Source organism: Lycium ferocissimum, chromosome 6, assembly GCF_029784015.1.
Source record: "Lycium ferocissimum isolate CSIRO_LF1 chromosome 6, AGI_CSIRO_Lferr_CH_V1, whole genome shotgun sequence".
In the NCBI taxonomy this organism is placed as follows: domain Eukaryota; kingdom Viridiplantae; phylum Streptophyta; class Magnoliopsida; order Solanales; family Solanaceae; genus Lycium; species Lycium ferocissimum.
Window position 1 is genome coordinate 56,538,566 of NC_081347.1, and position 72,089 is coordinate 56,610,654.

At 34.7% G+C, this 72,089-nt stretch overlaps 1 protein-coding gene and 1 pseudogene across 4 annotated transcripts; one reads left to right on the plus strand and one right to left on the minus strand.

Annotated features, from left to right (window-relative positions):
- Positions 1 to 25,777: 25,777 nt before the first annotated feature.
- On the minus strand, positions 25,778 to 49,702 carry LOC132059861 (protein PHYLLO, chloroplastic). Of its 4 annotated transcripts, none has more exons than XM_059452699.1 (27): positions 49,514 to 49,702; positions 48,481 to 48,672; positions 47,464 to 47,675; positions 45,616 to 45,730; positions 45,404 to 45,520; positions 43,688 to 43,786; positions 43,029 to 43,088; positions 42,755 to 42,826; positions 40,791 to 40,901; positions 40,527 to 40,721; positions 39,412 to 40,074; positions 36,726 to 36,950; positions 35,443 to 35,745; positions 34,720 to 34,787; positions 33,932 to 34,090; positions 33,189 to 33,314; positions 32,980 to 33,111; positions 32,783 to 32,897; positions 30,599 to 30,754; positions 30,227 to 30,463; positions 29,949 to 30,116; positions 29,352 to 29,495; positions 28,284 to 28,745; positions 27,732 to 28,025; positions 27,492 to 27,649; positions 27,273 to 27,380; positions 25,778 to 26,235 (listed from the first exon to the last, which is right to left on the minus strand). In XM_059452699.1, exons 1-27 carry the CDS (start codon positions 49,676 to 49,678, stop codon positions 25,983 to 25,985), a joined length of 5,109 nt encoding a protein of 1,702 aa, XP_059308682.1. In that variant the 5' UTR covers positions 49,679 to 49,702; the 3' UTR covers positions 25,778 to 25,982. The 4 variants fall into 4 exon arrangements, with proteins under 4 accessions (XP_059308682.1, XP_059308684.1, XP_059308683.1 ...); XM_059452701.1 differs by lacking the exon at positions 49,514 to 49,702 and adding an exon at positions 47,769 to 47,833 and having other exon boundaries at positions 48,481 to 48,564; XM_059452700.1 differs by lacking the exon at positions 43,688 to 43,786 and having other exon boundaries at positions 49,514 to 49,701.
- On the plus strand, positions 41,131 to 41,221 carry LOC132061725 (U6atac minor spliceosomal RNA; annotated as a pseudogene).
- Positions 49,703 to 72,089: the final 22,387 nt, after the last annotated feature.

Consider the following 72,089-nt stretch of genomic DNA (forward strand, 5'->3'; position numbering starts at 1 on the left):
ATCAACGTATCCGTAAAGGTTTTGGTCACGAAGGAATGGGAGAATATGTGTTTGCCAGAATAGGCAGTTAGAAGAATTTATCATGATTGAGATAAAGTGATGTGCATGATGGAAGGGTGATGGAGAAGACGGAGAATTCATCATGATTGCTTGAGAATGAGAGGTGGACGACGAGTCCGATATTGGCTGTGATACCATAATCACACAAAGATCAGTATTTGCCAGAACTTGAAGTATATTATTTCTTGCACAGTGTTACATTGATACGTGAGGGAATATATACAAAATAGAGACAACCAAGTCTAGGACTCCTACATACAACGTAAGACTATAAGCAGTTAACTAATTGTTGTAGGATTAGGAGTTATATTCGGACTAGGATTTGGAATACTTGACTTGGAAGTTAACTGTCTAATATTCGAGATTAAAATTATATAAACTTTGATTAATATTTTAAAATATATTCTATCATCATATTGACATAAGAAGAATTACAACATACAATAATTTTTGTATAGTTTTTGAATGTCTAAATTTTAGTTTTAAAGTATTAAGTTGATCTAATCCAATTTAGCTTAAAAAATTAGTCAACATTGACTATCTTGAAGCGAAAAGTTTCAATAAATTGGGAGGAAGAGAGTAATTCTTTAGGTAACATGATAAGCTACAAAAATAACAAATCCAGTGAAGTCCCACACAGTGAAATCTGGGAAGAGTAGAATGTACGCAAACCTTACCCCTACATTAGATGACATGATAATCTAAAAATAAATATATATGGCAGGAGTGCCCACAAGAGGAATTATTTCAATGAAGCTACCATTTTGTCGTTTGAATCAGCATTGTGGAATCTGTATGTGCTCTGCTGGATTTGTGTTCGCGGATGTCTCCTCCAAACATCACTCATTATTTGGCTATGGATGGCTGGGGAAGAAAGAAGCTCATTGAGTTTAACCTTAGCTAATTATAATATCAATCAAATATTTTTGTTCGAAAATGGAATAATTAGACGCGTTCTTTACAAAAAGAAGGAAGAAGATAAGTTCAGATACACGCGTCCTCCATCTTAAGTATGCAATACATATTTCTCCCTCCGTTCAATTTATATGACATGATTTGAATCAGTACGAAATTTAATTAAGAAAAAATAAAGACTTTTGAAATTTGTGATTTTGAATATAGAGAAAACGACCAAAATGGTCCTTAATATATGGTGGTTGGACTATTTTAGTCATTCATATATACCACGTAATCAAAATAGTCCTTAATGTATAGAAAAGGTAATCATTTTAGTCTTTCATATATACCACATAACCGAAATAGTCCTTGATATATGAAAAAAATGATTGTTTTAATTAGTCCTAAACCTTAAAAGTAATGGTACAAGTAAAAAAATATGTTAATTTTTACCAGCAACTCACGTGAGGGAAGCAAAAACTACCATTTTACTCCCCCCCACCCCCCCCACCCCCCAACTATTGTGCGCGCGCGCCTGCAACAATGGAGTATACATTTTTCTTGCTTTCCTTATAACTTAGTTTTCGTTCTTGCATCAAGAGGCATAGTTAGGTTATGGTTTCAAAGGCAAAAACATACGTCAATTATTGGTACAAGAGTTTCCATTAAAGGTAGCAAAACTTAACCTTTCTTCTCATCATATATGATTTGCTTATGGCCGAAAGGTTTCACTCCCATTTTTTATGTTTTATACAACTCACGTGAGTGTTGGCTAAACTTAAACAAATTTTTTTAATTGTGCTGTTACTTTTAAGGTTTAGGATTAAAATGATCACCTCTTGATACTGTAAGGATATTTTGGTTACGTGTTATATATCAAGGACTAAAATGAACGCTTTTTCATACATTAGGGACTATTTCGATTACGTGGTAAACATGAAGGACTAAAATAATCACTTTTTTTATACTTTAAAGATTATTTCGTTTACATCGTATATATAAAGGACTAAAATAATTCAACCCCATACATTAAATATATTATAACATTTGTCTAGCCATAAAACTTTTAAAACTTTTTGCCCTAAATATAACAACTTAACCACTTGTTTTCAGTTTTAACGCTTTAAATTATGTTTTGAGACCTTATATTAGTCAAAAATGACATTTGAGATTTATTAACAAGTTTTGGGTTGGAAATTGAGGGGATTGGGTTAGTTAGATACATTTTGAACTTTAGAAAATTGAATTTTTTTGTTGACGTAGTTGTGCACCGCAATCGCGGTGAAGGATGATGCATAGCTTCTCAATCGCAGAGACCAGGGCGCGATCGCACTGGTTGGTGCCACCTAATACCTAACTTACACAACTTTGGTGCCTGAGTCACTATCGTGCTAGGTGATTTTTCCCTGCATCACGGTCCCGCACCTAGTGTCACAACTGCGCTGCATGAGTTCTAGCTAGTGTCAGGTATAAATAGTTTGGTTTCTCGAACTAACTAAGTTTACTTTTCATTTTTGGACGGACTGGCTACGAGATTAATGAGAATTGAACTTGGGGTTATCATTCTACACTTGCTCTCAATAATTACACATGGTATTATTCAAGATTTAGCCATTAAAATATGGATTTAGATGAAATTTGGGGATTTTATTAGTAAGCCTAGAATTGACAAAGTAATTATTTTAACTAGTAAATGAACTCAAAATGGAAATCAAATGATATATTTGGACTTGCGGGTCTACGAGTAACACAAATATGAATTTGTTTCAGTATTTGATCATGTAGGCTCACGAGGTTGACTTTTTTGTTAACTTTAAGCTACATCGCGTATCAAATTATGAAATTGAATTCAATAGCATTATTTGATCACGTTGAGTATTTTTGGCCAGAGTTAAATAGTTTGGATGGATTCGGACGCAGAATGACGATTGTGGAAGGTTAAAACTCATTTGAACCGAAATACAATGGCGGATCCGTTATTTTTAAATTATGGGTGCTCAACTATTTTTACTTTGAAAATTTCTATTGAAACTGGGTGCTCGATTAATATATTTATATTGATTACTAATTTTTATTCAAGTCAATAGTGTTTGGCTCCAAAAGTAATGGGTGCTTAAGGAACCATAGTCCTTATTGTAGGTTCGTCATTGTTGAAGTAACTAAATATCTTGATCTAAATTGGAGAATTTTTTTTCCAAATTATTAAGGCTTTATGTGTATTACAAGTGCGGGTTGAGCGTATCAGGTTGCTAAATGGGTGTACGTATACGTGAATACTAATTGTTGTGTATTACTTGTCATATCTATGTTGTGTGTATATATGCCTTGTTGATGATTTAGGTCTGTGGATATGCTATGCTAAGAAATGCATCATATATAGACCTCTTTACATGTTGATTCTTACGAGGAGAATCAGCTAGTTCTGGTTTCGAGTGGCATTTCACCCCTAACCACAACTCATTCACTGACTCTTCAGCATCAGTCTGTTCAAACCTCCACTTAGTTTCACCCAAGCTGCATCCTGATCATGGATAGATCACCTAGGTTCGGATCCATAAGCAGTGACAGGTGGGGTAGGAGCATCCAGTCGGCAATCTTTTTGGCTTGATCAAGAAATCTTATGTCCTCTAAGTCGCATGACGTTTTAACCTAAAGAACTTCTTGCGCAATTCATGTCTTTCTTTTTTTATGACCAGAAATTCTTTCTTGATTTTGAATTTCATTTTACTTGTCCTGCACTGTACTATTTCATCGTTATTCCTTATTTTATGTTGTGATTTGACTGTGGGACAGTGATATGAAAATTAAACGTGAGTCCATTTGTGATACAAATATGACGGCTATTAAGAGTTCATTTTGACATATATATGAGGACCACTAAGAGTCTAATTGAGATACTGATATGGGATTGTTTAGTCAATGAGATCATTTATATGATCGTTATGTGCACGTGTGGATTTGGATCCATCCATCATAAGTCACCAGCTTGGTACCTCTCCTGCGGTGTGCATACTGATTGTAGTTATGGTTATGGGCACTTGGGTGCCAGATAATGATAATGATATTGAGAGTAGTATTCAGATTTGAGCACTTTTTGAAGTGCCGAATTCGATAAAGTTTGAATGTTTATTGCATATCATGTGGTACATACCTTGTGACCATTATCTTGATGTTGAGCTGTTGCTACATCTCTTTCATGCTATAGTTGTGCAAGTCTAAATTGTTGAGTTATTTTGTATCATCTTATGCCTCTTTTATATCTATTGCTTTCTTATCATATTGTACAGCTTAATTAAAAAAGATTTATTGTTATTTAATGCTTGTCACTATCTTGTTGGGGCGGTTAATGATACTTACGAAGTATTTTCATACTCACCACCTTTTCCTGCACTCTATGTGCATATTCGAATCTGAATACAAGTGTCATTCGTGATTCAGCTTTGAGAGATATCTTGTGGATCCTGTGGTGAGCTACTAGATAGTCTTTGGTAGTTTAAAGCTTATTTATGTTATATTTACTCCCATTTCAGATAGTGTTGTACAAATTCTATTCTTAGATGTTTATGACTAGTATTACCAAATTTTGAGGTTTTACTGATTTGATTCAGTATTGTAACATAACTTATTATTCGTTTATCCATGTTATCACAGTATTTAGACCTTATTATCATTAGTCTGGATTTTCAGATGTTGAATTGTTTTAGGTTGTAACATGGGGTTTGTGCCTTCACGGCTCGAGTAAATGGAGTTATGAGTAGAGGTGTTAAAATAGGTTGGCCTAGCCCAACCTAGTCCTAACAGGCCAAGAATTAAACGAGCTAGGATGGGCTAGCCTTTTTTACCGAATGACCTTTAAAATGGGGCAAGTTGCACGATTATCCTTTTTCAGGTGTGGTCTTTAAGTTTTGCCCTTCGCCTAAAATACCCTGAGGTTCTAGGTTCAAATCCCGACTCAATCAAAAAAAAAAAAAAATCGCAAGGCAAAGTTTCGTTGCAAAATTAGGTTAGGTCTATTCGGGTAAAAGTTAGGCCTCCTAATTTTTGTAGAATTTCAACACAGTAAAAAAAAAAAAATTATCTTAAGGAAAACCTCTGCCTTAAGGCAAAAGAAACAATTTTTTTTCCTTAAGGCAGACTTTTTGCGAAGCCTTGCCTCATATTTTTTTTTTTTGACCGAGCAGGAGTTCGAACCCGGAACCTCGAGATATTTTTGACTACTTTTTTTAAGCGAAGGAGAAAAATTAAAGACTAGCAATTTGAGGGTCAAAAATTAAATACCGGCGCCTTTCAAGGTCAATCCGTGCAAAAAAAAATGTTTAAAATGATAGTCCAACCCATCCTTAAGCGGGCTTTGGGCTAGGACGGGCCAACCCTTTAATTTTGTTCTTCCAAAATAGCGTATGCTCTAAAAGTCTTTTGGTACAATCTGTAATGTAATCTGAAATAGAATTCTCTACCACACCATACTGCACGAACTCATATTATTGAAACGAAATCAACTCGAAAGAAAAGAATTTAACTTACTATATTTGTTCACTAATCCAAGTCACGTCTAAAAGAAATTCTACATAATATGAATTTTTAGACTACAACAACAACAACAAGAAGCCCAGTATAATCCCACCATGTGGGGTCTGGGGAAGGTAGAGTGTACGCAGACCTAACCCCCATCTTGAAAGGCGGAAACAGCCGCCCTAAAGTACTTTTGATTTAGACTAAAAAGTAAAATTTTAGTTTCTAATTTAATGCTTAGTAGTTAGTATTTTTCATTCAATTTTGTCTTTTTGTTTAATTTACTTTTGATTTTTCAAAAATTAATTAATTAATTATTATTTTTCTGGCCTCACGGGCTGGCATCGACCCAATCCTAAAGGTTGTGGGCCAAGAGAAACAGGACTGTTAATGAGCCTCACTCCTAAATGGGCTGAAGAAATCTTGGCCCAACCCTTCTTAAATAAAGGGGGGGTTCGCGGGGACTTGCCCTTCTTTGGGGTGGTCTTTAAATTTTGCCTCATATTTGAAATCTTTAAAATTTGCCCGGCTAACACCCATAGGTTTCGGGTTCGAACCCACGCGCAGGCAAAATTTTAAAAAAAAATTCGCAAGGCGAGTTTAAATTTCGCTATGCGGACCGGCATACTTTTGTTAAGGAATTACCAAAGTTATGCGGGACCGCATACTTATGCTTCTAATGGGCGGACTTAGCATAAGTATCGGATCCGGATAACTTTGATAATTCCTTCACAAAGTTATGCTTGTCCCGCATAAAAGTTTATGGATAAAGTGGATCCATGCCTACTATGTCAAAGAGTAGGATTTGACCAATTTAACGGTGCTTGGCCGACATATTGGATGGTTAGACAAATTATTGGTTCTTGGAGAATCCTGGAGCAAGTGCATACTTCTTCTCAACTGGAAAAAGCTTGATTCGAACTAAATTCTTGCAATTATTAGGTAATCACGAAAGAGTCAACTCGAAAATTTATGGTGTTTCAACATGCCACTCGACCAAAATATATTTCACAATGTGATTGTGCTTACATGGAAGAAAGGCTAGCACTGCTAATAGGATCATACAATGGGGCTTGAGTGTAGAACCAATTTGTGTTATGTGCAAGTGTTGTGATGAAGAAAGTTTGCCCATTAAAAGTATGCCCCCACCGGCATAACTTTGTGAAGGAATTATCAAAGTTATGCCGGACCCGGCTGTCACGACCCAGCCCCGTGGGCCGCGACTGGCGCCCTATTTGGACACCCAAACAGACTTTAATATCAATCCATCATAATATAGCTTAACTCAAATATCGTACCCATCATTTTTAGCAGAATGAAAATAAACGCTGTCTTAAAGGTCACGCGTACAAAAGTGTCATCCCAAAATCGAAAGGCGGCGGAATATACATCGCCGAACATATATACACACATGTACAAATAATTCGGCCGACTTGGCCGTAATGCCGCGAACGGGACCGCGTTAAGACGCAATCATAACCAAACGAACACATACATGACCCATGACCCACATACATGCCTACGGAGGCCTACAAAAGCGGAACGAACATGCGAACATATGACGGGACGGGGGCCCCCGCCGTGCCGTCGATCACAAATGTACGAAAAATACATAGCAAAACATATATACCAAATGTGGGCTCCGGATCGAAGGAGCACTCGTAATGGCGAGAATGTGTGGCCTACACCGGCAAATCACGAACCTCGTACCTGCGGGCATGAAACGCGACCCCGAAGAAAGGGGGGTCAGTACGAAAGATGTACTGAGTATGTAAAGCATAAAGTACAGAAACCCAAACCACAACTGAAATAAGAGGTACAGAGAGAGAATACCGGATCAATATATATATCAAACCTGTACTGGAGACATATGTACATAATGCAAATAGAAAATCATGCATAAGGCTCAGGAACGTGGTCACCACTCCGACGCTGGTGCCACAACACAGCATACTCCAGAAGGTTTCAAATCTCCGTACACCCCGAACACAACATATCGTATCATCAAATGTATCATGTCATCAAACATATCATAAGCCATATCACAGCATAACTCCAAGAACGGAACCCGGCCCTATGGCGAGGTCTCGGGAACCGTAGCACAGCATACTCCCGAATTTATCATAGTGCGCACGATCATAAACCGGCCCGGGAACCGGTGAACGAAGTCATAATAAGGCACGAGCGGAGTCGTGAGCAGACAATGCAATCTATATATGGAAATACTTTTACAAACTTGATAAAATCATAGGTTAGCTCATTAGTCAAAGTAGTTCAAACAATTAATCAAAGCGGGGTTTATTTCACGAAAGTATTTCCAAAATGGTATTTATGATTCAAAATAGAACCATATGCATATATCCAATTAAATTTCCAACTCGGCAATTAAATACATATCCATACTCATATTAAGATCGAAAAGGCTCAGAGTAAGTATTGGGTCTGTCGGAATTAATATACAAAGGATGTAAGCTTTTAGATTTACAACACTTTCGAAAATACTTCATAAACTATTTTTCAGAAAATTTAGTGTCGTTCATATTCAGAAGCTTTCGAATAACCTATGAAACAAACCAAACGGAGTCTCAAACTCATAGCAAAAGTCCTCCCTTTATATCGTATAAAAATGAGACTAATAGGGCAAACAATAGAGTCTCGGAGTTAGCGGGCCCACCTCGGGTCAAGTCGAGGTGGCGAACACGAACCGCGGACATTTGGGGTCTATGTAACCATACATGAAGGTTTGAAGCAAATCGATTACCTTTATACAAGTTTTGAACATATGGGTGCTTTCCAACGAAATATGCGTTTTCTAGTCCAATTCAATTGAATGAATAGTACTTGATTTTTATTTCGGATTTCAGGGAACAAAATTGCTCCCGAGGCTCCAATATCGACCTAGTATACCTAGGACATGCCATAAGAAGAAATGGGGTAGCCTTACATACCTTTCTCGCTTGTTAAGCTCATCAAAACTTCGATCCCGTTTCGCCAAAAATCTGCAAATGGTCTTATTGACCAGTTACTATTCATGAGACTCATAATTTCCAACCTTAGCCAATATTGTTCTATAAAAATTTGGGCAGCATCTCCCCTATAAATTCAACATCCCCGAGGCTTAGCTCGGCCATAATATCAACAACAACAACCCCAACAATAACAACGATCATCAAAATCACATCAAATTGCATTCTAGTGTAATTGTTCTTCCTTTCTACATAAGACAACAATTTCCATTCCAACTTCCCAATTCCAAGCTAATTTCAACATTTCCATATTTATTTGCTAATCCAAAATCATTCTAACATCATTCAAAAGCATTCCATATCGTTATACAAAATATTTGCGAAACATACAAAATTCTCATCGAATCCATAATTCATTCAAAACTTCCGTTCTTCGACATAAATGTTCATAACACATTCTCGTTTCCCAAATTCATCAACAACAACCATAATTCACATTTAGAATCTCACTTACATATTTATATAAAATCATGCAAAAATCACATAATTTCCCATAATGACATGAATGCCATTTCGATGCTATTTCAAATCGTTTAAGACTTCACTTACGTCGTAAATGTCATAACGACACATCTAACAAGCTAAATAAAATTTAATTCATCATCATTCCAACTCCAATACCACACGGCCAACATTCAAATTTTCCACCTTCCATCGAATTCATTCAACTTTCCTTCTCAACATACATTCCATCCCACACACAACCAAAATACAACATAAAATTCAACACACCACATGCATATAAGGTAGCATACACACGGCCACATGCACACATGCACACCCACTTTGCAACCTTCCATGTTCTCATGAATTCTACTCATTTACACATACTAGAACACAAATAAACCTTCATAACATAATAGCATGGGATAAATTCTTACCTTTTTCTTCAAACTTCTTCACTTCCTCAAGTGTCAAATTGAAGAAACCAAGGCTTATTCTTCCAAACCAATGGTACCAAGTTGTTAAGGGACCTTGAATTGGTATGAATTCAACAAGGAAACAATTTTTGAATCAAGATTTCCATGGGGTAAAATTGGAGGGGATTGGCCAGAACCCCTCCTCTTGTTCTTGAAAAATTCTCTTGTTTTTCTCCTTCTTTCTTTTGTCTTGAATTCTCTAGAAATTTAATGAACCTTTGCCCTTTTTATTCTTGGCTTGTCATGTGACCATGTCACATGACTTAAATTAAAATTTTGTCCCTTTTTTTCTATGCCTTGGCCGGCCACCCTCATGGGTTGGGCCTCAATTTTTTTCCAAACTTTGTCTTGCTAATTTTCCAAGCCCAATTGTTTATTTACTCCACATTTTTGATAATTCATGAAACCATTTTCCAACATTCCAATTTTGCCCTTAGTCTCTTCCGATATTTCCGCATCAATATTTCTCATAAGTGTCACACATATTAATTAAAATCAAAATATGACCTTACAACATACAAGTCACAAATATTCCAAAATTTTCAAGTACGCGAAAACACGGGATGTAACACCGGCATACTTATGCCTTATGGGCAGACTTGGCATAAGTATCTTGATCCGGCATAACTTTTATAATTCCTTCACAAAGTTATGCTTGGTCGATAAAAGTTTATGGATAAAGTGGATCCATGCCTACTATGTCAAAGAGTAGGGTTTGACCAATTTAACGGTTAGCTTGGCCGTACATATTGGATGGTTAGACAAATTATTGGTTCTTGGAGAATCCTGGAGCAAGTGCATACTTCTTCTCAACACTGGAAAAAGCTTGATTCGAACTAAATTCTTGCAATTATTAGGTAATCCTGAAAGAGTCAGGCGAAAATTTATGGTGTTTCAACATGCCACTCGACCAAAATATATTTCACAATGTGATTGTGCTTACATGGAAAATGCCGACCTTGCTAATAGGATCATACAATGGGGCTTGAGTGTAGAACCAATTTGTGTTATGTGCAAGTGTTGTGATGAAGAAAGTTTGCCCATTAAAAGTATGCCCCCACCGGCATAACTTTGTGAAGAAATTATCAAAGTTATGCTTTAACCGGCATACTTATGCCAAGTCTGCCATAAGGTATGAGTATCTTAGGGTTCGGCATAAAATTTGTAATTCCTTAACAAAAGTATCTCGGTCCGGCATACACGCGATTCAACCCTTGTCTTGCGATTTTTTTTTTTAATTTTTGCTTGAGCGAGGGTTCGAACTCGGAACTCGCGAAGGGCAAAAATTAAAGACCAGCAATATGAGGGGCATAATTTAAAGACCACAAATATGAGGGGCAAAATTTAAAGACCACCCCAAAAGAAGGGCACTCCGCGCAAAAAATTGAATAAAGGGTTGGGTTGACCTCTTTGATCAAGCCCATTCTGACTGGAACAAGTAGATAGAATCATAGAATTGAAAATGCCCACTATTCTTACAATAATTTATTAGCTGATGAAAATGTCCACTATTATTAAAAAGCAAGTAGATAGAATCATAGAAGTATTCTCATTAAACCTCATTACGTTATCGTGTGGAGTTCAAGTTATTCACACTGGTGGTATAAAAATATTTATACTATCAAATCATATAGAAAATAATTACAGGTGAATTTTCTTCGTAATCATTAATTAATTAATAATATAAATATCAATGTATGTAACTTAAATTCTTTTGCATTTTATCGAGTTTCAAGAGCCCTCTAAAAAGAATGGAAAGATCTTCATATAGGTATCTAAAGCAATATAACAAAACTCCATTCGTGACGTAACATAACAGGTGAATTTACCAGTGATTTATAACGTAACTTTAATAAAGACTTTAAAAAGGAGATTTACTTCCATTCGGTGCTTTGTCTTAAAAAATTGATTTTGTTCACATCGCCAAGCTATAACTATATAGGAAAGTGATTAAAGTCTCTTCTATATTCACAGAATCTACCCGCTATAAGATATTATTTTAATTTCTCTTTGGACATAAGTAATGAAGAAAAATTGCCTAATAAAAGTGCTTTGAATTTTTAGGTGAACAAAATACAAAACAAAAAAAAAATTAAATGCTTTTTTCTTTAATTTAATGTCATACCTTTATTTGGAAAATAGAGGAGGAGATTTCAAGGTGTGAGTCGAACCCACACCAACTAGGTGAAAGTTCAGATAGCCAACCAAAGCTACCAATAGTCTTTTTGGCCAAATTTCTAAAATCAACTTATTTCGAAAAGTACTTCTTTCAAAAGTACTTAAATTGTTTTACACTTTGCTTTAGGCACTTTTGGACTTGTAATTTACTTTGCTACTTTCTTTTCTTTTCTTTTCTGTACAGACTTGGTTTTGATTTTATGAATTCACATTGTAGCCTTGTGCTAGCTGTTTTGCTTTAAAAAAAAAAATCAAAAAAATACTTTTGGCGAAAAACAGTTTTTATTTGGCCAATTAATTTAAAAAGTACTTTTGAGCAGCAATTAGTGTTTGCCAGACTTTTAAAAAGTATTTCTAAATGTATTTTTCTCAAAAGTGCTTTTTGGCAAAATCTATTTTTTTAGCTACTGAAAAAACTGCTTCTGCTACTCCCCAAAAGTATTTATTTTCTTCCAAAAGCTTGATCAAACATCTCACTTTTTTAAAATAAGCAATTAAGCACTTATTGAAAAAAATAACTACTTTTGGGAAAAAATAAGCTTGACCATTCTTTTAATTCGTTTTTCATTAATTTAAAAAAATATAATTTGACTAATTTGCACCATCATTAATGCACGCATGTCTAGTACGTTGAAGTTTAAAGGTTTAGAAAAAGAAACAGAAGGCGTATGAATAGATTCACTAGAGGCAATTAAGACAATTAAATATTTGACATAGATGATTTGCCATTTGAGATAGTCAAAGTAACCTGAAATAGAAAAACAATTGAAACGGAAGATTTAGAGGAAAAATTATGAATATACGTAGTAATTATTACCTAAAATAGAATATTTCCTTGTGTATGATCCTGCATTCTTTGTGCTATATATAATGGCTATAAGCGCCTCCACAATTCATAACAAAGTATAAGTTTATACAACAAATCATCACAGCACACAACATGGAAAAGGCTTCAAGGAAATTGGTCTTCTTAGTCACTTTCTTGCTTGTAGCAACAGGTTTGTCCTCTCAAACAAGAAATCATATGCATGATCAAAATTTGTTTCTTTTACCATATACTATAATTTAGAATAATGCCTTTTTCATGGTGTTTTTTAAGCCTTAGATGAAGTCATGTCTCGGGATGTGCTATTATAGGATAACTAATACTTCCTCCATCTTAATTTATGTGAAGACTGTTTGGGGAGTCGAATAGTTTTTTTCTTCTACTACAATATCCTCAAGAAAATTTTAAAAATATTTTGAATCTTTAGTATGCTGACTTGTAATATTCTTCGTGTTATTTTAATATATAAATTTTGAAGAATCTATACCCGAATTCGTTGTCAAAATTAAATGTTTTGACCCTCCTATTCCGATTTGATGAATTCCTTAGTCGTATCTAAATAAAACTTTCTTATGTGCTAAAATAAAACTGGAGGAAATTAGTTAAAAGGGGCCTTTACAAAAATAAATAGAGGTATATGACCCTCTATATACATGGGTCTAAAATAACACAGAGACAATCTTTTATATTTTGTTACATTATTTGTTCTGGAAGGTCGGAACAGAAAAAAGAAAAAAACTCATTTCTTTCGGCCTTGTGTATTTAAAAAGTGTAGCGATTAAATAATTTGATATTTTGTGTAATAATTTGCAGGATTTCCTTTGATGGGTGGAATTGCAGAAGCAAAAGGTGCAGCAGGACCGCCATCATGTACTGTTTTTAATTATAGAGAAGATTGCCAACCATATTGCTCATTTTTTCATTCTGGCACTGGACTTTGTGTTGATAACGTGTGCCAATGCATTCAAGGGAAGAGAATAAAGACTCACAATTGAAGAGTCACAAAGAACTATGCAAAAAAAAAAAAGGAGAAGAAAAGCAATACAATACTAGTGGCTTTAAATTTGTATTGCACATTGGAATGTAATAGATTTTGGCACTTATTTCATTTCTAAATAAATAAATATATATATATATATATATATATATATATATATATATTATACTCCTCCGTCTCCAATTAACTGGCGCTTAGAAATATTACTAGATGGCTTATGCTCGTCTTTGTAGAGGCCCAACACTTTTGAATTATAGTGTATACATGTGTATGTAATTGTGTTTGGATAGTGATAATATATATATATATATATATATATATATATATATATATATATATATATATATATATACTATGTTCAAAATACGATCAATATAACATTATAGTTTGTGCTCCATATCTAAAACTTTATTATATTCGTGTTTGCTATGAATACAAAGTCGGCAAAAATTTATTAATCTATAATCTATAATTATATTAAAAGTGTGAAGGGCTTTAGAAATGTTGATTGAACTTTTTGCTCTTCATGAAAAGACTCCGCAATAGACAAAACAGTCATTTACTATTTTCTTCAAATTATTATTTAAATATATTCCTGATATTTCACCTAACACTAATAGGAGTCCTTTCAAAATAAAAATTATATTTTTTTTAAAATAGACATTTATTATTCACCTAATGTTTAGGACTTCAAAACCATCAAAATCTTGGTTATTAAATTGTAGAAAGTCGTCCGTGACATTTTTCAGAATAATTTCCATGTAACTTAAGATTTTTCCTAATATTTAGCCTTTCTTTTAGGTATGATCCTATATACTATTGAAGTTAAAAATAAAAATAAAAACTCTAAAAAATCAACGTGCAGTTATATTTTTGGTATTTTGAATTCAACTAAAAATATGCCACTTTGACATTCTATTTATAAAATTTCAAACATTTAAATAAAAATAAAAAAATTGCTTTCAATTACTTTCCATCCAAGACTCCTATTCCTATAATTTTGTGGGCAAGTTTGTGTAAATAAAGTAATAAGGTAAAGCTAGGCGTGCTAATACAACGTGAAGGACTGAAGGTAATTTTTTTTGTTATTTTCATATATTTATTTTAAGGAATAGAATTGCTATTGAGTAGAATTTCATATTTTGGTGGCAAATAAAATCCTATTAGGGTTAGAAAAGTGCATCTGCAAATAAAATCCTATTAGGGTTAGAAAAGTGTAACTGCAAATAAAATCCTATTAGAGTTAGAAAAGTGCAACTACAAATCTATAAAAGAATTTTATCAATGGGTGAAATAATAGAGAAAGAAAACCTCCTTAAGACTATGTTATTTTTGTTTAGATATTTGTAGTATATACACCTCTAGGACAGTGCTTTTTGTTGAGATGTCCTCTTTTTTCATTTTTGCTTCATTAACTTCTATACACTTATATATCTTCGCATAGTATAGTTTTAAAAAACATTCCGAACATTGGCTTCTATATATGCCTTTTTGTTTTACAGGTTATAAAGCTTCTGCTTCTATTTGATTCCTTCATATTTTTGTCCTTTTATTGAATGATTATTTGATTATTTTAGCTTATATAGATTCTTCAGTGATTTGGTTGAATCGTGCCACAAAGTTAATGCTACAGTATATTCTTGATTGAGGAACAAATAGAGAAGAACTGGAGACCAGAAAAAGGAAATGATGGGAGGAGAGGTAAAAAATAATTGTCTCTATTTAACTAGAGTTCAAAACTTTATTATATTAGTGTTTGCTACGAATACAAAGTTGGTAAAAATTTATTAATACTTTTTAAAAGAGATGACTTATTTAAAAGGAAACTATTTTTCTCTTTTTGAGATAAAACAATAGTAACATTTAAGCATCAGTTGATACTTTAAATTTTAATTCAATTAATTTAAAGTTGTAAAATATTCTATTGTTAATGTATGTAGATTGGGCCTAAACAATACCTATTATTTTTATCAAATTTTGATTTGGATAATTCTAATTCAAATTATTATATTAATTTTACATGTTTAAAATGAAACAAAGTAGAAATTTGATTTTCTATTTAAATGAAGAACTACTATTTTTTAATTTTGGTAAATATTTTTGGTTTAGCTCATGTTACTTGTCATGTTGTCTTTTGCACGGTTTTTTAAGGAAACGTCAATTAGAATTATAATTTCAGTAATTTACCTTATTAATTATTTGATCTCCATTTAACATTATTTTTTCTTTTATGATATTAATCTCTTTTCACATTTATTAGAGTAAGGAAAAAGATGAAAAAGTAATTAAATTCTATCTTATTTTAAAATATGAGTATTTTAAGTATATTTATTTTAGTAAACATAACAAATAGATAACATGACGGAATAGCAAATACAACAGTTCAATATATAGAGTATATCTCAGGATAATATAAAAAAAAAGGAGAAAATTGTATGGTTTGGCTACTTAACCTTTTGAAGAAAAGTAATAATATGAGGTCCATGTTTTTTGCTGTACAATAATTTCATTTGCTCCTACTAATGGGTTGATACGCATGTGGCAATGAATCCATCATTATTGATTTAATGAGATACTTTGAAAATTACATGAATATTGTTTGATTTTTTAATATGGGATACACTTTTTTTTTTTTTGACATTGTTTGTTTTTTTAATACGGGATTCACTTTTTTTTTTTTTTTTTTTGATATTGCTTCATTTTGTTAATATGGGGTCTACTCTTTTTTTCATGAGTTTGGAGATGGTGGGTTCCACTTTTTTTTTTTTTTTTTAAATATTGGTTGGTATATTGGTTGGTGTTTAGTATGGGGCCCACACTTTTTTTTTCTTTAATGATGGACGGACGACGAAGCATGGGTGCAAACCCATGCTTCTATATAGTTTAAAGGCAAAACACATAAACGGACCTACTAATCTTGGGCAACAAAGTATGGCCCTTGAAACTTTCTTAGTCTTGTAGTAGGCACTTAAACTTGCCAAAACTCGAACAAGCAGACACAAAATTATTGCAGCCCATATACGTGAAGTGCAATCACTCCTACGTGGATTAGTGCCCAATCAAAGGTTGCCAACTAATTTACACGTGGATTACATATATCTTTTAAAATGAGATATGATTAAAATTAAAGAAACACCTGCTTTTTCTTCTTCTTCATCTTTCTGATTTTTTTTTTTTTAATCCTTAACTTTAGGCTAAAAGTTGGAACAATCGCTTTAATGGAGTAAATCAAAACATACCCAACTAAAAAAAAGTGTAAATCAAGAACAAATACAAATTGAAACAAAAAATAAAAAACACCCATAACACCAAATTGAAAATAGAACATACCCAATAAAAGTAATTGAATTGAAACCATGAATCAAAACACACCCAGTAAAAGAAAGTGAAATTCAAGAACAAAAAACAACTCAAATGAAATTAGAACTAACGAAGATTGAAGAAGAACTCTTTGTCTCTCGATTGCTCATAAATTGTTTCTCTGAAAGCAATTCATGCTACAACACCTCTTTTTGCGTAGTAATGTCTTGGTTGATGGATTGGAGTGGAATTAAGGTTTTGGTTTTGAGGGGTTTCTTTAGAGGGAAAGGGAAATTGAAGGAAAAGAATCAGAAAGTATCTTATTGAAGAAGGGGGAATTGGGAAGAAGATGAGATGAGTTAGGGAGAGGGGAATAGTAAAAGTGGGAAGAGAGAGAAAGCAGATTTGAGGCTTAAATCGTTGGTTTTCGGGTATATCTCACGCGAATTGCCACGTAGGACACGTGTGTCTGCTTGTTCGATTTTTGGCAAGTTTAAGTGCCTACTTGGGCACTAGCAAAGTTTAGTCTCTTTGCCAACTTTTGCCAAGTTAGAGGGCCTGTTTATGTGTCTTGCGTAGTTTAAAATTATGAGGTGTATTTGACTACGTTTAGATTTATTTATGTCTAAATTATAATCTGTCTATCTTTAATATTACTCTCTTTATGTGTTATCTCCATTAATGATAAAATTTTACTAAATTAATGTGGAAGGAATGATAAATTGTGCCTTGAATTTCTAAAATGATAAATAATTTGAGACAATGATTTTTAGTAACCACGACATACACACAGAGATCAAGGGTCATTAGCACTTTTGTCCCTATTTTGTGCTGGTCTTTAATTTTTGTCCCTTAAAGCAAATAATATTTTTGTAGGCATAAGTTTATATTTTTCCTTTATAATATTTCACAAGTTGTGTCCTGCGAACTTATGCCCTGCTAGACAAGTTCGATTGCCAGCCCGTTTGAAGGGGAAAAGTGCAATTGTTTCGGAGATCAACCCTCATACAAATAACGCTCAAACAATAATAAAACCTGTATATATTATCCTCCTTTTCTTTAAAAGGATAAATTTAAATTTATAATTTTTGTAAAAAAGAAGAATATTGTAAAAAATGAATAAAAGGTAATATATCAAAAGAACAGCCTATGGTGGAAGCTCTATATCGCAAATCAATTTCGACAGTATTCCATCCGTCTCAAATTATTTGTCGTGTTTTTTAAAAATAGTAGTCTTAATTTATTTATCATTTTAGAAGTTCAAGACAAAATTCATTATTCTTTTCCCTTTTTAATCTAGCAGTAATCGTCTTTGAAGACTACGAACACCTAAGAAACGGCAATAAAGTAAATATTAAATGAAGAAAAATTGTATTTTAAGACATAAATAAGGGTAAAATAGTAAAACCTCCTCCTAATTAATGTTTTCTTAAAATGCATGTAGGAGAGAAACACGACAGATAATTTGAGACAGCGGGAATAGTTATCTAAGGTGAATAATTTTATGATTCCGATGATCAATAAACACAAATTTACTTATCCTTTATGGCGAGACATAATATCTCTCTTATGGTGTTTTGACTCTCATACTCCAAATTCCTTCCTGCAAAATTGGGACATAAGGATAAAGACTGACCTATTTGATAAATTTCTTAGTCAATCGAAACAAAATTTTCATATATGTGCATAAATATTTACCCCTTTTTGTTACATTTTTGTTCTGGAAGGTTGAAACATAACTTCTTTTTTTGTGCTTTCAACCTGGTGTATTTAAAAAAGTAAAGTGATTACTCAATTTGATATTTTGGGTAATAATTTGGGGGGTTTCATTTGATGAGTGGAATTGCAGAAGCAAGAAGTTTAACTCAAGAAACACCATCATATTACTCATTTTTTCATGCTGGCACTGGGGTTTGTCTTAATAACTTGTGCAAATGCCTTCAAGTACCCTTGGCACAAAGTGAACGAAGAAACACAATTGAAAAGACACAAATAACTATGCAGAAAAGAGAAGAAGAAAAACTATACGTACAATTTGTGTCTTTAAATTTGTATTGGACATTGGAATGCAATAGATTTTGGCCTTCTTTCAGTTCTAATAAGAACATAGATTTATGATCACACACTCGCTCTCTCTCACACACATTTTGAGCTTGAAAAAATTACTACTTGACATGAGATGCACGTATGGCGCACGGACTGCACACATGTCGCACGAAATGCGCGTGCGATACACTAAGAAGTTAGTTTTTTTTATTATTTATATATATATACATATACTTGAGATCTTTTATTAAGGTTTTGCTTTAGGTCACCAATTCTATTGAGCCGTCTCTAGTGTCGAATTTCGATAATATAGGAGTTATAAATGTTTGATTTCAAATACACGAGATATATCTGAAATTGCGGGATATTACAATTGTTTGGTGTAATTAACTTTTTATTTAATCTACCCGTGATGAAATATTAGAGCTGATTTGGCAGTGATTTGTTACGTTAATGAAGACTATAATGGACAATTTACTTCCAATCGTGTACGTTGTCTTAAAATAAATGATCCTATTTAACTATAAAGGAAAGTGATTAAAGTTTCTTCTATATTCACAAAATCTACCCGTTATAGAATATTATTTTAATTTGTCTTGGACTTAAGAAAAATCACCTGATAAAAGTGCTTTGAATTATCTTGTGAAGCGATAAACTTTTGCTCTAATCTAATGACGTACCTATGATGCTAGCTATATGGGAAAATGTTAATAGTGTTTACCCCGATTTTAGGTAATTAATTGAATTTGTAAGTGAGGTGTAGGATATGTGGACCTATTTTAATCTATTTTTGGTTAATATGAAACGAATATGAACTCGTGTGTAAAGATAAGAATACGTATATGGATATATGTATCAACAACTTGAGCTAAGATGCAAGAGTTGACGTTTAAAGCTAATATGTTATTGAATGAAAGATCACAACTCCACAGATTCGGACTAAGGAGAAATAAAGACAATGCTTTAATATATTTTTTGCTATTACAATATTCTAGATCTCAAGAAGCCAACCCTTAAAAGTAAGGAGATGCCCCCTATTTATAGTTTTGCCTTATGGGCCTTGCATACAATATAAAGCCTTTTTAGAATAAAGAAAACCCTAAAAGGATAAGGTTAAGGCGATGGCCTGACACCCGTACGGTTGTCGGTATAATGTGATAGAACGGTCTTGACGCGTGGCAATTTTGTAGCCGATTAACCGGACTAACGGCCACGATCAACTCGGTCATGGAGAAACCAGGCTAACGGCCACGATCAACTCGATATGGAGAAACTAACGGCACGATCAACTCGGTCATGGAGAAACCGGACGTTCGTGATGCGGAGTTTGGTTCGGAGATATTGGACCAAACAGATTTGCTTCTCGTTTCTCGGATCAGCCGCAGCTGGTGCAATTCCACCAGTCCGAAGGAAAGACTCGTTACTCATGCCTGTCTCTTCTTATCCCCGGTCTCACCGGTCTTGCATACATCCGATTTTTACCGTATACAAATAGAAGATCTCTGTACTCCCTTTGATTCATATTATATGGTGTTTTTGGCATTCTATATTGAGTCCAAAATATAAAAAAAATTACATAATCCACGAGACATTTTTTTCAAATGTACCCTTATTTAGATAAGTGAATTTTTGCATAACCAAGAAATCAGATTAAATAAGTAATTAATTAAGGATAATTTAGCGAAACAACTCTTACTTTCTAGTGATGAGTAAATTTCTTAAGAGGTATGCCCAAACTAAAACATCATATAATATGAACAAGAGGGAGTATAATTCACACTTTTAGTGCAAATTAATTTTCAATAGATTTCTAATTCTTTTTTTGTTTTTTTTCCCCATAGATTTCTATTACTATTATTAAAGCACACATATCTAGTACATTGTATTTTAACGGTTAAGAGTAAGAAAAACAGCCGATAGTATCAATAGATTAATTAGAGGCAATTAAGACAATTAATTTAAAATATTTGACATAAATGATTTGCAATTTGAGATAGTCAAAGTGACCTGAAATAGAAAAACAATTAGAAAGGAAGATTTAGAGGAAAAATTATGAATATACGTAGTAATTATTACCTAATATAGAATATTTCCTTATGTATGATCCTGCATTCTTTGTGCTATATATAATGGCTATAAGCGCCTCCACAATTCATAACAAAATATAAGTTTATACAACAAATCATCACAGCACACACAACATGGAAAAGGTTTCAAGGAAATTGGTCTTCTTAGTCACTTTCTGGATTGTTGCATCTGGTTTGTCCTCAAAAGAAAAATATCATATGCATGAAACTTCATAATCCTTCTTGCATTTCTCGTCTATCTTTCCATAATTCTTTTAGCCTTAAAAGAAGTCATGTCCATCTCGAGATGTGCTATTATAAGATAACTAATACTCCTTCCACTTCATTTTAAGTTACGGTGTTACTATTTAAGAGTCAAATGGTTTTTTCTTCTACTACAATTTTCTCAAACTTTAAAAAAAAAAAAAAAAAAATTAATCATTAGTTATGCTGACTTGCAATATTTTTCGTGTAGTTTTCAAATCTATAATTTTTTATTTTAAAATTTTTGAAGAATATGTACCCAAATTCATAATCAAAATTAAGTGTTTTCACCCTCGTAATTCGAACTTCTTCACATAATTTGACTGATCAATTTGATGAATTCCTTAAGACAAATCGAAATAAAATTTTCTTGTATGTTTTATATGTGCTTAAATTTTACCCCTTTTTTGTTACGTTATTTGTTCTGGAAGGTTGAAACAGAAAAAAAAGATATTTTTTCTTTGTGTATTTAAAAAGGTATAGTGCTTAATTAATTTGATATTTTTGTGTATTAATTTGCAGGGTTTCATTTGATGGGTGGAATTGCAGAAGCAAGAGGTTCAGTCTCCGGACCACCATCATGTAATTTTCAAAAAGATTGCCAACCATATTGCTCATTTTTTCATGCTGGCACTGGGGTTTGTGTTGATCACTTATGCAAATGCCTTCAAGAACCGTGTTGCAGGAAGATAACAAAGACAAACAACTGAAGAGACACAAATAACTACCCAGAAAAGAGAAGAAGAAAAGCCATGCAGTTTTAGTGCCTTTAAATTTGTATTGCACATTGGAATGTGGAGTAATAGATTCTAATAAAAAAATATAGATTTATGAAACACTCTCTCTTATACACACAGAGACACACACATATTTTGAGCTTGCATTAATTTTGTTATATGTAATAATCTTTAAAAAAAAACTACTTCTTGACACGAGATGCACGCGTGACACACGATGCATGTGTTACGCACGAGATGCGCGTGTGACGCATGAGATGCACGCGCAACGCACGCAGAAACTAATTTTATTGAATATACTTGAGACCTCAAATTATGCAAAGGCTTCTAATTCTGGAAGAAGTTTCACTTTAGGCCACCAATTCTATCTTCCAGGAACTGAAATTTATATTTTGCATCGCTTCCCCAAAGAAAAAATGATGCTAGTTATCAACAAATATGACAGAGGAGAAAGAACCAAACTCCAACTGAAACCGTAGCAACTATGAAAATGTTTCTTCCATCTAATGTTGTTTGTAATCAAATAAGTGATTAATTTTGAAAATGAACTTTACTAAATGATTTTTTTTTTTTAAATTCCAACCATACTGCACATTTTGGCGAGCTGACACTGGGTTTGTCTTAACCACCTGTGCAAGTGCCCTGCCGTAGGAAGAACACCAAGACAAACAACTGAAAAAGGCACAAATAAGAAAAGCAATACAATGTTAGCGGCTTTAAGTTTGTATTGCAGATTAGAATGTATAGCAAAACCAGTTGTTTGAGGAACTTGTATTTTGAATGTAAGACCTAACAAAGTTTAAGGAACTTGTAGTTTGAACTGACTACAAGTTTTTGCTAATATGATTTAATTGATTTAAAATTACCTGAAGCATGCAACAACCAAGTCTCATTCCTTCAAATATTTGATGAAAGTAAAGTGTAGAGAGGAGTCCTAGTTATAAGCTTCTCCATAAGTATTAAGTTTAATACATCAAATTATCACGACAAACAATCGTGGAAATTAAGGCTTCAAGGAAATTGCTGTTCTTACCCATCTTCTGGCGGTTAGTATGAAATTTCCAAATATTCCTTGAATTCTCGTCAAATGTGTCATTCTTTTCAATTTGATTATACTCCATACGACGTACTAGTATACTCCACTCACTTGTAGTTGGAATTTTAAGTGACATTCTAATGTAAATTTTCGTTATGTTATTAGTGGAGTAAAAATAAATTGGTTTTATTTTTCATCTTGAGATCTGTGGGGTGATAGTATCATTTGACAATAATTCCGTAGTTTTCTAATTAAAAGTTTTAGCAATTGAAGTTAAAGCACGAATGGTAATTGCACACTGATTTTCAAGATTCGAATAAAGCTTTAGCCCTTGATTTGGACCATTATAAATGAAACTGAAAACGATCAAATTACTTGGATCTTATCCATCTTTACATAATTGTTTTAGACAAATGAATTAAGGATTATATGGATTAAAGTTGATTCCCCTCACGGCCTCACCAACAGCCTTCTCAATCAGAGCTCGTCGCACCAGACTTGCCTAGTGTAGTTTACATCTCCAATGTGGTTTGCGGTATCGCTTGTGAATGAGTTACTTTAACAGCACATCCGAAGGGTAGCGAGTAAGCTTTCACTGATTTCCAATTAAAAAAAAAAATTGACATTATTATATATTAATTTTTGGGCCCCACATTAAACTATGCTAAGTGTGGATCAGGAGAGGAAAACCGTCCACTTATGTGGACTGAGTTTCCAGTATTAGAGGCTTCTTATGCCTTCTGATTTGACTTCCAATCCTATTCCAAACCAATTTATTTCCTAGCAATTTATTACCATGTTGATATAGAGTTAGGGGCTTAGGACCTTTGGCATGTGTTATTTCGTAAAGGTTTCCACAAGGATCAGTAGAATTACAATTAAACAGATTGACTCAATCCCATTGCTATTAATTCTTATATGTATGCAAATGATTCTCTCAATACAAAATGAACACTTAATCAATGAGTAACTATGACTCAATCCCATATTTAAAAAAGAATTTGCTGCATTATGCTATTACTTGCACAATGTGACGCCAATATTGCTACTTACTATCAACTGTTAATTTGTTAGAAATACAACAAGGACGACCATAAAAGGGTCAAAAATACCCCTTTACTTTGGAAAAAGGGCTAAAAATATCCTCCAAACTTATTTTGGGTCGAAAATACCCCTCCCATCCTTAAAGTTTTCAAATATACCCTTGTCTTGACGGAAATTATCCCCCAAAATAACCCGAAATCATTTTTGAAACTCTCCATCATTTAAACCCTACCCAACTAAATAATAACCCATAAAATCCCCTTATTCCCCCAATACGTAGGTTTGAAGTTTAAGGGAATTGGGGGAATAAAGGGATCTTATGGGTTATTATTTAGTTGAGTCGGGTTTAAATGATGGAACGGGTTTAAATAATGATTTCGGATTATTTTGGGGGATAATTTCCGTCAAGACAGGGGTATATTTGAAAACTTTAAGGATGAGAGGGGTATTTTTGACCCAAAATAAGTTTGGAGGATATTTTTAGCCATTTTCCAAAGTAGAGGGGTATTTTTGACCCTTTTCCCTTCTTGAAAACCAATGGTAAACACAACTATTTTAGTCAAAATTAACTGTAGTAGTTTAGAATGTCTTCTCATGGTCTTTTTCAGCCTTAGAAGAATCATCTCTGTCTTGAGATATGCTTAGAAGATAACTAATACTCCCTCCCTTGGTGGTGTTACTGTTACATAGCTTCTTCTTTTACTGTAATTTTCTCAAATTTCTTAAATATTTTGAATCATTAGCTATATACATTGACTTGTAATACTCTTCGTATAGTTTTCAAATGTGTTAATTTTAGTTTAAATTTTTTGAAATATCTATACCCGAATTCATAATAAAAATTAAGTTTGACCCTAGTGCTATGGACCCCTTTACATAAATTGGGACACATAGGCCAGGCTTAAAGACTGACCTATTTGATGAATTCCTTAGGGAAAGAACAATTCTTGTATGTGCTTAAATTTTCTCCTATTTTGTTAGTACTTTATTTGTCTCGAAGGTGAAAAAAAAAAAAAAACCTTTCGGCTTGGTGTATTTTAAAAAAGTAGTGATTAATCAATTTGATAATTCTGTGCAATAATTTTGCAGGGTTTTTTATGGGTGGAACTACAGAATCAAGAAGTTCAACCCAAGGACCACCATCATGCAATTTTAATAAAGATTGTCAACCATACTGCAGTTTTTGGCAACCTGGTACTGGTGTTTGCCTTAACCACATTTGCAAATGCCTTGAAGTGCCATGCTGCAGAAAGAGCACCAAGAAACACAAATCAAAAAGGCAAAAATAAGAAAACCATGGTTGTGGAATCTTATCTTAGACCTTTCTCTATTTATTCAAGTTTCCTTTTTCCTGAAATTTGCCTGTGGATGCACTTGTAAAAGCTAAAAGCTTCATGCTTTACAACTCAGTTTAGTTTGCAAAACGAACAGTGACTTCACTTCTACCAAGTACTGTTGAAATTGTAATTGTTTCAGAACTCTTTATATCACTTCTACCCAAATACCCTCATTCCAAGCTAGTGTGATACAGTCAAAGAATTTAGGCAGAATATCTAAAGACCTCTCTAAATTTCGTGTGTTTTATTTGGATTCTCCTTAAACAATGCTGGGTCATAATTACCTCATGTACTTGGTCCTATAGCCCGCCAAACTTGGCTTTTATATGAGCGTTGCCCCCTCAAAAGAAAAATGATAAAAGAAGGAAAAACTGGTAGTTGTATTTTAATGAAGGAATAAAGAAGATATATGGAAGGAGATAAGGAAATAGCCGTTGGAATGACTAAATATAAAAGGAAATGGTATTTTAGATTTTCTTACGCATCAGATTAAACAACTGAAAAGGCACAAATAAGAAAAGCAATACAATGTTAGCAGCTTTAAATTTGTATAGCACGGTAGAATGTGATATTGAAACCAGTTATTTGAGGAAGTTGTATTTTGAATGTAAGACTAATAAAGTTTAAGGAACTTGTATGCTGATCTAAACATTCAATAGCATGACTCTGTCCATACAGCAGTGATTGATTAATTACTATGATCTAAACTTGTATGTTTCTTCTTTCAAGTGAGTGATTAATTACTATGATTTTTGAACTCAACTTCTCTGATAAACTGGCTTATTGCACTGATCACAAGGAGAGGATTCTCAATATGTGCAGCATGACCAGAATATGGAATTTCAACTATTTCTGGAACGTTCATAGTCTCCGTGCTCTGGCACATTGTGTCGTGCATCTTTTGAGCAATTTTCTTAAATTTAACATCTTTCTCTCCAACAATCAACTGAAGAGGTACCCTGCAGCTCTTCAGATCTTCCCATAATGGCCTGTTATACATGAATGCGACAATTAGAAAGTGAGACTAGGAAAAGGGAAAAAATGAAGACGCATCACCATGTTTTCGAATATGAGGGTATCAGTTGAAATATACTCAGGTTACTGAGATACACATATTTGACTAATTAAAGGATCACATCATAAAATGCCGTCTAACCAGAGAGCTACTTAGGATAGCAAAAGATCCAAGTGCCTCGAAAAATTAAAATCCAAAGATGCCATGCATGTGTCAAGTTTTGATACCAACTCGGAAAAATATGAACATTTCAATCAAATTGATTAGGACATACGCGAAAAAAAACGACTGGCTTATCTATGGATCCTATGCACTTCCTATTTCTTAATGACAAAATCTAGCAGAAATTAATCACTTTTCAGTCAGGAATCATTCTCTCCAAGTGCAAAGTTTGCACTTTTCCTGACCGGAGAAGCTTTTGACCATATAAGCATGCTATTTCTACCGGATGCTCCAGTACTAATGTTCACCACTTCAGCCTCTTCTAAAGAAGAAACCAAATATGAGAATTCTGAAGTCACATCACAGTTGAAAGCCGGGACTGACCCGTTAAGACACTAGCGAGCACCCACTATTTTCGATCTTGACAGTATATATTTGTATAGGCAATTACTAATAAGATAAATAACAATTATCTGATTACCCAATCTCCAAATTTGCTAAAGGGTGCATTGGTTTGGATGGTGGGCCAAAGACCTGCAAAGCTCCGCAACACAAGATCGACTCTGGTGAATGAACTTTTTTTCCTATAAGGTTGTCATTTTCTTCCTTTCTATTCAATCTATTAGCTTTTCCTTCTTGAACTTTTTGTTTTCCCCTTTAACTTCTTTCCCGCAAATAGAATATCTATTTTGCTATTCTTTTTTCTTGTTTGCTTTTCTTTATCTGTTTTTCTTTCTTTTAAAAACTCAAAGAATTGAATGTCTGAATTCACACCGAAAATTAGAAAGGGAAAAGAAGAGAATACACACAACAAACTGAAAAAAAAGAAAAGATTTCTCATTGACTTACGGCTGTCTCCCAACACTCAAATCTGATAATACTCTCCCGAGATTTTTCAGATCACAATGCTGCAATCGGCTCGCAAGAATATTATTGAAATGTGGATGAGTTCTTAAACTGCAGGATGTAAACATATTTAACATGTCAGCAATTGGTATGGCACAAATATCTCATGTAGCACCAAGCAAGAGTAGATGCAAACTCCTATAAAGAGAATCTCATCAATACCTATTCCAGAGATCTGCGGAATACCAAGCATCTAAAAAAGGCTCTAAGCCAGAAGAAGCAAGAGAGCAGGCTGCAAAATCATCCTTGGCCCTACGGACTTTTCTCGCATCTTCATCTATCAATCCAGGACTTCCAGATAATATAACAGCTCCAGCAACCTACCATCGATCATATTGCACAATCATCATACTAGCTGAAATTTTCTGCAACATACTGTAGAAAATATTTATGTAGTTATACCTTGTTGTTGTATCTTAGGGCCATGTAGAGTGAAATCCTTGCTCCCATAGAATATCCAACAAGAACAACTTTTTGACACTGTAGACTGTCAAACAACTGCTGCAATATATTTGCAAGGGCCATAATTGACAACTCTGGTTCCTCTAAACCAGAATCTTGGCCGAGAAACTTTGATCTTCCATGTCCAGGTAGGTCCACTGCAATGCATCTAGCTGAGCCTGAGATAGCCTTCATAATAGAGATCCAATCTCCTCCAGTTCCAAGGAAGCCATGAAGAAACACGACTACACTACTCTGCATAGCTCAGATTGTGCATAAAAGTATTCAAGGTTAATGAGAAATAGAAAAATCCGTCACCATGCTAAATGACAATATTGTACAACCATAATTGCTAGAAGTAGACTTCAAATGAAAGCAATGAACCAGGAAATAAGATGACATCTGGTATCCATTGTCACTTGTTTTCTTTATTTTTGGTCCAGCCAGATTCAGCATTAATAGATTGCAGGAAACTTCTTAGCAATACCAGAATACATAAATTTGACTACTTACATCATCGTTCTTTCCAATTTCTTGCACATTAAGACAGATAGAGGTGCCCTCAAGATCAACTACAAATTCATATGTATGAACTTCTCCGGAAGTACAATCACAAACAACTGCATCTTGGTTGAACTGAAAATGCTGCAGGATCTGTCCAGCATCAGTAACAGATGCCTCCACAACACCATTGCAAGGATTATAGCCAATCGTTAAAGGCTTTCTGCTAACATCTTCCCTAAGCCATTGATAAGTTCCAAGACCATGGGCTATGCAAGAGTTCTCTTCCTTGTCAAGCAATCTACCTGTATCGAACTTCAGCAGGTCAACATACCGTGAGAAAAGAATCAGAGCTGACAACCCCAAAGAACTCTCGAATGTGGCACTGATAACAGCCATCTTTCCCTGCTGGTGAGCCCATCGCGCAAGCAACGCTGCATTTTCGAAACCCCCAATGACGCTTGGTTTGATAACCTGACACGATTTGGAAACTGTTTTTATTTGTAGTAACAAATTAAAATCCAATTACCCTAGTTACTGTAACTGTAAATCTACTTTGATCAAGATCCCAATTTTGATAATAATTGGACTTTGCCTTTGAAACTGCAGCAGATGCAGCAATTATGAAGTTCAATCTGTTATTTTTAGTTTTCATACAGTTCTCTCCTTTCAAACATCGATAGTGATTCGGGAATAGGTAAATAAGACAAAGTAGAGGATTTCACTTCATATGAATAGGATGAAAAGAGTCTGATGACTGTAGCTGTAGGCATGACTTTTGTTTTTAGATTTTTGTCAAGATAGAGAGGGGCATGTGGCCCTGCTCTCTGCCCTGTGCAAGTAAATGGGTTACAAGAGACCGAATGATTCATTTCATAAATTACTTTCGATCAATAAGATCAAAGTTTTGATGCAGATAATTATAAGATTGACTCATATATATACAATTCTAATAGGGAAAGATTCCTTTTTTCAACAAGTATCTAATAGGGACAATTTCTAAATATAATACGTATGTGCAACAATTAAAAACATTCCACATTCTAAGTAATGACAGACCATAATACCCTGCAGACTTACAAAAGCAACTATCATTGGGTGAGTGTACTTTGCGAGCACTTTAAGGTGATTCTTTCTTATAATGTTGATAGTTTCATCCAGAGCTACTGGCAAGCCAGTCTCCTCGCAGAACTTGATTATATCATCTTCATCATTAACAGGCTCCTGAAATAACCAAAATTTTATAAAAGTGTCTAATATTATAGGAACTGACATAATGACAAAGAGATGAATGCCTAACATTTAAGCAGACTATGATGCCGAATTGCGTGAACATTAAGAAAATGGCCGAGGGACAGGACACGAGCAATTTACCCTTTTCTAAATTATCGATCACTGAAATTAGGTACCACTCGATTGAACTTTTACAACTTAAAGATTATAATGCTGCCTCTTAGGTACGTTAATTTAACACCTCAGGATGTTACTTCTTTAATGGAATCTCTTTGCAAGTCATATCTCACTATTGCTTTTCGCAACTATCTTAACTTTTATTTTATTCAAGACCAAAATCTCTTATTATACCTCTTCAGTAATGTAAATAGGCATCTTGCTCCCCAGCTGCTGGGGAAATTATTACTAGCTTACAAACATCTACCAAGTGTTTTGGTGCATTACCTCAATATACTGCAGGCCACTATCTTTTACAGAAAGGCCAAATTTAACAGCTTCATCATAGTTCCAATTTCGATTTGCATCAGCACGCAGCTCAATCTCCCAACCAACTTTCTTTCTTACCTCCTTTATAATTTCAATGTCCACAGTGGGATCTGCTTGACGTGCTACCTGTGTGGAAAAAGAGTAGTTAAACTTTTTTACAAATTGGAAGCATAAAAGCTTCCGGTGAAAGTTACATATTACTACCAAGCTCCACAATTTGTTAATGATTTTCCCACCTTTAGCTTTATAGCAGTAAATCCTTCTTTGACAAGTGTTGTTGCAACAAGAGCCATTTCGTTGGGACCACCATTAGACTCAAGTAGTGCACAAACTTTGACATCTACAGGACTGCCAGTTGATTCTTCTGTTTGTCCGCGTAGTACATTAAACAGGCTTGAACCTTCTCTAGCTGCAATAGCATTGAGGACAGCCATCTCCAGGCCAAATCTCACACTTGGGAAAATTGAATTGGGCTAAAAATGAAGTGAGAACATAATTCAGCAGAAGTAAATTAGGAGAGATACGGAGAGTAACATTTTATATCAACCTTATCAGTTGTACCATTTCTAGACATGCCTACCCCTAAAAATAAAGATGCATCAAAATACCTGAATACCTAGACTGTGCCACAACCAACGAGAAAATGAACCCTTTAGCAAAGGAAGGCACTGGTCAATAGTAACTCCTTCTACAACATGAATAAGGAACTGAAGCTGCTCTTCAACATCAAGTAGGTTTTCTTTGTGGATCTCAAGAGGTGCAACCTATTTAAATATAATAAATGACAACCAAGAATTTATCAGCTTTACAGAATTCTGTCTTTGAATTGGAGAGAGGAAGGCAAGGGGACCAAGAGAGGGAGAGCGAGGGACATAGCAATACATTGACAATAACTTTAATGCTTATTCTTGAATATTTTTTGTTTTATCAAGAAATATGGGTTACAAGTTGAAAACCTTATATGCTTTTCGTTTCTCTCAAGTGAAAAAGTACAACAAACAGCAAGATGACATGCTTTACTAAGTTTCAACTGAGGAACAGAATAAGTTGCCTATTTTAGATAAGAATCTTCAATTAATGTTTCTGGAGCAATCTACTAGGAAAAGGTCATCAATTTACTATATGTGATTCTGTTAATTTTACAATATTTCACATTTTCTCCTGACCCTAATTATGAGGCAGACGAGGTTTTCGATTAACGATTCGTGACTTATGCCTGTTTTGACAATATCATGTATTATTTGCATCTATGTACAGAAAGGAATGTTCAACTGAGCCTTCAACTACAATAACTGCACCATCTGTACCAAACTGGAGTATCATACTATGAAAAAGAAAAACTATTCTCAAGGCCTTTAAAGCAAGTATTAGCACTCACCTTCAGCTAAACGTATCTCACTTCATCATTTGCCATTGCAAGTCTACCGGCTATCAAGATTTTAGAGCAGCTAATTTATGACATGCTCAAGACATTGTTATTGACTTTGAATTGCATGTAACCTCTGCTCTATGGAAAAAGCTTCTCTTATTTCTATTATTTGCATGTATGTATAATGGGATTATTAGATAATAAGACAAATGATATTAAGAGGCAAGGACAAAGATGAGAATTACCATCCTATCCAATATCTCTTGTGAGAAGCCCATGCTGAGAACTTAATATTTAAGGTCAACCTTTTCCAAGACCATTTCATTAGATTGACACAGTCAATCATCGTATGCAATGAGAAATTCATATACCAAGAAACAGTAAGGAGATCGACAATGCCGAGACTTGAAAGCATTCCCTTAACAATTACGAAGGGAGAGATGAAAATAAGGACTTTATAATCACCAACAACAATTTGAATGTTTCAACCTCAATGTTATATATATCATGATGTTTACATTTAGCTATAACTACGCACTCTAAGCAGGTAACACAACCCAAGTCCATGGCGTGCATTTCCGCTTTGGCCCAACATACCTCACAGATTTGTCCTTTGCGCTACGTAGACATCGAGCCCAAAAGCACGGTACCATACGAACTTGTGCTATGCCTTATATAACACTTTTCTCCATTTTAGATGTGACTTGTATAAGGTGTCATGTGCATCCCTACTTCAAAAACTTGCCAGCCTAATGTCTGCCCCTTATTCTTCTGTATACATAGGTTTGCCCCAGCATCATACAGCGGAGTCCAACTCTAATACTTTATTTGTCACAACCCAAGCCCCTGGATATATTCTCTGTTTAGGCCCAACTGACATCTCGGATTTATCCCTTGGGCTAGGCGATCATCGAGCCCAAAAGTGCACAAACCATGTGAGCTTGTGATCCCTCTTATATAACACCTCACTAATCTCTCCCTTTCTACCGTGGGATTACCTAAGGTGTCATGTCATGTGCACTCCTTTCTATTTCAAAGCTTAACATCTTTCTTCTTGACCCATCCTCATCAGCCTACACTCCGGCAGGGGCATCACAATCACATGGATTCATCTACGTCATGATTCTGATAAGGGTGCAGTACAGGTACTTGCTTTTTATTCAATTTATTTTATTTTTTGGGTTAATTTTTAGTGCACTTTAGAGAATCCGCACAAAGTACTCATAGCTATGTCATAACCGCTCAATATTGATACGTGAAAGCAAACAAAGGATCCATGTAACATAGCTAAACATTACATATGAATATTTCAAAGAAAGAATGCTAGAACCATGCATCAAATAGCTCTTAGTTGCTGGATTATCTACCAAACATGTGCATCCTCCCTGAGGAGGGTGAGTATCAAGAAATGATGGTGAATTACCTCTCCATAACCAGTGTTACCATCTTCAAGATACAAACTTATAATGAAGCCTTCTCGGTGGTAGGTGGATATGTGACTGGCAGAAGATGAAGTAGGAGGAGAGGACAGCTGAATTCTACCAGAGAACAGTATGAAAAGTCTATGTCAATTTTTCAGGACACCAGACAGAAACGTCTATTCAGTATAGAAATACTAACCTATATTTTGAGTACTGCATTTTACTAACTATGCTGGTTATCAACCCATCATTCATGGAATTCAAAACAGTAAGTTTTGAAAGGCTGTTGAAAGCATGATCCACTCCTTGCTGTGAAACTTTCGTCAACATACTGAAAGAGGAAAATGTCTTAGCTGAGAAAGTTCTCATTAGTCAAATTAATATGCCTTAGGATTTCAACATAGCTACCTATGAAAGGCAGCATTGGCATCAATGGTGCTATCAACCTCTATGACAAAATCTTCCTTGTCCATTTGAGATGCTAACAGAGCATCTTGTAGTTCCATTTTGCTCTGTACTTTCAAATGCTTCACACTGCAAACAAAGTACAACAAATTTAACAAGGAACCAAGTTTGGCGAATATGGGTAGTGAAAAGGCAATATCAACTTAAAACCAATATTTGTATGGTCTTGGGCAATCCTCAACACATGAGCTATCTTTTGGAGTTGAGTTAGGCCCAAGGCCCACTTTCTTATTGTGGTATCAAAATCAGGCCCATCTTAATTCTTGGTTTACCAGATTTTGCGCCCTTGTATTATATTGTCCATGCTCCAGATGTCTGGTCCTCGGGGTGGGGGGATGGGGGAGGATGTTGAACACCACACCAGTTTGGGAACTGTTTGGTTTACTTATATGATCTTGGGTAATCCTCACTACATGAGCTAGCTTTTGGAATTGAGTTAGGCTCAAGGTCCATTTTCTTATCAATTACCTCATAGGATAACTAATAATCTTATCAGGAATAAGAAGATAAGAAGGTCAATGTTGGAAGCAGCAGCAAGAAATCAAGATGTAACTTTAGAGCTGAAAACTGGAAATGAAATTGACATTAATACAAAATCAAAATCATATATTATCAGCAATGTATACGGAAAGCAAACATATAAAGACAAATGTCGCCACCTCCATTAAACATCTAACATATCTTACCCGTGTGCCATGCAAAGGTTGTGAATTGAAACATTATGAGATGTGTAGAAATACTGGTCTAAAATGCTTCTTGCAGTCATATTCGCAAGAGGAAGAAGACTGAATATGGCACCACCGCGGTTGTTAATAACAACTATAGTCATGGGCTTCCGGGACATCCTTCAAACATAAAAATATTTGTATCATTTGATGAGTGGAACTTTTCATGTAATTTTCAATACAAGAAGCAGAAAGATCTTTAACATAGTAATATATCATCTGAATCATATGTTATGTTAGAAGTCAAAATCAAATATAGCCCATCATAACAAGCAAAGGATAAGAAAGAATACAGTACTTAAGGAGCATGCATAAGCGTCAGGAAATTGGCATAAAAAACTTCGCTTCTATCCAAACGAGAAGCCCAGTTAAGATATTGAAGAACCAGTCAGTTTGAATTGCATTTTAACGGTAGGAACACAAGTACATGGTAGAGGAGCAAAAACCCAAAAAACATGAAAACAGAAAATTCTGCAACATCAAATAATACTCAGGAAAGAGCAAATAATAGTACCAACAGGGGGATAGGCGGGGGGGATGTTGCTTGATGACATGTTTTAGCAGAAAACCAAATGGCAAATATAAAAAGTAAATTAGGATAATGAAAAAGAAAACTAAAACTGGTAATTCCACATCATAAATTCAGTTTCCCATGATATTGCATGTCCCTAATTGAATCAGCTCTAATAAAGTAGCATTGAAGGATGTCAAACAAAATGGAAAGAGAAAAGAAAAAGCAAAATACTCACTGCTTTCTCAAAAGGGACAGCCCATTTGTGTCATGCAGAAAAGAAACATCTCCAACTACACAAAGTACCTAAAAATAAGCAGAATGTTAAATTCCACATAATCTCTGTGCCTAATGCATGAAACAACAGAAGAAAAACATTCCAGAACAAAGGTGAACAACATAGAAAGGAAAATGAAATCACTTCACGCTAATAATTTTGAAGGTTGAACATTGTACACGGACTGGACTCTGGAGCAATAAGAACTGAGTGATATTCTAATTGCCAAGTTTGGAACTGAGTGATATTCTAACTGCCAAGATTCAGAAACTAAATGGTCTTTTGAGCAGTCTTAAAAACATACGAGGAGGTGTCTTTGCCATAGTGGAGTGTGATATTCATATTTTATGCTGCTACTTTTCATTGGTGCGAGCTGATTCTATACCTTACATCACACCACAGCCAGTAAGGGAAAATATTTGCTCCAAGATTGTTCTCAACACAAAAAGCTATGGAAGAAAAATCAGCATAGGAATTGCAGAGAGAAGCAGTTACAAGAAAGTAACAAAAGTCACCAACTTCAGTGACCACATGCAATGAAGAAAAGAAGAGGCTAACACAATGGCGGTTCTTATAACACACAAGCTTCTTAGTAAGAGGAACGTGATTCTGCAATCAGATTCAAATGAATGCAATGATTATTAACCAAAAAATGTTGTTTAGATCAAAGTTCAATCCACTCACTCTTTTGTTGCATCCAACTGCAAAACCAACAGCTGTGCTAAGCACACCATCAATACCACTAGCCCCTCTATTAGCGGCAACCTGAACCCAGTGGCATTGTAATTCTGAGCTGAATATGGCTGCATCACGGGTAGGCTCTACCCAGTTAGAGTTACATGCATACATGTCTGCATCACGTATTGGCATGCTGTTACCCAAAAATACAGCAGACTCGCAGTGAATAGCTTCCAGAGTCATTTGTGCAACACAAGGCTCAGTCAAGGAGTACTCAGAATTGATTAGAAATGAGATATCCCGTGCAGCCTATATAACAGGAGTGAAAGTCAATAAAATAACTAAGATTGTGGCAAGTAACAGTTATGAGAACGAATGAATAGTGAACATAAGCAATAGTCATAGTATAAGAGGAACTAGAAACTCGAGTAATTGCTAGCTGACTTAACAAGAAATAAACATGCACTTTCTCTCCCTCAAGAAGCTTTCAAAAAAAACCACGTCACAATTGAGGAATTTTTTAAGACAATGGTGTCCGGGCCAGCTTGCACGCGCCTCGACTATTCCACCAGTACCTGCTACCTTCCAGGCTCCCTCCCGCACAGTCACCGACTAACTCTACACACCAAGGCTTGGAAAAATGGGAAAAAATCACCTAGTGGATTTTGCCTCTGGTTGATTTCAACCTGAGACCTCATCATTCTCCTCTGCTTCATGGACCACTAGACCACACCCTTGGGTGCATAAAAATTGAGGATTTTATGCAGCAAACATCACATTATTGCTTCTAATAAAAATCAGGGCAGACACTTAGTAGGAGGAAGTGTTCTGTTAAACTCCTCAGTCTTGACGTAGTTGCTCATAGCATTGTCCAATGCTTTGCAATGCCATGCAGGCAATATGTAGAAATGTGAAGTCTGGAAAATCAGATGCATTACTAACACTGGTAATAGATTTAGAGGTACATCTCTATAGCGATATATGCATACTTGAAATCACACGTGCATGCAGACAACGCAGACACTTAGATAGTGAGAGAGAAATCCATGGAAATTATCAAAAGTTCAGCTTCGATCTACACATGACCTAGTATATAAACAGTCTACACTATCTGTTACGGTAAAGATGACAGAGGTGCAATTAAGTTTGAGATGATGATATCAAGTTATCCTTTTCTATCTTTTACTTTTATTTGGATGAAGGAAATCTGTCACAAACAGGAAAAGTAGACATTATACACAAATGATTGGCAGTAAGCAAGATGAGACGAAGTTAATGAAATTACATACCACACTGTTCAATGCTTGTAAAAAACATTCCCATTTGCTGCTAGCATGTGGTGTACAAGCTGTAATTAAATAATCTGCAAATTGAGGAACCGCACACTGGATCCTATGCGTCACAATATGTGAAGGATCATGACGACTTGGGTGATTGTCAACCATTACGTATGAACATGGAAAGCAGCTCTCTAGCAGTTGAGCCACACGCTTGCTTGTTATGCGACTTCCAATCTGTTATATGCACCAACTGAATGAAGTTCTATGTGTGGCCATAATTAACTAAATACATGTACCATGAAGAATAATTTCATATGCATAAAAATTAACAGAATATATTGCTCCTACTCGTTGAAATCCAACTTTAGCAATATAATTTCATCTTTGGGACATGATACAAACAATATAAAGGGCCCAACAAGAAAACAGAATCACTCATGAACAAACAAAAGGTTTTCAAGCAATGGAGGAAAGTTATCTGCAAATCAACTTACACACCAGCAAATGCTCACACATTCACTTAAGAATGTCAGCAGAAGAGGTCAAATGTTTTAGTATTGTATGCTTAGGGATGGCAATGGCGCAGAACGGGGCCGAGGGCAGGGGAAGACTTAAAAGGACAAAATTTATTTTGGTGAAAATTTAATTGGGGCAGGGTGGGTGGTGAGTTTTGGAGAAAACAGGACCAAGCCCACAAAAGTTAGCAGAGTAATGAACCATGTTAAGATAAGACCTGATATCCATTCCTCTTTATTCGAGCACATTTCATTACAACAACGGTATATAATATGCCTTAAAGATATAAGGATCGGTATCAACAGAAAAAAGGAAAATTACAATGTCTTAAAGAACGATTATTCAGTAGCTACGTAAGTATGTGTTACCAAATTCAAGACTCAAGAGGAGCTGGAGTAATAAATCCTCACACTCAATTTACATGACTGGATCCGGAAAAAACATTTCAATTATTTGTCCAGTGAGATAATTGTTTAATTTGAATGCAATATAATTTTAAGTTCTCTTTTCATAATTGTGTGTCCCGTGAAAAGCAAAGTAACAAATGCCAAGATGGAAACAAGAGGAGATAATTGTTATAGCCCTTGGATTAAAGGAGAGAATTAAGACAAGGTCATTATTATGTATTTATTCAACTTTCTGGACACGTTATTATTCCAAACATTGCGGTTAAAGGCACTACAACCTATCATATCATTCCCACGGACGATGCTCCAGATATCTTAATTGCTTGCGTTAAGGCACTATCTCATCTAATCTCACTTCATCTTCATTCTTCTTATGTGCGCTAATTTGTGGGCATATATTTTTACTTCCACATATCCTAAACCCTTATTCTATAGAGGGTTTTTCCATAATTCCAACTTTAGATTGACTCTAGCTAGTTGCATTAATTAAATAATGTCGTCCGCAAATAGAATGCACCATGAAAGTTCATCCAGTATACTATTGGTACTCATACATAACGAAGATAAGAAATTACACACTAAAGAAAAATCCCTGGTGTAAACCAAGGTTATATGATCCAATCTATTCCAATGGTTCTCACACAAGTGAGTATTCATTTGTATATATCATTTTGGTATTTATATATTTGATATGAATTCCTTTCTTCTAAAGGACCACCAAAAATATCGCCTTGTTGCAGATTTACTATGCAAAAATCAAACTAATTACCTACCATGTATGCTATGTCACTCTTTGGGAAACTTTCACCATATGACTCATAAGTTTAATACTGCTACGTCACTCTTTGGAGAACATTCATCATATGCCTTGTCAGAGTCTCACACCGGGCTCTTACGGGATGGGAGATCTCTTTATATGGCTTGGGCAATCCTCACCTCTTGAACTAGCATTTGGGTTTGAGTTAGGCCCAAGGTCCATTTCTTTAACATGGTATCAGAGCCAGGCTCATCTCAATTCATTATTTACCCGTTGTTGGGCCCCCATCTTATATTGTCCACACTCTAGAGGTCCAATTCCGGGCGTGGGGAGGAGGGGGGCGGGGGGGGGGGGGGGGGGGGGGGGGGGGGTGCAGTCCCACATCGGGCTCTTACGAGATGGGAGATCTCTGTATATGACTTGGGTAATCCTCACATCTTGAGCTAGCTTTTGGGGTTGAGTTAGGCCCAAGATCCATTTTTTAACTGGATTCATTATTTTAATGTCACGATAACTGTACAAATGTCATGATAACTATACAAAATATATATATCCTTTGTTCTTATATATCGAAACCATAGTGGTCTTTCTCCACTCGTTTGATTATGCTATTGAATTGCTTAGTTAGCCATACTACAACCCGAATGTTCCACGTCATTTTCAGTACAATAGGAGAAATTAAGACAAGACATCCCTCATTAAACAAAATAGACTCCATGGAAAGGTTAATAATATGCAATTTTGAATGAACAAGGCAACGGATTCTCTTACGGGTCATTCCTATTTTCAATTACAAAATAGGTTGCTTCAACTTGCTCGAATTGAAGGATAGAACAATCCGTATTTTTCCTATCCTACTATCTATATTTTTTATATTGTTAGACACAGGCATGAAACGGAGAAAGTGAACCTGATGACATCTTCTCCAAAAGAGTCGAGAACCGATGATGGAAACGGGTTCATCCCAAACATAATGCATACAACTAGATCAGAGAGAACCTACTCAAGCACATACCTGGATTATCACATCTGCCTTCATCCAATCCTTGATGGAGTCTGAAAGCAGCATATGATCTAGATGATCGATAAAAAGAATTCTATCGTCAAAATCAGAAAATGGAACAAAATATTTCCTCAATCGGAGACCTGACAGAATGTCCACGACAACGGGCCATGAAAGGTGTTTAGCAAGAAGAAGAGCAGCCCATATGTCATCCTCCCGGTGTATAGCGCCAAGCAATAAAAGGCCTCTATTTGCCTTTTTTATCACTTCCAGAGCTTCATCCATAAAGGTACTGTAATTGTATCTATAAGAATGTTGAACTCGGATATAGCTGGTAAAAGGTACACTAGTTGACATCCAAGAGTCTAACCCTGTTAAACAAATAGGGTTCCACGTTCTTGGACTATTTTCCAGTGGTTCTCGAAAAGGGCAGTTGATATGAACTGGACCACTTGGTGAAGAAGTTGCAATATGAACAGCAGCGTCAATGGAGGTAAGCACCATTCTTGCAGAAATATCATCAGTCGGCGCAGGAAGACAGAGGAAGTGCCTCACAAATGGACCGAAATGATTGACCTGATTGATGGCTTGGTTTGCTCCGACATCTTGCAGCTCTGGAGGACGGTCTGCGGTAAGTAACAGCAGCGGAACAAATTCTTGACTGGCTTCCACGACCTGTGAATTTCCATGGAACAGTTGAAAAAATGACATGATGAAACATTGCAACTAAATAAAATATTACCTTCAAGAAGAAGGGGAATCTCTAAAGAGAATTAAACTTTTTCCTCAAACATAAGCGGATGCTTTAAAGAGGAATGTAAAATGATGCATAACTAGTACATAGAACTTTCTCAGGCTAATATTACATCTTACCCTGTTGCAATATATGATACATTTAAACTGATACATGCATGTCTGTGCAGCCGCAGATATATGCTAAAGAAATAGCATGCTAGCAAACCATAGCAAGTATCATCATGTCAATCAAGCCGGCTACTTTATATGAGCTACTTATGGAATATAGCTGTCACCAATTAAAATTTGAATTACTAGCATGTAAATAAAGAGGAAACAGAATAGTATAGAAAATGCTGAAAGGAATATGGATATTAAGTCTTAGTACTCACAGCAGGGTGAAGATTTGAAACTGCTGTGCCTGATGATGTGATGACAACAGCAGGTTTATGAGAACCTTTAGCATAACCAACAGCATGAAATGCAAGTGAGCGCTCATCGATGCATGCAATACAACTTGCAGTAGGATGAGTAGAAGCAGCAAGAGCAAGAGGAGATGACCGTGATCCTGGAGCTACACAAAAATACTAGATATGGAAGAATCAGATACTTGTAGTCCGATTAAATAAAATTGATGAAGTTGCAGATAGTCTCACCGTCAGACCAAGTCGAGTGCATTCCTCAATTATTAGCGATGCCCACAGGATATTGATGTTTGCGCAATCTTTCAAGCGGCAAGTAAATTGTGTGTTATCATTGTGTTGATGCTGAAAAACATTAATGACCCAAATTAGTATCTCGAAGGTTTTCAGTTGAACATACATCAAAAATAGCAGCTAGAACGAAAGCAACATTTTTTTTGAGAAAGAAGACCCCTCCACAAGAAGTTGTATATATAGTTTGACTAGTCATGAATTCAACCAATTACTTGTATACAGATAGAAATTTCATCTATAGAAGGGGCTTCATATGGTTCATAGTGCGTACAAACATATTTTGAAATGGACGGGAACAGCCTTCGGGCTTTACCTGTTACCACACATCTGGTTAAGGCTTCCCACTTGTGTGGATGTTACCCTATTTTTCTTGATTTAAAGAAAAACATACTTTGAAATGGAAAAAGCTAACATTACAGTAAGGTCCACAAGAAAATATCGCTAAAGAAGACATTCAGAATAATTTGTGACAACTCTCATGATGCTGAAAAAGGCAGCAAATCTGCCCAAATATCAGAAAAGCTCCATGAACATTATCTAGCAAAGGAACAACATAGAAATAAAGGAGAGGCTCACTAATAATGACAGAAAACTGAAAAAATAGAGCCTTTTGAGGTTTAAATTGTAACAGCTTATCAGTCCTGAGCATTCCGATGAATCAAAGACTACCTCAATGATGGATGAGAGAGGCCTTCAAATGAAAGGGGAATATGGAAGTAATTAAAAGGGATAGAAGAATGACACATGGAAAATGGCATATCATCTCAGTTTCAAACTTGAAAATCACAAGACATAAAAGATGGACATTATCGAAGAAGCTTTCTATACGAAAATTATTTGGTTCACTACAAGATTGAGAAAAGATTTTGAGTCAACGGATTTCAGAATGCATAATTTCAAATATGTACAATACGTTCAAATATGGGATCTTTTTTCATTTCAAACTGCTCAGGCTAAAACCATCTTCATAGCCTATGAGGATTCCTGTGATAAAAGGCAATTTTTTCGTAGGTAATCCAATTGAATTTAGAATAAAAAATTTCTTGCACATAATACAAAGATGTTTCACCAAAATGAGGATAAACTAATGTCTCTTTGGTATAAATATTTTGCAAATAAATAATTCATCTGGTCAAATGCAGGATTAGCTAAAGTCAAACGGAAAAGACCCAGCATCAGATTCTACTGCTGAGTCTTTTCTCATTTACCTCAAACTATGTACATCTGAAGAGAACATAGGGAAAAATATAACCTACTTCCTCACATGTGGTAACAGGGCATTTAGATGCTAACTAAGAGGAGAGCAATCTTCCTTCTTTTTTTTTTTTTTTTTTTTTTTTTACCGTATAAAAAACAATAGCTAACTGCCTTTTTTTCTAGCAAGTTAGATCAATGGTAATTGTCTTGACAGCTCAAAGCTAGTTATTTTTGGTACTTCTGTTGTAAACCTGTTCCGAGGTTACTTTATCTGAGGTATACTGGCGTGGGGACACATCGGTGCTAAATCACCAAATTAGCTAACAAGAAAAGGCAACATTACTGGCATCATATTTGATGGACATATATCTTCCAAAATCTTTATGCTTGAATTTTTTATATTTATTTTTTTAAATTGTTAATGTTTATCTTTATGCTTGAAAGTTGTGTAGCCATCTTTTTCCAAAAGCACCCCCCCCCCCCCCCCCTAAAATCCCAAGAATTAAGCTCATTCATCTCAAGAGATTCATCACTCCAGATCATTGCCAAGTTACAACAAATCTATGCACATCATCTGAAACTCATGCAGCAACATATTTAGCACAGAGAAGAAGATAAATAAAAGAAAGGGAGCATGCCATGCAAATGCAAATTCAAATTCATACGAAAGGCTCTAACTCAAAATATTTTTTTATAAATTAGCATACCATATTATTCGAAATTGCAAAAGCAGGTGATAGTCTTGCGACAAACTGGCTGGAATAGCATGAGGCATCTTTCTGCGTGAAGCAAATACAATTAGAGAAAATAAATTAATAAATAAACAAAGCACAGCTCATCAGTGATAAGAACGTGATTTTTTGTTCTCTTCTGTTGTTTTTTGGAACAAATATGGGGAGGACAGATCATTTCTTGTTGCATCTCAAACACGAGACATGAAAAGTATCCGAGGAAGAATAATTACCAGGATAAAGAGGATACCAGTTCCACAGCACCAGGCCCAACGTGTTTTTCAAACAGTTTGTGAAGATTTGCATATACCTATAAAAGGAATTTCTCAGTGATGTTCCAAAGCAAAAACATGAGAGGAAGTGTTGATATTCATGATCAACAGTCACGTGCAATCTATAGAATCTCTTGTTATCAAATTTAAAAGTTTACCAGTGCAGAAAAGTATTCTAGCAACAAAATAACTGTTAGAAAGCACGTCCGGAAAACTGTAATACAGTGTACACAATTGTTCTTTATCAAGGAAGAGTAGACAAGAATTTGTAAAGATAGAGAACAAGGAAGAGTTTTGAGCATGAACCTTATGGTTGCTTCAGCTGGAATTTGGAAGAAAGCGGAGTAGCAAGAGGAAAGCAAATGGAAGAAAAGAGTTCACATTGTTTGACACAGGAGAAGTTGGAGGGTATTAGTTAAAGGAAGTTATGTGGGCTCAGACATTCCCTCATCTTTTGCAGTCTTTCTAAAGACTGGAAACTGTTTTCCCTTTTCAACCACCAAGGAAAGGACCAAATGAAATTATTGCCTTTTCTCAAAGGGGGTAAGGCAAATTGTTGGTTCTTCCATCATTTCCACTTTCTCCTTTCCTAGGCAATACCCCTTTGTCATAGTGCAATCTTAAAACTTAGTATTACCATTTGAGCTTGTCCCTCCTTTATATGGACCTTTTTAAGAGACGCACCAATGCGATTGCTGCAGCATCCATCTTCTACAGAACTAAAGTTACGTGAAGCCTGAAGAAATTGAGAGAAGGTTGAAATATCAGTTGCACAGAGCATGATGACGTATAAAACAACAATACTCAAGATACTCTTGGGCTTTTGAAAAAGCAGACACATCCAACATCATGTTTATTGTTAGCAACTCTTGATAACAAGAGCAACAGGGGTCAAATTTTGTCACATAGATTTATCATTTGGGAATATATCCCTAGTATGATACCTAGTGCAGGGCAAGTTTTAGGGTTGTGATATCACCAATATGGGAATGAACGTAGGATACTAGAGGCCCAACATATTTTAAGATAAATTACAGCCACACAAATTTGGACAAGATTAAAATTGATCACCTTAGACAGAGGGTCAGGTAGCACACAAAGAGGATAAAGTAAAAGTATGTGCATGAGATGGTTTAGCTATAGTTTACATAGACCTCCAAATGCACCACCTCATAGATGCCACACTATGATGGCTAAAGTGCTAAAGGGGGGCTAGGTGGATTAAAATCACATGTAGGGAAGTTACCATCAAAGACCTATAGATTTCTCAATTAATGTAGATTTAACTAAGACCAGCACAAGGGAAGCAAATGATCCATATAGGCGATACCAACTAGTAGGTATTAAGGCTTAGTTGTTCTGACACTTAAATTAGATTATGGTAAGTGTGAGATTTAGAGAACTTTTAGGTTTAGATAATCCTCAACTCACTTTAAAATGAATTATTTAGAAGGCATCGGACTAAAATTGGCTGGAATAGAGCGGAATGGATATCAAGGATTCATGTGTCTGACTCCAACTAGTTTAGGATTGAGAAATAGTTATTGATTGAAACCCCTGTAACGATGTGAAGGAGGGTCCCCTCATCTAGATGTGACTTTTGTACTGATCTATTAGTGAAGTTGTCATTTATAGTTAGGAAATATACGTTCTAACAAAAAAACATAGGACAAATCACATACCTGTTTAAGCTTTGACTATTATGATCGATGAACTATATATACACCAGGCATAAGACAATAAGATGATGAATGGAAAAGTCGATTTCCTTTTTCACCTTGTTGTTTCCTTATTTTTTTGATATGTTATTTCCTATATTAAACCAAAAGGACATTTTTTAATCTGGATGTTTTAGAGAGCCATGGGTTTCAGATTATGTGGCTTCAATGGAAGAAATGATTTGTTACTAGAACAAACTTCTAAGTAGTAGTAGAACCAAACTAGATCACTTGTTAATGATGCGAAATACACAAAGCTGACACCAGATTGAAAGAGCATTCAATCCCGTGAAAGTAAGGTTCTTAAATGAGAAAGTTGAATAAAGACAAAACTTGTTGCAAGTGGCATTAAGCAAGCTATATTTGGTTCCCTAAATCTCCACTAGTTAGTGGGAGCACTGAGAAATTACTTCAAGCTTGGCCGCTACATTTGATAATTCATGCACATTAGCATTTTGCTCACTTTTCTTTGAACCGGTTCGACAGGGCTAAAACACTTCGACAGCAAGGATAGTTGAGTAGCACAGAGATGAAAATAACATCCCCGAAAAAAGGAAAACTCGCATGCTACAGTTGAACTGAAGGAAAATTTCATGTCTAATAACTGCAGACATACATGGAAATAGAATATTTACCTGCAAAAGTGACGATTCATATGCTTGAAGAGCCTCCTCGAAGGTACATATACAAGAGTCGTTCCATGCCACCGTTGTAGATAAGATAGAAGCACCTTCGAACTCCACTAGTTCAATCTATGGTGATTATAGTTCAACACATAAGGAATATTAGGAAGAAAAGAGGAAATATTCGAGCCTAAACCATGGCCATGCAAAAAGATCTCACCTACCTGGGGAACGAAGAAGTAGAATGACCCAGCTTCTTGCTTCATGGAAGACGATATTGTATCAAAACTTAAGTCCAAAAATCCGTAAGCCACCACTGGTGTTGATTCAACAGCACATCTGCAGAAGTACCAGTCTAACATTAACCTGTTGATGTTTATTACAGAGGACACTTCATATGATTGTAAAGCATGGAATCAGAATATTTGTAACTCATCCTCTTTCTTAACGGATATCAGAATCACATGCAATTTTCTGCTGACAGAGAAACACGGGATCAAACAGCAACTGCCACACTTAACTGGTCATACAAGTCAGGAACTAACCCCTCATAATCAATATCCAACTCGATTACACAAATGCTGAATCAGAATTTTCATAATTCTGAAACTACAAGGGAATAATGGGAGCTTCAGCCATTAGAATGTGATAACCACCTGATGTAGAGAGTTGGATATCGGAGACCACTTTTGTACACTATTTGGATTCAATAACATGGCAAAAACTCCAAGAACTGCTCTCTCCTTTCCTTTGCCCTCAATGTATCTGTCTCTTATGGCATTTCATCCAAAAAGGCACTTTGATAATACAAAGAACAACTACAAAGGATCATATTACTGACATTTGATACTCACTCGAGTGGATTATACAAACTCCAGTCATGGTCAACCAAAATTTACTAACACTGAGGGCAAGCTTGGAAATATTACCTACCAAATAGAAATCTACAAGGATCAATTCAAGGGTGCAAAAATTGATTAAATCTAGCATCCCTAATAGTCAGGTTAAAGGATTCCCTAGGCATCAAAATGCACTTTCAGATAACCAATGCTCCACAACCATCTTGATAGCAGAAAAACTTGCATGTATTAATAAATAGGCTCCCATATCTAGGTAACCACATGTTTCCGTATTCGTCCCAAAGATTATATTGTGTTCAATTCCTTGGAGCAAATTTAGGGTCTATTTTTATCCGTCATTCTAGATTACTATCACGCAGTAATTTTGTGGCTAATGATATCCATCAGCAGCACTCCAAGATCACCTATTTCACTTTTGAGCAACCTCATATGTCAAACTACCTCCAATGAAACTGCTACCTTGTTTTCAAAGAAAGAGTGTTCACCTTTAGGAGAGATAGTTGCTGCTTTACTTCTGGGACAATATAAAGCATACCACTAATGCAGAGTCGACTGGAAGCATCCCATTTCACTGACAAAATTCGAGGTTTATATCTTCAAGATGTTTATAAAATAGAGGTGTTTCTTATTAACCACCACTTGGACTAGTCCAGGTCCCACATTTTAATCAATTTTACAGAAAACAGTAGTTTCCTGAAATGAATCATTGTCTTCAATGCTTATGCAGGAACATTCTTGAGCTCTGACCAACATACTTTCTCATCTCTTCCACCTTTTCACATGATAAGCAAGGAAAAATTGAATTTCTCAAACAAGGACATGTCTCCTGAATTGTCTATAGGAAACACATATTCTCCTTCTTACACCACTTCATACAAGTTCTTCAAACAGAGAGAAACTGAGACTTTCCTCCGTTAAACTCACTTAAATATAATCCGACTGGAAGAGGTTACCTGTTTGCGTCCATTTCCTTCTCATAATTGATTTTATAATATTACCACCTCTTTGAGGAAAAACATAATAAGATGGAACCTCAGATTGCTTCATTTCCACCAATAATGAATTCTAATTCTGCTGAACTTCATCAAACTGGACTCATATAAAATGATTGGCAGGAATGTGATAGCATAAACGTTCAAAATGCAAAAGAAACAAAAAATAATCAATTATGTCGGTGCTGAATCCAAGCCAATGATGAAGGTATGGAATTACCTTCCAGATTCACCATATTTTTTAGTGGCAGAAAAGCCCTTCAAGTTGATTGCTGCGCCAATTCCGAAGGTCCCACGAGTATGACCCAATAAAACTGACTTACATGATGGTTTTTCTCTCTCCTTCGAAAGGAAAAATTGCGGAAATACCCCTGATGACTCGGGTTGACAGCAAAACCAATTCAAAGATTTTGCACTGGGAGGAACAGCAACCTACATATAAGCAATCGTCCCCTCGGTAATCAAGAAAAAAGACCAACTCTGCTAGAACATAAAAACATTGAAACGTGAAGGCACTCATGTTACCATGTTTGATTGTCTATGTTTAGAATAGGTTCCAATCATATGTAATCCCATGACTGTATATGTCCCTAGCAACACATCATCAACTAGACGCTAAAAGTTAACCAAACAAGCATACATTACTCCCCCGTCTAATTTATGTGACACACTTTCCTTTTTAGTCAGTGCCAAAAAGAATGATATCTTTCCATACTTAGTAACAATTTGACTACAAACTTCCCATTTTACCCTTAATGACAGCATTTATACCTACAGAAATTTCTATGACTTATTTTAGACCACAAGTTTCAAAAGTTCTCCTTTTTCTCACACCTTCACATAAATTGGACGGAGGGATATTAGCTTGATACAAACTCAGATGATAACATAAATCAGAAATTTAATAAGTTTTTTTCTTTAGCTTTTTGGATCACTTCTAGATTTTTATGTGGGATCCTTGAGCAACGGCTATGCTAACCATCTCTATATCCTATTTCATTGGATGTTCTCAAAGGGACAGTTTAGTTGTATATTTACTGTTTATCGAAGACTAATTATTACGCAATAAGATCAGCCTAAGAGCACCATAGCTATCATCCTCATATATGTTTACAATTCCTTCATAGGTGCAAATCAACTAAATAAAGGTGCATTTTATAATAGCTAGAAAAAGTTCACTGGAATCAAATGAATAACTACAAAGAAAATACAGAGAAGCAATTTATTTTCAAAATACCTGGAACCGAAACATCCCACTAGAACAACAAGGAGGCTTGGCCTTCAGCTCCTTGACAGCTTCCTTAATCTTTTCCAATCCTTGTTCTAAAGTCAATGCTGGAGATAAAGTGCGAGTAATGCACGTCGAAATCAACAATGCTGCATCATCTGGTTCCAATATTCTGTTTTCTCGCATTGAACAGCGAACTACCTACGTACACATTTAGAAAACACCACATAAAAAGGCTGAATACATCAATAACCCCTTAAACTTGTCAGTAAATTTTATTTAGATACTCGAAGTATGGCATGTTCCAATTGAGCACCTGAACACATGATAAAGTCTTCCTATTAAACACTTCAAGATCATATTTGGAAAGTTTATGCGCATGTTCTCAAGCGCTCATTACGTAGATAAATTAATCACATAAAATACACCTCATCTTTTAGTTATACACATTCAGCATCAATTGGAACATGTCTGAGGTTTTACAGCTTATCGAGGCTAATGCACATAACTAAAGGAGGTAAATATTTTAAGTGCATAACTTATCTACGTAAAGGGCATGCTCATAAGATTTTCAAAATTTTGAGTATGAAGTGTCTAATAGGAACACTTATCATGTCTTCAAGTGCGCAATCAAAACAGTTTGGCTGTAATTCCAGTGTCTAAATGAAATTTCTTGACAAGTTTAAGAGGATGTTAATGTATTTGATCATTTAAAAAAAAAAAAAAAAAAAAAACGGCATAACTTATAATTAGACACCTTAACTTGGCCTCTGTTGGCAACTAAACACTCCAACTTTGGAAATGCACGTCTAAACACCTCAACTCGTCCCCATAGTGGACACCTGATGCTGACGTGGCACATAAACTTTGTCATTTTGTAAGTTGGAGTGTTCAATTGACACAGTGGGGACCTAGATGTGCATTTTCATAATTGCGAACGAACATAGGCCAAGTTTAAATGTCTATCTATATAAAAAAAAAAAAAAAAACATTGAGAATGAAAGTTAAGCGTAAGGCAATATGAGAGATGTAAAGAAAGAACCTGAAAGTTGGGGGTTTTAGAGAGACGATGATGCAATGTGAAGCGCCGGAAATTGGGTATGGGAAAATGGTAGTGATTGGTTACATTGATGATAGTATGGCGAATTGGGACATGTGGAGAGAAAGGAAATGTACGGCTTCCAGTTACTAAGCTCTGATAATTCATTGCCACCGGTGCACCAGTTAATGGACGTTTGATGTATTTGAAAGTGAACAAGATAAGGTGCTGGATTTTTAGATTGGATTTTTAATACTGAGAGATATTTATCAGTCTTATTTATTTCACACAACGTGCTCTATTTTCTAGTTTTCTTTATTTAGTAGGCGTTTGGGCGTAGATTCCAAGTATTTTTTACTTATTTGAATTTTATAAAGTTGGAGTGTGAGATGGAGTTGTATTTGTTATATTTTTTGCAAAGAATATTTAAAATAATATTTATAGTAGAATGTACTTTTCAAATTTAAAATAACTTTAAATGTAAAGAGTGAGTTGAAAAACAGGGTATAAGTTGTTTTACCGTTTATCAAAAAGAAAACCATAAAGAAAAAAGTTATTGTAATTTGTAAGACAATATGAGAAATGAATAGGAAGAAAATGGTTGTAATTGGTTATATCGATGATAGTATGGCGAATTGGGAGAAATTGACAAAAAGGAAATGGATTACTTCCTTTTATTAAGTTGTGATAATTCATTACGGTGAGTGTAAGTTTTCACGGTGGAGGTGGGCAGAAGAATGGAGCAAAGACAGTGTAACAGTTAATGAAAGTTTGATGTTCTTGAGAGTTAAGAGGATAAGGTGTTATATTTAAAAAATAAAAAGAGAAAGAGCGGGGATTTTAATTAAATCGAGATATCTAGGGGGTCTTATTATATTAGTATCCACTTTTTTTTTCTCACTAGTCAGGATAATTTGATTAAAAATTATGTTTACTTTCATCATATATAATTTGCGAGTTAGAAGCTTTGATGGTCACTCAAGTTTGGTAATTGGCCATCAATAATCATTCGTTTTTGGTTTGTTTTTCAAAAGTCACTCAATTTTGAATTAGAAGCTTGGATGATCACTCAACTTTGGATAATTGGCCACTACTGTCACTCAATTTTCTTGTCTTCCAAAAATCACTCAACTTTCTTAATTAGTTTCAAAAGTCAATTTAGCTCCAAATATAATTTACAGTACCTATTTAATGACGTGACAACCATAAAAATTTAGAAAATTATATTGCAAAAAATAAAAGTAATATGTAATATTTAGGATTCAATTCATCATAATTAGTGCATATAATACTAAATTTTAGAATATTATTCATCATTGACACATAAAAATAATGAAAATATAAATATATAAGAATTTAGATTGAAAAAACAACTTAAATACAATATTAGAAAAACTATACTAGTAAAGTCAACTAATTAATTAGAGCATATAACACTAAATTTGAGTATATTATTCATCAATAATACATAAAATAATGACATTACTACTTAATATAAGGGTGAATCCTTACTTTTTGTCGTCCTCACAAACCTTTGGCGGGACCTCCTAGAAGAAATTCCTAATATATCACAAAGCTTAGGATGTGATGTTATCTTTAAAATACAACTTATGCTGTGAAGACTTGTACAATGAGCTATGTAAATGGTACCTTGTATTTGTTCTTATCCCATATCATCTCCATTGGCTTCTAAACAAGCACGTGTTTACTAAGGAAATCACTATTGTGTATTTCTTCCTCTGTCCTTTTCATAAAAAACAACAGTTGCCCCCTTATCTAATTTTTTTTTTTTTTTGGTTTTTCACTCGGTGTTCGGTATCCGTATTGAAGCCCTACTAAATTCAGTTTGCGCCACGTTAGGCCAATTCAGGGGAAGTGCTCCCTAATAAGGATTTTTCCATACCCAAGGCTTGAACCCAAAACCCCTGATTAAGAGAGGAGTAGCCCCTTCCGCTGCACCACATCTTTTGGTGGTTCTCCGTTTCAATTCACTATAAATTTGTCCAATCTTTTTAAAAGCCGATCACTCCAATAAGTACAACACCTAGCCAGCACATGTACAACACCTAAAAAGTTTTAACTGCAACATTGAATATCCAAATGAAGATACGAGGGGTTGTTCAGATGGTAAGCACCCTCCACCTCCAACACGAAGGTTGTGGGTTCGAGTCATCAACAGAGCAAAAGGGGGAGCTCTCACGGCCATGGGGCGGGGGGTAAAAGAAAAAGAATATCCAATTGAAGACCTAATTTGATCTCTATCTCTTCATCCTTGATTTTTGTCCTTCTAAACGGAACCTATATTGCTATCATGCGGTTTTAAACCTGTTGATGCTAGCTTGCCAATTTTTTTTTACTATTACGAGGAAAGTTACTTTTCTCATTTTTAAGGAACTTATTTTTCTACAAAACCAAATATGAAAAAGTGAAAAAACATTTTTTGAAATGTTTTCCTCCTTACCGAACACACTAGGAGTGTGCAAAATTCGATTTAACCGATGAACCGAACCGCGAAAAATGTTATTGATTTATCGGTATCGAATTATTGGGTTAATGATTTTTAAATGATTTTATTGGACTATAGGGCTGGTTTCTGATTTTGAGGTTTTTAGTTAAAGGTTAAACCGATAACCCAATAAGATTATATTAAAATTACCTTTTTATCTCTAATTATATTAGTGACTTTAGCTTTTAAATACAAACTCTATTTCCTAAATTCTTACTTTCGGGACCCTATTTCCATAGCGGCATGCGTAGTTCTCTCAAACTCGACCGTAAAAAAAACAAGTTTGTTTTAGCAATAACGTCTTTAAATTTGCTTCTGCTTGTAATTTGGGTAAACTTTTATGTATGAAGGCAATGTATAGTCGTCCTCACAAACCTTTGGTGGGGCATCCTAGAAGAAATTTCTAATATATCCCAAAGCTTAGGATATGATGTTATCTTAAAAAGACAACTTAGGATGTGAAGATTTGTACAATAAGCTATGTTAATGGTACCTTGTACTTGGTCTTATCTGATACCATCACCATTGGCTTCTAAATAAACACGTGTATTTACTAAGGAAATCACTATTGTGTATTTCTTCCTCTGTCCTTTTCATAAAAAACAACAATTGTCCCCTTATTTTTTTTTTTTTAATTTTCTATTCAATGTTCGGTTTCCGTATTGAAGCCCTACTAAATTCAGATTCGTGCCGCGTAAGGCCCATTCACGGGAAGCGCTCCCTAGCAAGGATTTTTTCATACCCAAGGCTCGAACCTGAAACCTCTGATTAAGAGAGGAGTAGCCCCTTTCATTGCACCATATCTTTTGGTGGTTCTCCGTTTCATTTCACTACAAATTTGTCCAATCTTTTTAAAAGCCAGTCACTCCAATAAGTACAACACCTAGCCAGCACATGTACAACACGTAAAAAGTTTTAACTGCAACATTGAATATCCAAATGAAGATACGAGGGTTTGCTCAGATGGTAGGCACCCTTCACCTCCAACTCGAAGGTTGTGGGTTCGAGTCATCAACGGATCAAAAGGGGGAGCTCCTGGCCTTTTGGGGTGGGGGGGGGGGGGGTAAAAGAAAAGGAATATCCAATTGAAGACCTAATTTGATCTCTATCTCTTCATCCTTGATTTTTGTCCTTCTAAACGGAACCCATATTACTATCATGTGGTTTTAAACCTGTTGATGCTAGCTTGCCAATTTCCCTACAATCACTAACGAAAGTTATTTTTTTCATTTTGAAGGAACTTATTTTTCTACAAAACCAAACATGAAAAAATTGGAAAAAACATTTTTGGCCATACTGAGCACACTAGGAGTGTGCAAAATCCGATTTAACCTATGAACCGAATCGAGAAAAATGTTATTGATTTATCGGTATCGGATTATTGGGTTAACCATTTTTAAATAATTTTGTAAATATTTTTATTGGACTATCGGGTTGGTTTTCGATTTTGAGGTTTTAGTTAAAGGTTAAACCGATAACCCAAAGAAGATTATATTAAAATTACCTTTTTATCTCTAATTATATTAGTGACTTTAGCTTTTTAAATACAAACTCTATTTCCTAAATTCTTACTTTGTTCCTGGACCCTATTTCCGCAAGCGACACTTTAGTTCTCCCAAAGTCGACCAGAAAGAAAACAAGTTTGTTTTAGCAATAACGTCTTTGAATTTGCTTCAGCTTGTAATTTGAGTAGACTTTTATGCATGAAGGCAATGTATATGAACAAATGAAAACAATAGAAAGGAAAAAAAAAAAAAGCATTTTCTTATCGGTTAAACCGAAAACTGAACCGTTAAGGACCTAAATTGATTGAAACCGATAATGAATATCTTATTGGTTTGGTTATCGGTTAAGCACGTCTATACACCGTAAGCCGATAAACTGACCGATAAGCACCCCTAGAACCCACCCTTTATTTGTTTTAAAGCTCCAAAGTTTTGCTTCTTTAGTGAATATCAAATCTTGTATTTCTTTGTATTTGCTAATTCTCATTCCAAACTTCCTTCCTCATAAATAATTTACTTTTTATAAACTATTCAATTATGTGACTGAAAAACTCTAATAATTATAAAGACTTACCAATAAGATAATAATACACGTGCCAATAGATTAAATTAATTATGCAATTGAAAAAATGTAACATAAGTGATATTTTTTTAAATTAAATTTAATACTTTTGTACCATGTAAGCCCAAGCCTCATGCAACTAGTATAATATATATATATATATATACACATACTAGTTGCATATATGAGATGTCTAGTATATAAGATGTCTCAAGTAATAGGCATAAATAATAAAAGAATTTATTCTAAAAATATAAAATTCTATTAAATTAAACAACCGAGTCAATAAATCGAAAATAAACCCTAATCTCTAACATATATAAATGTAATTGTGCAGTTAAACCCAAAATTGGCTTAGATGTTTAATTTAATAGAATTAATTCTTTTATTATTTATGTCTATAGTATCACTTGAGACATCTCATATAGGTATACAAAACAAAGTTAGTTGAGTAATTTTTGAAAGACAACACAAAGTCGAGTGACCATTCAAGCTTCTAACTCTATATTTTGGATATATAGTGATCCACGCTTCTTCTTCAGCATGACTCGAAACCTGAACTTACTGATCATGGGCGGAAGGACTTTACCAAAACGGCAATTCTCACTTGTCTCCTTTTCCTCTCTATCTATCCTCTAGGTATCTTTTTTCAATTCCAATCGCCTTTTTCTCTTTTATTTTCGTTTTCTTCTATCTGCGTACACTCTACCCTCCCCAGACCCCACGTTGTGGGATTTCACTGGGTGGTTGTTGTTGTTGTCTTCTATTTTCCAAAATCTCTATCACAAAAAAATCTTTATCCCTTGTCTAGCGACTAATAGCCCATTTGGCTAAGTTTCTAAAATCAGCTTATTTTGAAAAGTATTTTTTTTAAAAGTGCTTATAAAAAAAGTATTTTTGGCGAAAAACAGTTTGTGTTTGGCCAATTAATTTAAAAAATACTTTTGAGCAGTCAAGCTTTTAAAAAGTGCTTCTAAATGTCTTTTTCAAAAAGGTGCTTTTGGCAGAAGCTATTTTTTTTAGCTTTTGAAAAACTCCTACTGCTACTCTCCAGAAACACTTATTTTCTCTCAAAAGCTTGGCCAAACACGTCACTTTTTTTTTTTTTTTAAATAAGAACTTATTGAAAAAAATAAGTACTTTTGGAGAAAAATAAGCTTGGCCAAACAGGCTATAAAGTTGAAAAATGTGTTGGATCAAGTGTACAAGATGGTCCTAGCTTTGTATAGGTCTCTATTAAATTTGAAGCCATTGAATGAGCTTGTTCTTGACATCAGAACAAAGACGCATTTTGTTCTTGATATCAGAACAAAGACGGATTTTTCTGTAAATTAGAATTCTCTTTTATAGTACTACAGTTCATTTTTACTTGCCCGTTAAAAATATATGTTTACTTTTACTTGTCCAATTTAAAAAATCAAGACAGAAGTTAACACTCAGTTCTTAATTTACCCTTATTATTTACTATAATCACTTTTCAATGCAGTTACCAAAACATTACATTTATTATATTCAAATGGTGATTTAGTAAAATTGTCATTTTATTTTTGACTCCTCAATAGAAGTGCCAATTACAAGTAGAAATGGAAGAATGAAGTAAATGGCTTCTCAATTGCTTCTTAAATTGGATGATTTTCTTGCTCGGCCTCTTCTGGATTTGTTTGTATTGTTGTGGCTTTTTAAGCTCTAGTGTTCGTGCGGTTCAAGGGATTAGATGATAACCCAATAGAATTTTTGGGATTGAATATATACCTGTGTTTAGTTGGAGATACTAGCTCAAGTTGTTATTTTTATACCAAAATTTTAATATAACTTATTTAATATGAAAGGTGGGATTGATTATCCGAGTTATAATTCTAGGATTATAGTTTAGATTCCGATTTGGAGCCAAATGACCCCAAAAAAGAGATGTAGATAAGTTGACATTTTTGCCAACTTATGCTACTTTTTAATGATAAATTAATGTCCATTTTGTGAGATTAATGGACTAATAATGGGTTGAATGACGTAATTTTAGGTGTGGAGAGTTTTTGAAAAGCATAAGGAGTGGAATAGCTTCAAATACTTGAGAAATTGGACATGAAGGCAAAAATTTGAAGAAAAGTGACTAAAAGAGCAAAAGGAAAAATCTGAGTGGGCCACGTAGTCAGCCACGCAGCCACTTACGTAACCACCCACACATTTGAGGAGAAGAAAAATGAGGTTCTGAAAGTACCCACGTAGCTGAACGTGAGGGGTGTTTTTGTCACATTTTTGGATGACTTTAAATAGATTTTAGGGCATTTTCTTACATAATCTTTGTACCTTTGAGCTAAGTTGAGCCTCCATAGCTACTTTTGTCAAGTTTTGAAGGATTTCACCATAGAGTATCAACTTTCTTCCTTACTCTTTGATTGTCTTTATTTTCCTTTTATCTTGTATTTTCCATTTCTCGTATGAGTAGCTAAACTCCATAGTATCTCTTATGGCGTACGCGTTAATATGAATGGATGTTAGTTAATCTTGCTTATTAATACTTGTATTTTGATTATCTACTTCTTTATATTCTTATCTGTCAATTTGGTGATTGCAAACACTAGATTAAGCCCTACATATCCATTTCTTGCTTGGAAGAGTGCAAATTGGATTGGGTAATTAACAAGTACAAGGAATTGAGTTTATTAAGGAATTAATGATGTTTAATTAATGAAATCCAACTAGGAATAGGGAGATTTCTATTTGGGTTTTAACAATTGGGTCTTATTATGGTCTTTTGGGTTTGGAAAAACTCGTAAGATAAGCTTTGCTAGAATTGGAAAGTTCTAGTGAGTAATTACCAATTAAATCATAATCATTAATCCTATGTATTTAAGCAAGATTACTTATATTCATAAATTAGCTATGCCATAATAAGGTTACAACCCCGGTCTCTCTTTTAATTGAAAACAAACAAAATATTTTCTTGCATTCCAAGTGTTTGATTAAATTCCTAGCTTAGTTTAATAGTCTAGTTTTAAAAGTAATTGTTCAAGTCAACTCTTTTGTTTGAAGATTACTTTAGGAATTTCTAAATTCTCACACATTTTGACATCTTAACACACACATACTCCTCGTGGGATCGACCCCAACCTTTTGTTGGGTTTATAATTGCAACGACCGTACTATGTTTCATTAAGAGGTGTAGGATTGGACGTTACCAGATGTTTTTATTTTGTATACTAATATAATATTATGTATATGTGTATATAATTAGTATAAATCATGTATAACAACATGTATGTATATACACTGAAGTTACTACACATGTATATATGTGTATATAAGTTCTATAACCCATGTATAGCGACATATATGCGCGTATATGCCGATAGTTATATAAAATTATACAGGAATATACATGTGTATACATAGTTATACAACAGCTTAAGGTTCGCGAATATATATATATAATTTAAACAGGGTTCTCAGTCAGAGAAATAAAAAATTACATCGGAAATAGGTGTGCATAGGCTTGGAAATGCCAAAGTAGAAAGGTAACATTGAGAGAGGTTTGGCTTCCCAAAATTCAATGTAAACATATGTTGGCTAGTCCAAGTGTAACTAATTATTGGGCTACTCTACTTGTAATGAGTTACTTTCTAGCTTAGTGATATCTAAACATTCCTTAATATTAAGGGCAAAAACATATATGTACATGATAAGGGGGTATATTTACAAAACATGACGATATTTTTCAGTTTACAAAATATATCAATAGATTTGTTACAAAATCTATACGAATTAGGTAAATTAAAAAGAAGCAAATAAACACATTAAATAAGGTAAGGAAATCGTTTTACTTATTTTATCCACTTTTCTCTCTCCATTCAAAATTTAGAGATATAGTTCCCTGATTTTCTCCAAGTTTTGCTTCCTTATTATTTCATCCACTTTTCTCTGCCCATTCAAATTAAGAGATATTGTTACCTAATTTTCTCCAATTTTTACTCAAAAAGTCCATTAAAATCGGTAATTTTTATGTACAAAGTTCATACACCAAAAAACATATATGTATAATTTTCGTATGCAATATGTATAACTGTATAGATTCTTATAATTTTTATATATGAAATATGTATAAAAATTATATGAGTATTTTGATTATTATAAAGTACATATAAATTGTAAATCTAATCAAAGTATGTATAATTTTGAGAAAAATATGTATAATAAGCTTGTAATTGATACAAACCAGATTCCATACAAAGTTCATACACCAGAAAATTAATATATATTAATTTTTGTATGCAATATGTATAAATCTATAAATTCGTTATAATTTCTATATATGAAATATGTATAAAAGTTGTATGTATATTGTGATTATGATAAAGTAAATATAAATTATATAAAATCTGATCAAAGTATGTATAGATTATGAGAAGTATATATGTATAATAAGTTTTCCGATTGATACAAACCAAATTCCGTCCACATTTCATACACATATCAATTTTCAACATTTTTAAGACTAATTGATATCGAATTTGTTCGCATTTCATACACATTGTGCCGCAAATATATAAAAAATGACACATAGCAGACTCCATACACATTTCATACATATATTAGTTTTCAACATTTTTTAAAACTACAGTTTATATAATTTATACATATTTTCAAAACACACAATGATCATATATATCTCAAAAAGATACAAATCAATTTTTATATACAATTAATACACAAGTTAATAATCAAAGATACTTTGTAATATTAGTTTGAAAATTTATACTAGGAGAAAAGATGGACTTTAGGTATGAAAATGATGTCTATCATAGAGGGATAGATAGAGAGAGAGAGAGAGAGAGAGAGAGAGAGAAATATTTTTAAAAAGAAGAAAAGGTTGAATGGTAACTATCCTAGAATTAAGTCCACATTTAAAAATCAGATTTTCTTCCTTAAAAAAAGCCTAAAATCGTGGATATCCCACTAAGCCAAATCTGGTATACTTTGTAATTTTATTGGTATGTTTTGTAAATAAGAAAAAGTATTTTTATGTTTTGTAATATAGAGTCTTAAATAGGTATTATTAGGTCATTTTCCCTAATATTAATTGGCATATTTTTGGCGAAGAATTAAGTTTAGCAAACACAAGCGCAAAAAGATTAGCATTCAATAGTAAACTACAAATCTTACTATGTATTTTAATAGAAAGGTAAAAATTCCTTTCCTTAGTTCATGTTCCACAAACGAAATACGAACAGTTAACATAATATGGTCATAAATCTTAGATTGTAACTTGATCATGGGCGAATTTGTTGATGTTGCACTCATGAAGTATGGAAAGTGCCAAATATTGGGAACTACCCGGAGAGGAGTTAGGATATGTATACAGTAATAAAACTCCTAATGTAAATATGATACATTTCTTTCTTGTTCCCAACCAAAAAAGGATTATTTCTTGTTCTCAACCAAAAAACACCGGGCGAATCCTCCATTGATGAAATCAACCTAGCTTCCATATGACGTCAAAGATTGAATATCTTTTTTTTTTTAAAATTAATTTAAGGCATCTAGGCTTTTTGTCACCTAGTGGCTGTTTTATTGATAATCAAAAGATTAAATATCATTTCAACATTTCAAAGATATTTTCAATAGCTTAATCACAAAGGATCTCATGGTGATATTTACAGATATATATCCATTACAATGGATACTTGGATATTAACAAGAAGTTTGTAGAATAATGACTTGATGAAGGAGTGATTCGTTTAGATATCAAGTTTGAAGATTTCATTGCTACAATAGAGAAACAATTAAGTGTGGACTTTGAAGTTAATCCTTCAGAAATATATTACAAAGTCGGCGAGGATTCTCCACCTATATTGATGCACAATGATATAAGTTTGCACGTATACATCGAGATGAAGAAAACAACTTAAGATCTCAACAAGTGTCCACTATGTATAACATGAAAGGTGAATGATACACATGCTTCCCATACATGTTTGAATGATATGCCTTCTTCCGACGATATGAAAGTTGTTGATATACACGAGTTACCGAATTGGGATATACTTTCTTTAATTGGGTAGGGTAACGAATATAACCAACAACATGTATTTTTAGAAGAAAATGAGATAATCGATGATCCTCAAAAGTCCATCAACACCAGAAATTAAACTTTCATTGTTTCTTTTAAAAACCTAAGGAGAGCATCACCTAGACTGCCATATAAGAAATGCCCAATTACTGTTGCTTCAAAACTCATTAAAAATGCAGAGCTTGAGAATTAAAAAGCTGAGTAAATTTTCAATGATTCACTACACTAGGAAATATCTTTAAACATCACCACCCCTAGAAAAAAGGTACAAAAGAAAAGCAGGACAAGAATATGAATAGTGAGATTGGTTCCGATAAATATATCAAATGATGTATATTCTACTGTGCACCTGATGTATATAAAAAAAATGTATATCTAACACTTCTCAATGTATCACATGAGTATTAGAGCAATATAATGGAATGAGTAATATAATATATCACGATTTTCAGTGTATCACATTATGTATATACAAACTCGAATCACATTACTTCTCAATGTATCACATTTTTAGAGCCAAAAACCCCGTATACATGAGGAATATTCATAAACAAGGAAAAGGATATTTAGGAGAGGAAAACAGTAATGAAACTATGGAAGTGAGAGAATATGGGATAATGGGGAGACTACAACGGGGATAGCTTTTTAGTAGGAGAGATAATCATCAATTTATATGTTATTGGTTGCCTATAGAATCCAAAAAATAAGAAGAAAATTTATATTTGGATACTATCAGATGCCAAAAGATAAAACTTGGTTTGGTCGTTTTATGTCAATATTTATGTTTTATGTCAATATTTACCCCACATTGTATTACCATGTCAAATTTCCTAAAGAGAAATTGCTTATATTGTTAGTGTAGATAATTTAATAAAATAAACCCTTTAAAGTTTTGAAGCCTTCACCAAAGAGTAACAAAGGGACTATAGGGTTGCTAGCAGCCTTTTCTGTTCGGACACTAGAATATTATATTAATTAATCATTATTTTGGCGTATCAACTTTTAATTTGTGTCTTTTTCCATAATATAGTTACTTCAATCACTAGGTCACTTTAATTAGGTTGGTCAACAAACCCATTGAAATTTCTTGACTCTTAGAAGGACTGAAAGGGTATCCATTTTCTAGTGTGTAGTGTCTCAACACGACAATGCAATTTGTCTCAAATAGGAATGGATACATTGGATTAGTTATGGATCAAGTGACTGGTACCTACCGTTACATGTTGCTTTTTTTTTCTTCATTTGGTGTTCAGTATCTGCATTGGGACCCGAACTAATCCTAATTCGCGCGCGTAAGACCCAATTAACAGGGAAGCACTCCCGCACTCCCTAACATGATTTTTTTCCATACACAGGACTCGAATGTAAGATCTCTAATTAAGGGTGAAGCTAGAGATCCTATCCATCCCACCACAACTCTTGTTAGTCCGTCACATGTTGCGAAATGATAGGTTCACCTACCCTTATATAAAAGTCTAGCTAGTAAATGTATTTGATAATGTAAAGATTCTTTATACTATTAGTCTAGTTTAATTTGCTATTATAATTAAGCTACTTTATCAGTTATCTTCTAATAACATGATCGTGTAAATTAAATATTGTTAAAGTTATCAATGTCTAGAACTTAGGTCTACTTATTATTTGCTCGATTTCTGCCCTTATAATAAATTAAGAATGGCAAAACATTCGTCCCGTTTTGTTACTTTGTACACTTTCCAAATTTCCATGCAATGGATAAATAAAGATATGAAACTGAACTCCTCTATACTGAAGTGACCACACAATCCTGCACTCAAATTCGAAAGCTAGATGACGAAACTCTTTTTTTTATTTTTTAAATACGGATTTTATCTACTTTTTTCCTTTATAACAATGAGTACTAATGAGATTTACCCTCATATTTAGAGCCGATGCTCATGTCGATCATAATGGTATTATCATGCATCAGCAAAAAAGAGGTTTGTTGGTTTGGTTTATAGATATAAAAAACCGATACAATTGGTTTACTTCGATAAATGAAAAATTAGATACAACCCAGTTACCCTACGTGCACCTCTAGATATGTTTGTCACAACATCGTTTCTTTTTCTTTCAACCTTTTGTTTCTATTTTCTTTTTTCTTTTTCATTAGCTTTTGCTGCTTTTATTTTTGTGATCAAATTACGGCCAAAATTGAGAAAGAAAGTTGTCATGCTTTCTTAATGGGGAGGTCTGGTAGGCCAGAAGTGTCTCTCGATGCAATCAAAGGTGCACTCATTATCTTCCATGAACTTTGATTTGTTGGAAAATATACACACCGGAAGCGATTCCTTAATCATACTGCTTACATGAATAATAGATAACAAACACGAACATGTAGAACTTACAAATATGCTGAAAATTAAATCGAGAAATACCTCTCGAAGCGTGAACAAATATCCTTCAGCAAGTCCGACTCCGGCCTGCAGATCTTCCAGCCGATCCCAAAATAACGGAACTCTCTCAATACTTGGGTGGGCAAGTATTGTTTGAAAACTCGTGTATCTTAGGTTAGGAGGACCCCAAATATATATAGGGTTTTCCACTTTTTTACCAGTCCAAATTAGGACCAAAAAAACGTTTTTCTTCCTTTTCCCCCAAGAAACGAGGATTCGAGTCCTAGTTAAATATGGGCACACGTGCGGGGACCACGGAATTAATTCGAGGCTCCCTATTATATAAATAATTCAAAAATCGATTTGAATTATTCTTACCATAATAAATTACAAATCATTCCACTAGAAATTCGTAATTGCACTCCTCCATTTATATTTCAAAATTCCTCATTAAACACTTATATAATTCCCCATGTTAAGATTACAGACACTAATCAATAAATTAAATTACTGACGAATTTAATTCAATGATTAATTTCCTTTAGAGCACTCCTTAACTTATTTCATGTGTCGGATTCATAAATCCACCGGCCGGGTTTACACATGAAAACTTATAAGTTTTCTCAAAAAAAGGTGTATCATCAATCTCTATACCGAGACATGGATTCCATCAACTAACTTATTATTTCACCAATATATATTATTATCATCCAATCTACCAAGCATATTGATCCATCTCAGGATCTCACCTTTTAATAGATCAAAATGACAATTAATACATACAGCTCGTAATAGTTATATCAAGATTAGGAATATAAGTACATTTAATGGTTTAGAGAATATGTTTTTGTCAGTCAGTCTAAAACATCTATCTCTACTTGGTCCTGTTCAATGCATTCAAAACGCACTAGCACGAGAAGTTAGAACTGCACCATTCTCATAATCAAGATAAATTACATTTAATCTCGTGCTACAATCATTCGATGGTTTGTCCAAATTTCCATCTACGATTGTGAACTATAACTTTTAACTTATAAGAACCTATGATTTAATCTTACGTGTACAAGCTTAAACTCTATACACTAAATCATCTACTATATAAGTTGAGGACACATATATGACAAAATGATCTATTTAATTTAACATTTTATTGAATTGAATCAATAATTAAATAAACAATTGTTCCATAAGAAAATACTATATCTAAACGCATGGTTAATAGTATATCCTAACAATCTCCCACTTAGACTCATAACCATGCGTCTACAACTTTAACACTCAATCCTTCTACATGCCTATCAAAAGGCTTTTGTGGTAAGGCTTTTGTAAAAGGGTCTGCCAGGTTGTTCTCTGAAGCAATCTTTGCAACTACCACGTCTCCTCTCTGCACTATGTCTCGAATCAAATGGTACTTACGCTCGATGTGTTTTGCTTTCTTATGGCTTCGTGGTTCCTTTGCATTTGCAACTGCTCCACTATTATCACAATAGATTATAAGAGGTGCTTCAATCGAAGGGACAACCGCCAAGTCTTTTAGGAAGCTTCTAAGCCATACTGCCTCCTTGGCTGCCTCAGAGGCAGCCACATACTCGGCTTCCATGGTGGAATCAGCAACACAAGTTTGCTTGATGCTTCTCCAAATAACGGCTGCGCCTCCCAAGGTAAACACACTTCCTGAGGTCGACTTTCTAGAGTCCTTGTCAGACTGGAAATCTGAGTCCGTGTACCCTATCGGCACCAACTCATTCGAATGGTAGACTAGCATGTAATCCCTAGTCCTTTTCAGGTACTTAATTATATGCTTAACTGCAGTCCAATGTTCTCGTCCAGGATTAGACTGAAATCTGCTGACCATGCCTACGGCAAAACAGATGTCGGGTCTAGTGCACAACATAGCATACATGAGGCTTCCCACAGCTGATGCATAAGGAACCGCCTTCATACTTTCTATCTCTTCATCTGTCTTAGGACATTGATCCTTAGATAGAGAGATTCCATGTCTAAAAGGAAGAAATCCTTTCTTGGAATCATGCATGCTGAACCTGGTAAGAATTGTATCAATGTAAAGGGCTTGAGATAAGCCTAACATCCTTTTCTTGCGATCACGCAAGACCTTGATCCCAAGGATGTGAGCAGCTTCTCCCAAATCCTTCATATCAAAATTAGTGGACAACCATTCCTTAACTGAATTCAACAAGCCCACATTATTTCCTATGAGCAAGATGTCATCTACATACAATACCAAAAACACTACTTTATCCCCATTCCACTTTTTGTACACACATGACTCATCAAGACATTGCTCAAAATCGAAAGTCTTAACCGCAATGTCAAAACAAGTGTTCCATGCTCTAGAAGCTTGCTTTAATCCATAAATGGATCTTTTAAGCTTGCACAACATGTGTTCTTTTCCTTTTTCTATGAAACCGTTCGGTTGCCGCATAAAGATGGTTTCATCAAGGCTTCCATTAAGGAAGGCTGTCTTGACATCCATTTGCAAAATCTCATAATCATAATGTGTAGCAATGGATAAGAGGATTCTAATAGACTTAAGCATGGCTACTGGCGAAAAAGTTTCCTCATAATCGATCCCTTCTTTCTGAGTAAACCCTTTTGCAACAAGCCTAGCTTTATAAGTTTGCACTTTTCCGTCTACTCCTCTCTTTTTCTTATAGATCCACTTGCATCCAATGGGTTTGACTCCATCTACAGGTGGTTCTACGAGATCCCAGACTTGATTAGAGTACATGGACTCCATTTCTGATTTCATAGCAACAATCCATTTTTCTGCATCTTTATCCTGTAGTGCTTCGTCGTAATTGACGGGCTCGGTATTCAACTCTTCAGGGATTCGATCAAAAGACTCTCCCAAGAGTGCATACCGAGATGGTTTTCTTATCACTCTCCCACTACGACTAGAAACTACAGGTGCAGGGACAGGTACAGGTACAGGGACGGCTGCACTACTATGATCTTGTGGTTGAACCACATCATTTATAGGATTTGGAGTCTCTATGTTATCCTCACCGCCTTGCGGTGGTGGGATACCAATGACTTCTTCCTCTAGTGCAATCTGCTCAGTACCACTCCCACTACCTTGATGCAACAGATTGTCAGGAACTTGTACTCGTGGAACTGTATGTCTATTTACATCTCTCCCACTACTAAAATGCAATGGTATGTCAATTCTAACATCAGGGGTTTGGATTTGGTTTTCATTATTATTAGTAGATTGATTTGTTATCTCTTTGCTTAATTCCCGTAAAACTAGTTTGCTTCTGGGAATGTGGTTTGTTAAAAAATCCTTTTCTAGAAACTTGGCATTGGTACTTACAACGACCTTCTTTTCTTTAGGATTATAAAACAAGCCACCTTTCGTTCCTTTAGGGTATCCAATAAAAACACATACTTCTGTTCTTGCTTCTAATTTTTCTGCCTTCCCTTTCAGCACATGTGCTGGACATCCCCAAATCCGAACATGTTTCAAACTAGGTTTATGCCCAGTCCACAGTTCCATGGGTGTCATAGGTACAGACTTAGAAGGAACCAAGTTCAGAATATAATTCGCGATTTCTAGTGCATATCCCCAAAACGAAGAAGGCAAATCGGAGTAACTCATCATAGATCTAACCATTTCTAAAAGAGTCCTATTTCTTCTTTCTGCTACACCATTCTGTTGTGGCGTTCTAGGTGCAGACAATTGAGATGTAATTCCTTGTTCTGATAAGTAACTAATGAACTCTGTGGAGAGGTATTCGCCACCACGATCAGATCGCAATGACTTGATATATTTTTCATGACGTTTCTCCGTTTCTGTCTTAAACTCTTTAAATTTTTCAAAGCATTCAGACTTACGACACATCAAGTAAATATATCCATATTTCGAGTAATCATCAATGAAAGTCACGAAATACTCATAACCACCTCTTGCTTGCACGTTCATTGGACCACACAAATCAGAATGAATTAAGTCTAATTTATCATTGGCTCTATTTCCTTTTGAGGGGAAGGGTCTCTTAGTCATTTTTCCTTCTAAACAAGATTCACATGTTGGAAGTGCCTCTACTTTCAATGAACCTAAAGGTCCATCTCGAACCAACCTCGAAATCCTGTCTAGATTTATATGACATAGACGCAAGTGCCACAAATAAGTCTCATTATATTCCGAAGAACGTTTTCTTTTATTCGAAAGGTTAACATTATTCAGTTCTATAGGATGCTGCAGTTCTGGAGAAACATTAATAATAAAAAGACCATCAATCAATGTACCAGCAGAGATAAAGCGTTTATTAAAACTAATAACGCAACCGTTATCAGAAAAATTAACATCATAACCATCTCTTAAAGCTCTAGAAACTGAAATCAAATTTCTTCTAACAGCAGGTGCATATAATGCGTCTCTCAAAATTAAAACTCTACCACTACCAAACGAAATTCTAATATTTCCTAATGCTAAAGCTGGAGCTGCTGAACCATCCGCTTGAAAAATGTTAACTTCTCCTCTAATCAGCTTGCGCGTTTCCTGAAACCCCTGCAAAGTAGTGCAGATATGATCAGTGGCTCCTGAATCTACACACCATGACGTGGTAGAAACAGCCGCTAAAAATGTTTCAACGACAAGTGAAAGTGAGTTACCTGGCTTGTTTTTCAGCTTGGCCAGAAAAACCGGACACTGCGCCTTCCAATGGCCTGATTGCTTGCAATGAAAACACTTGCCCTTAGGCTTTTTCACGCCTCCAGTTGGACTGCGCAACTGCCTTAGTATTGTGAGCTTTTTTCTTCTTCTGTCCACCTTTCAGTTTAGAAGTAGAACCTTTCTCAACTTTGAGTGCCACAACTGGTGCTTGTTGTTTGACAATTGCCTCTGCCGCCTGCAGCTCATTCAACAGTTGCGCCAAAGATAAACTCATCTTGTTCATATTATAGTTCAGGCGAAACTGTTGAAAACTGTCTGGCAGAGACTGCAATATCATCTCAACCTGGGTATCATTGTCAATTTCAGCCCCCAAGACCTCTAGTTCATTCAAAAGTTTCATCATTTTCAGAACATGATCTCTCACTGGGGTACCTTCAGCCATCTTCGTGTTCATAAGATCTCTCATGGCAGTTTGCTTAGCTGAGCGCCCCTGGTCACCAAACATTTGTTTGAGACTCTCCAGGATCTCATAAGCAGACAACATAGCTTGATGCTGATGTTGCAGCACATTCGACATTGAAGCCAGAATATAGCACCGCGCCATCTCATCAGCTTTCTGCCATTTCTGATAAGCTTTCTTATCATCATCACTGGCCTCCCCATCAGGCTTAAGAGGGCACTCTTCGTGGAGTACAAATTTATACTCCTCAGCAGTTAACACAATGTCAAGGTTTCTCCTCCAGTCAACATAGTTATGACCCTCAAGTTTGTTTTGTGCCAAAAATAGTGCTAAGGGAGTTAAAAGGAGACATATTGAATCTGAAGAGAAAAAAACGTTACAATAGATCAACAAAACAGTCATATAATTATTGAATAATTAAATTCAAAACTCATCACATACATATGTACTCATGCATCTCGAATAGCCAATCGATGGGATTGGAGAACTACTCATGCAATACACATATACAATGACTGACTATTCACTCCATGAACTTTATAGAGAGCTAACTCAGATGGAGAGTTTACTATTAGTTTAAGTCAAGTGAAAATCAAAACCCTAGTGACATTGATCCAATCATATACTACTCAGTTTAGGAGAGTTAATACAGATTATCAAAACTAGCGATTAAATACTTAGTGACTTGTATTAAAATTCATTCGATATGGAGGAAGGTCTAAGCCAGCACATAAACATAATACTTCACTACTATATAATCCTGGTAACCTTGAGGATGAATCCCCATCACCAAATAAATTGTTTTTCAAATTTTATATAATTTTTTATTTTCCAGAAATCAGAAAAATGGCCAAAACCCCATCTAAACGACCCCAAATGGCCAAAAAAGGCCCTACATCAATAGCAAAGCTATTGAGTATTGCGAACTGGGTCGTTTCCGATGGACCTACCAATTTTCAAGTCAATCTGAATCCGAATTTTTTTTTTTCCGCTGACCAGATCGAAAAAATCGTTTTCGGCAAAGTTAGGATTTGGTTTCAAAATTTCTATTCACTAATTCTTATCACATACCATCATTAGAGTACTAATGTACATGAATCAAGAATAAAGAACAAGTTTTGAAATATGCTTTTCATAATAATCAGTACTTGTTTCAAAAAGAACACAACATGGTTTGCAATTTCAGAAACATACATGAAAGCGATTAAACCTATGAAAAACAAAGACGTTATCTATATAGATGCAAGCGTGGCTCTTGATGCCAATTGTTGGAAAATATACACAGCGGAAGCGATTCCATAATCATACTGCTTACATGAATAATAGATAACAAACACGAACATGTAGAACTTACAAATATGCTGAAAATTAAATCGAGAAATACCTCTCGAAGCGTGAACAAATATCCTTCAAAGAAGTCCGACTCCAGTTCTGCAGTCTTCTGCAGTGATCCCAAAATAACAGCCGAACTCTCTCAATACTTGGGTGGGCAAGTATTGTTTGAAAACTTGTGTTTCTTAGGTTAGGAGGACCCCAAATATATATAGGGTTTTCCACTTTTTTTACCCAGTCCAAATTAGGACCAAAAAAACGTTTTTCTTCCTTTTCCCCCAAGAAACAGGATTCTGAATCCTAGTTAAATATGGGCACAGCAGGGACCACGGAATTAATTACTGAGGCTCCCTATTATAGAAATAATTCAAAAATCTGATTTGAATTATTCTTACCATAATAAATTACAAATCATTCCACTAGAAATTCGTAATTGCACTCCTCCATTTATATTTCAAAATTCCTCATTAAACACTTATATAATTCCCCATGTTAAGATTACAGACACTAATCAATAAATTAAATTACTGACGAATTTAATTCAATGATTAATTTCCTTTAGAGCACTCCTTAACTTATTTCATGTGTCGGATTCATAAATCCACCGGCCGGGTTTACACATGAAAACTTATAAGTTTTCTCAAAAAAGGTGTATCATCAATCTCTATACCGAGACATGGATTCCATCAACTAACTTATTATTTCACCAATATATATTATTATCATCCAATCTACCAAGCATATTGATCCATCTCAGGATCTCACCTTTTAATAGATCAAAATGACAATTAATACATACAGCTCGTAATAGTTATATCAAGATTAGGAATATAAGTACATTTAATAGTTTAGAGAATATGTTTCTGCCAGTCAGTCTAAAATATCTATCTCTACTTGGTCCTGTTCAATGCATTCAAAACGCACTAGCACGAGAAGTTAGAACTACACCATTCTCATAATCAAGATAAATTACATTTAATCTCGTGCTACAATCATTCTGATGGTTTGTCCAAATTTCCATCTACGATTGTGAACTATAACTTTTAACTTATAAGAACCGGTGATTTAATCTTCTGTGTACAAGCTTAAACTCTATACACTAAATCATCTACTATATAAGTTGAGGACACATATATGAAAAAATGATCTATTTAATTTAACATTTTATTGAATTGAATCAATAATTAAATAAACAATTGTTCCATAAGAAAATACTATATCTAAACGCATGGTTAATAGTATATCCTAACATGATTTTCATGGTTACTCTTGTTCTAATATATATGTGACTTTTGTCCACTCTTTTGAATTAAACTAGCTATAATGGCCTTAACAAAAATAATTTATCCATTATTATGACAAAATGAGACTATGAGACTATGTGTATTAATATAACTAAATTATTAACTGATAACCGTCTATATATATAAAGATATGTCACGTATTTCTTGTGTTAGTATAAATATTGGGTGTAAGATAAGTTTTTATCCAAATTTTATATGCATGAATTGACAGTTGACAACCATCCTTTATAAACAGAAAAATGACGAAGGCATGTTATATATCCAATTTGCAAACATGAAAGAATATGGCTTTCTCTATCATGGAGAAGTCACATTCTAGAAATTATTTAGCCATATTTCTCCTCAATGATTGCATCCTATAATTTGTCCAAACCGCATTTTCCACAACCATCACAATATGGAGTAAATTTACTACCTGTAATTACTGGGTCTATGAGTAGTTTAATAGTTTTGTGTAAGTTTTTTTCCTTTTCTTCAGAGAACCAAACAAAAAAAAAAACACTCAGGTCGAGGTGGATTCATAAGATCGGGAAGGTGAGGTCCTCTAGTGTGGTTAGAATTACACACCTAATTGATATAAGATGTGTTAAATGTGCACTACAAAAAAAAAAAGGTAATTTGCGGAGGTTGAAAGTTGCAATTCGCGGAGGCTTTAGCCTTTTCTAGCAACTAGTGGAGGCTAAAACCTCTGTAAATTGTAACTTTCAACCTCCACAAATTACTCATTTTTTTGTAGTGGTGTCAAAAAGATCCTGCATATTGGAAGTTGCTAAGTACAATTAAGAAGATTCATATAAGAAAAACAATAATTTTAATGGTACGCGATCTTTGGGTGATTTGCACAAATAGAATATTCTCATGCCATTCTCTTACGTTTGGATCTTGTTTAAATAAGTTTAGCAAAACTAGCTTGTGGATCAGAACTTTGGCCGAAAGTCTTGGCGGATTGCCAGATGTTCGGATGGATGAGTAAAGACTTGCCTTTCCACAAGTCTTAACGTATCACCAAAATTTTATTATAATTGTATCGTAACTTTGGAAAAAAATCGTTCACAAGTCTTGGTAGATTAAGACTTGTATCGCCACAAGTCTTGGCGGATCACTAAGAGTGTAGTACAATTTGTGTCACAGTTTTTTTCATGGCGGATCACCAGGGTTTTAGTATAGTTTGTGTCACAACTTCGGAACAATTTGTTTCATGGCGGATCACAAGAAGCTTCTGGTGGATCAACAAAATTCCTGTGCAAATTGTCTCATAACTTAGGGGAGAATTGTTCACTGAAGAATGATAAGGATTCATTAATGGTGAATCCAAGAACAAGATGAGAATTTAGAGAGAAGAAGATTTTTTCATATCATCAAACTTGTGTTGAATGAGTACAAGGCTTCATATATATAGTTAGAGAGTAGGATTAGTTTAACTAACTAATCCTCTACTTAGTCACTAACGGCTATAACTAACTCACTAATTATAATGACTAACAATTTCCTAACTACTTTACTCAACACTCTCCTTCAAACTTGGTGGTATGAAAATGTTGAAGACACCAAGTTTGGACATCAAATATTAATGTTGCACTCTGTTTAAACTTTTAGTGAGTATATCAACTGGTTGATCATGTGTTGAAATGTACTCAATCTTCATTTTTCCTTGTTGAAGCTTTTCCCTTATGAAGTGACAGTCTATCTCTATATGCTTGATTCTTTCATGATAAACTGGATTGGCAGCTTTCTGTAAAGCTGCTTTACTATCACTATGTATACACATTGGTAATTGTACCTGAACACCAAGATCTTTTGTAAGACCAATTAACCATTTAACTCTGCAACAGTTGAGGCAAGACTTATGTACTAAG

What these genes read in the sequence shown, in the direction of transcription:
- LOC132059861 (XM_059452699.1), bottom strand. Translation starts at nt 49,678, where the DNA reads ATGAATTATCAGAGCTTAGTAACTGGAAGCCGTACATTTCCTTTCTCT. An exon ending in AGGAGGGACAAGCTCAAATG is followed by an intron (nt 43,089 to 43,687) that starts GTAATACTAAGT and finishes TTCCTTTTATAG; the next exon opens with GTATATGCAAATCTTCACAA. An exon ending in TTTCAAATCTTCACCCTGCT is followed by an intron (nt 40,075 to 40,526) that starts GTGAGTACTAAG and finishes GGAAATTCACAG; the next exon opens with GTCGTGGAAGCCAGTCAAGA.